General features: G+C 41.7%; 1 protein-coding gene across 3 annotated transcripts; it reads right to left on the bottom strand.

The window, feature by feature from the left end:
• Window positions 1–26,241: 26,241 nt before the first annotated feature.
• On the bottom strand, window positions 26,242–64,497 carry CXADR (CXADR Ig-like cell adhesion molecule). 3 transcript variants are annotated; one of them, XM_065676742.1, is made up of 8 exons: window positions 64,363–64,496; window positions 47,135–47,304; window positions 46,239–46,443; window positions 45,699–45,863; window positions 40,644–40,766; window positions 40,192–40,330; window positions 39,670–39,856; window positions 26,242–26,813 (listed from the first exon to the last, which is right to left on the bottom strand). In XM_065676742.1, the coding sequence occupies exons 1-8, from the start codon at window positions 64,412–64,414 to the stop codon at window positions 26,772–26,774; spliced, it is 1,083 nt and encodes a 360-aa protein (XP_065532814.1). In that variant the 5' UTR covers window positions 64,415–64,496; the 3' UTR covers window positions 26,242–26,771. The 3 variants fall into 3 exon arrangements, with proteins under 3 accessions (XP_065532814.1, XP_065532816.1, XP_065532813.1); XM_065676744.1 differs by lacking the exon at window positions 26,242–26,813 and having other exon boundaries at window positions 35,283–39,856; window positions 46,239–46,320; window positions 64,363–64,497; XM_065676741.1 differs by lacking the exon at window positions 26,242–26,813 and having other exon boundaries at window positions 35,283–39,856.
• Between the last annotated feature and the right edge of the window lie 7,592 nt (window positions 64,498–72,089).

Genomic DNA, 72,089 nt, shown 5'->3' with positions numbered 1-72,089 from the left:
CCACAGGGCAGATGCAGTGTTAGCAGGAAGGGGAGTGGAGGAGTGTGGGAAGCCAGGCTCCCCTGAAAAAGCTGAAGTTTCCTCTCTTGCTGCTGTTGGAGTCACACCACTGGGATAAATGGGTTGTTTCTGTGACACAGCAGGGCATTTCTTCCGTACTCCTCTTTCCAGGGAGATTGTTTGGAGCATACCGACAGTAACAGTCCTGTTTGCCGTGGCTGCTGATATATCTTCTATCTCTTCCCCCTGCTTAAAAAACCTTCCCCCTTCAAAAACATGCTAAAAAAAAAAAAAATCCTTTTTCAGAATCCTAACTATTGCTTGAATAAAAAAAAATTATAAAGTGCTAAATCCAGTTGTGAGAAAGGTGCACTCACCTATTCCACTAACTAGGAGGCAGGTCAAACATGTCTCCATTAACCTGAAATCATCAACTATATTTTGTTCCCAGCTGCAAAGAGCGCTTAATTTTATTACTGTATGTACTTATGAAACTTTCCTGTACAACAGTTCAATTCAGACTACTCGGTTCTCAAAACTTGTTTTTACACAATCTACTCTTAAGAAGGTGAGGAGATTCATTTGTGAAGGCACTGTGGTGCAATATATTGACAGGCAAAGGAGAAGGCAAGGTCTTTTATCTTTCTTTTGTGTAGCTTTTTAATGGAAGATAATGCTAAGATTTCTCACTGCAGTAACTAACAGGTGATCGTGAGCTCAGAGGAGGCACTCAGCGTACATGCCCAAGAAGCGTAGGCTGTCCTTCAGCAAGCCTCTGTCAGCTGCCTTTGTAGATGGCCCCACTAACACTTTACCCTGAGATCAGTGAGGCAAGGAGAAGTGGGAGGGAGTCTGGTCTTTTCCAGCCCAGCCTCCTGCCAAATTAAGGTATAACTCTGCCCCAGTAGAGATAATTCCATCTGAAACTTAAGAATTGGGTTTGTGAGCATGGGACTGGCTCCTTCCAGCCTCCCCAGCCGGCAAAGAGGGGCTGATGGTGACATCCTTGGGCTGTATCATAGCGCCCATAGCCTGTCCTTGGGTTTGTCAAGGAGAGGTGATGAGAGAGACCTGCTAATGCTCAGAGCCAGCAGAGCTGGCTGAAGTGCCTCAGCTCAGCCACAAAGACTAAACTGCCCTGTTGCTCATGAACAATTGTGCTTGTTTTCCTTCAGTGTGACAAATGGCCAAGGTCTGTGGCTTGCACTTATTTCTGTATTTGTTAAAATACCACAGCACTTAAAAAAGAAGCTGAGTTTTGGCATATGAGTCAAAGATATTGATCCAACAAGAAAAGCAGACGAGCTATCGCTGCCAGTAATGTGATGGGGTCCTTCAGTGCCAGAAAAATTAAACTAGTAGCCAGGTGCTTTCCTCCATTTCCTTATTTCTGCTCCATCCTATTCAACCACAACAACTCTGTTAATTAACTGCATTGATCAAAATTAAGTGCCTAATGTTTAGATTCAACATGGTAGTGTTCAGTGCTGCATCATGGTTAATGTAATCCGTTTGCTAGCTCTAGTGTTGTACTCATTTTCTTACTCTGCACATCATTTAGCAGAAAAGGTTTTCCACACAGGAAAAATCAGATGACAAAAATATTCTTCTAAAAGCAGATAATTCATACTTGGTAGTAGCTGGCGTTTATGTGTAAATAAAACACCTATGCATCTGCAAATCTCAACGACAAGTAAGTTTATTGTTTTATCTGGCCAAGGTGCTTTCAACCAGTTCCAGCAGTGACAGCGAGGTGAGCAGTTCAGCATCATCTTCCACAAGACATGAGCAGGACCTGCTAAGGAAATCACTGTGGGGATGTGTTACTTCACGTTCAAGGTCAGCTCAAGGCTTTTCCAATTTAGCTTTGATATTCTTCATGTTGTTTTCTGAGAGGCAGATCCTAGACACTGAGTAGCTAAACATGAAATGTGGCTTTTCTCCCTGCTAAAAGCACACAGCTTGATCATCATTTATATTATTTATGTTAACCTTTGACTTCAATGCATCCATTCTTCAGCATACACTGCCATTTCCTGTAGGGTTTTGTGAACATTTCAACCTGTGTGCTGATCACAGATCCTTTTTAAGCTGGCACTGGGGCAAGATTAATAAAGACTTGTTTGTAGCTGCATATTATTTCTTGAAAAAAACTTTAATTTTACATCGCTGATATAAACAGATGTTGTGGTTTAAACCCAGCCAGTAACTCAGCAACACGCAGCCACTCACTCACCCCTATCCACCAGGTTGGGATGGGGAGAATTGAAGGAATGTATAACCCACAGGTTGAGATAAGAACAGTTTAGTGACTGAAGTATAATATAATAATGCTAATGCTAATAATAATGATAAGGGAAATAACAAGGGAGAAAATATAAAACTAAAAGGGGAAAGGAAATAAAACAATAAACACAAGTGATGCACAATGCAATTGCTCACCACCCACCGACTAATACCCAGTGTAACCTGAGCAGTGATCTGGCCTTCTGGGTAACTTCCCCCAGTTTATATACTGGGCATGATGTGCTGTGGCATGGAATACTCCTTTGGCTAGTTTGGGTCAGGTGTCCTGTCTCTGCTTCCTGCCGGCTTCCCCTCCTCCCTGGCAGAGCACGAGAGACTGAAAAGTCCTTGGTCAGGGTAAGCGCTACTGAGCAACAACTGAAACATCGGTGTGTTATCGGTATTGATCTCAGACTAAAGCCAAAACACAGCACTGCACCAGCTACTGCCAAAAAAAAATAACTCTATCCCAGCTGAAACCAGGACAGCAGAGGAAATAGCATTGCCTACCATTACAGTTTTCAGACTCATTTGATTGTAACACACTGCTTCAGCTGCTGGTTTGGCTGCTGAGCATCCCGCTGTTGGTGCGTGCTCCTCAACATGAGGTGTCTGCTTCAAAGGCTTTCTTACCACCAAATGCTGGTAGCTATAGCTCTGACAAGCTCCTGTGCATTTTTGCATTGGCATAAGGACACGCAGCCACACCTGGTGCCAAACCTTTGCTGAAGGACACCTCCTCCTGCCCTTGTGAGGCACCCTGCCTCGGTGCCCATGGCCGACCAGCCTACACCGCTCAGAAGCCCCTCATGCTGCAGCCGCCGCCTGCGAGGTCACCGCTCTGCGTGTGGCTCTCCATGTCAGGCCGAGACCTGCCTCAGCCTGAGCCACGCGTGCTTTGGGGTTTCAGCAGCTATGTAGGTCAGCCCCACCTCCAGCCGCCTCACTGCTGGGTCTGGTGAGGCCAGGGCACCGTCTGCCCACGCGGGCCTTTGGCCACCAGTGCCGGGGGTGAGGGACATCTGCTCCCATCCCATTCATAGCCATAATACAAACAACAGCCACCGTAATTCATGGTGGTAAATAAAGTCAAAATTAACCTGGCTTATGTTGAAAGAAAGCGAGTCAGAGACCAGCTGAGGTGAGCAGTTGCCCTGCAAAGCTGAGGAGGCTGCACGGAGCTGGTGGTGCTGGAGATGGGCTGGGCCCAGCGGCTGCTTCCTGCCGCTCTGTTAACCCCCTCCCCAGGCTGTCAGCTCCTGTACGTCTGTCCCTGAAGCACTTGCAGACCAGCCGACACCACTCAGTATAGGTGTAAGCCCTCGGATCCGGCTCTGAGGACACAGCAGATGGATCCCGCTTCCCAGGCCACAGCCTGGTGCTGTGGGGACACTGTGCTCCGAGAAGCACACACCAGCAAACCCTTCCCCTGAGCAGCCTAGTGTGATGGGCACTGGGCTCGGGCTGAGGGGGAGCTGCAGGTGGGAATTACCCCAAAAAGGGGTTGGAAGCTGGTGAGGGTGGATAGAGCCTGCTGCTGCACTCCAGGCCCCCGAGCAGTCCATGTTGTTTCTCTGTCCATGAGCACAAAGACCAGTGCTGTCATACGCTGAGTAGCGGTATCTCTGCTCGTTCAGTGAGTCCTGTCTATCGTGGGAATGAGCAGTTGGAGGAGGAAAACACAGAAAAAAATCATGTGATGGTCTAAGCAAAGACTCTCATCGAGGCCAACCACAAAGGAACAAACTGTGCTGCACCAACTTTAACTCTGGCGTGGCAATCCAGAACATCTCATTTTGCCAGCTTAGCTGCCACACGCTATGTGTTTGAAAGTGCCTTATTGCTGATTTTAAGACTGGACAGTCCCAGCTCTTTCAGCCTATCCCTGTAGAACAGATGCTCCAGTCCTTAATCACCTTTGTGGCACATCACTTGACTCCATGCACTACATCCTTTATACTGAAGCTCCTTCAAAGTAATAAAAGCCACTCATTTTATGACTACGGACCTTCATCAGTCTACCAGGAGTCTGAGGACACACTCAGGGCTTTGATTGTCACCTCACAGAATCACAGAATCACAGAATCCCAAGGGTTGGAAGGGACCTCAAAAGATCATCTAGTCCAACCCCCCTGCAAGAGCAGGGTAACCTACAGTACATCACACAGGAACTTGTCCAGGCGGGCCTTGAATATCTCCAGTGTAGGAGACTCCACAACCCCCCTGGGCAACCTGTTCCAGTGCTCTGTCACTCTTACAGTAAAGAAGTTCTTCCTGATGTTAACGTGGAACTTCCTATGCTCCAGTTTACACCCATTGCCCCTTGTCCTATCACTGGATATCACTGAAAAAAGCCTAGCTCCATCATCCTGACACCTACCCTTTACATATTTGTAAACATTGATGAGGTCACCCCTCAGTCTCCTCTTCTCCAAGCTAAAGAGACCCAGCTCCCTCAGCCTCTCCTCATAAGGGAGATGTTCCACTCCCTTAATCATCTTTGTGGCTCTGCGCTGGACTCCTTCAAGCAATTCCCTGTCCTTCTTGAACAGAGGGGCCCAGAACTGGACGCAATATTCCAGATGCGGCCTCACCAAGGCTGAGTAGAGGGGGAGGAGAACCTCTCTTGACCTACTAACCACTCCCTTTCTAATGCACCCTAAGATGCCATTTGCCTTCTTGGCCACAAGAGCACATTGCTGGCTCATGGTCATCCTCCTATCCACCAGGACCCCCAGGTCCCTTTCCCCTTCACTACTTTCCAGCAGGTCAACCCCCAACCTGTACTGGTACATGGGGTTGTTCTTCCCCAGATGCAAGACTCTACACTTGCCCTTGTTAAATTTCATCAAGTTTCTCCCCGCCCAACTCTCCAGCCTGTCCAGGTCTCGCTGAATGGCAGCACAGCCTTCTGGTGTGTCAGCCACTCCTCCCAGTTTTGTGTCATCAGCAAACTTGCTGAGGGTGCACTCAGTTCCCTCATCCAGGTCATTGATGAAAATATTAAACAGCACCGGTCCCAGCACCGACCCCTGAGGAACTCCACTAGTCACAGACCTCCAGCTAGATTCTGCGCCATTGACCACAACTCTCTGCCTTCTTCCTTTCAACCAGTTCTCAATCCACCTCACTACTTGATCGTCAAGCCCACACTTCTTTAGCTTATCTATGAGGATGCTGTGGGAGACAGTATCAAATGCCTTACTGAAATCAAGAAAAACTACATCTACCGCTCTACCATCATCCCTCCACCTAGTCACTTCCACATAGAAGGCTATAAGGGTGGTCATACATGACTTCCCCCTCATAAAACCATGTTGGCTGTTCTTAATGACCCCCTCCTGTCATAGTTACACTGCATTTCATCATCTTCCGGCTCATTGGAGCAGAAGCTGGTCAGAGCAAGGCTGTGAAGCGGTCTTCAAATTTGGGCTCTTTTTCTAGCTGTGTTCCTCGATTCTGGGGGGATGGCCATAGGTGAATCCATTACCAGTTACCTACCTGTGCTTGTTTCTTCAGCTACAAGAGGTGGCAATACTGAATTTGATTGCAAAGCTTAATCTGTTTATGTGTGAGATCATGTACAGCTGTGTGGTATGTACCAGTACTACTATTTGCTACTTCTCAGCCTTTTGGGAGGATTAATCCTTCCAAAAGTCACTTAAATTGGCTGCAGGATTCTTCAGGCTGATTTAGAAAATGGAGAACCCAAAAGACAAACGGAATTTGTCTTCTGCAGTGCATTCCTTGCTCTGATAAATTCAGAATTTTCTGAGACTCAGTTGCAATTACCTTTCATTGTCCACAGTCTAAAGCAATCTTGCTGGACAAGTTAGTAGTGTGCAAGAGTGGTGCCTGGTCACCCATAACAGTATGGCCTTTTTGCTGGCTTTGAGAGGTAAATCTGTTTGTGATGCTCTGCAGTTTGAATGCAAAGAAACCTTTCTTCCTCCAGCACAAATGCTGCATGAAATTAGTTGTAAAAATTCCTGTTATTTTCCCTACAATAGGAGTCAGCTGTTTTACATCACAGGTCTGTATGCCACTTCCATTCTGAAGTGCTGCTCTTTGAAGCCAGTTTTTGCCTCGTGGTATGACTTCAGCTAAGAAACACACTGAAACTGGAAGCCTTGGGCTAAAACACTGATAGAAAAGGAGGAAAGTGATTTTTCATTCCCCCGCTTCAAGGATCCAGTGTAAACTCTCAACCTGGCACTGGCATTTATGAAAGCAGTGCGGAGAGGCTTATCTGGTGTGTCACTTTCGCTTATGAACTCTGCAAATGTACAGTTGGAAAGGATGGAGGAGTTACTATTTGCAGGGAAAAGAATCGTTGAAATCAATCAAGACAGATCAGGCACACTGGGGGATGACAGTGTAATTGAAAAGACATCCTGAGCACTGGAGTCCCTGTTGTTTTCAAGGCTCTTCTTCCTCACTATCAAATAGAGGGTGCTTTCTCACCCACGTCCAGAAGCCCTTAGCCAGCAAGGATGCCTCCACTGATATCCTGTTCTCTCAGCAAACTGAGAGCTTCCAGGTGCAGCAGCTTTTGAAGCAGGCTACCTTGTGCTGTCAAAGCACTTTATGGCCAGCTGAGCCAAGCAAAGGTGTTCCTACTGCCTCACCTCTTCTTCAGCACCAGAGTACCCTCTCTCCCCACTGCTGCCATGGAGCAGGCCCTGACTTTTGCAAGCTCTTTCTGGGAGCTGTTCTTTATGGAGACAGAAATCCAGCATCAGCCTTTGCTGCAGTGCTGGTGACACACGGAGATGCACACAAGCCCAGGCAGGGTGGAGGAAGGTGGGGCAGGCACTTTGGCATGTTGGTGCATGTGATCGGCTGACACTCTGCGCCTGCCTGGGGCATGAGGCACGCTGAGGAGGTGCATGCTGACAGCTCACACCCTGCTCACCCTACGTGAAGGAAGACAAAGAGCTACAATGCTGTTCACACCAAGGCACGTTTTAATCACAGGGTTGGTGTGCATTTGCTGGCTTCGTGCCTTCCCAGGCTTCTCCACGTCTTCTTCCTCGTGCAGCCTCCTGCACTTTTGCAGGTGGGCAGGCACTGTTACCTGTGGCACTGAGTTCTGCTGACTTATTTTTCAAGCAAGTAAGTTCCCTAAGCTGATTCACAGTGTGGTCTGACAAAAGCTTGAATTGATGTTGCTTCAAAGAGCATGCTTCAAGATCTCATGGCTGGCTCTGGGCTGGGAGCATGTACTCCTGGGCAGAGGGAGAGTCCATTCCCTAGGCAATTCCCTGATCCAGACTTATACCTTACCCTTCCTATACAGGAATAGGTTGTAGAGCAATTGCAAAAGTGCTGAACTTCATCCACAGACCTAGCTAGACAGTCTGCTGAAGTTTTGAAATCATAGAATAATTTAAGTTGGAAAATACCTTTTAGATCATTGAGTCAAACCAGAAACTGCTGAGTCCACCACTAAGGCTAGTCCCTAAGCACCATATCTACATGTCTTTTAAATACCTGCAGGGCAGCCTTTCCCAATGCCTGACCACCCTTTCTGTGGAGAAATATTTCCTAATATCCCATCTAAACACCCCCTAGTGCATCTCAAGGCCATTTCCTCTCATCCTATTGCTTGTTACATGGGAGAAGAGACTGACGCCTACCTCGCTACAACCTCTTTTTAGGTAGTTGTAGACAGCCATAAGGTCCCCCTTGACCTTCCTTTTCTCCAGACTAAGTTCCCTCAGCCATTCCTCATCACACCTGTGCTCCAGGCCCTTCACCAGCTTCATAGCTCTTCTCTGGACACTCTCTAGCACCTCAATCTCTCTCTTGTAGTGAGAAGCCCAGAACTGAACACAGGATTCGAGGTGCAGTCTCACCAGTGCTGAGAACAGGGGGATGATCACTGCCCTGATACTGCTGCCATGCTGTTTCTAATGCAGGCTAAGATGTCTGTTGGCCTTCCTGGACACGTAAGCACAAGTTGGCCAACACCCCAGGTCCTTTTCCACTGTGCAACTTTCCAGCCACTCTTGCCCAAGACTGTAGCGTTGCATGGCGTTGTTATGGCTCAAATGCAGGGTCGTGGCACTTTGCCTTGTTGAACCTCATACCACTGGCCACAGCCCATCAGTCCAGCCTGTCCAGATCTCAGTAGAGACTTCCTACCCTCCAGCAGATCAACACTCCCAGCCGACTTGGTGCTATCCACAAACTTGTTGAGGATGCACTCGATCCTTTTGTCCAAATCACTGATAAATACATTAAACATTGATAAAAATATGAAATATTTTTTTATTTCACACCCTTATATCTTATTAAGGATTTCTTTAATTATCATTAACTCTGAATGATGAACGTGGTTAAGACGAGAATTTCACATACTATCAAAGGTGTTCAGTATTTTTCAGGGTCAAATCCTATACTATTTAAGACAACTTTTCAACTAAAGCACAATCTTGAACTCCAACAACTCTTAAACCTCACTTGGAGCTGGTGAGGTTTTTATACGATCAGTCCCGATTACGTATCTGGTTAATCAGGTTGTGCAGCAATGTGTCTGACCTTGTTGATGTCAAGGAATCCACAGGAATTACAGCAAGAAGCTAGGGCAACACTCATGAATATAGAGCTTGCTGGGGGGTGAAAACTAGGGTGGAATAAATTAAGAAAGCTCACTTCTATTAAACTAAATTTTTCAAAACTACATTGGAATACGTCTACTGCCACGATATCTTGTTTTGAGTAAGCAAAACAAATTAGAGACTGCTTTTGTAGTAGGATACTTGAGTGCAGCCACCCATTTCTAGGAGAATCCTCTGAAGTTGGAAACTCCATTTATACGAACCCCAAGCCAAAATTAGTAGCTTAGTGTTTATAAGACTTCACAAAAGTTGTTGGCTGTCAGTGTTGTTATTTATTTAGTGACACACACACACAAAATAAAACCCCAGAACACAGCATTAAGAACAACCTATAATTAACTTGGTTTGATGCAACCTACCAGAATAATCCACGTGACTGGCAACATGGTCATTTTGTTCAGGGCTTCTTGGATGTCTACATGTACATAGGATTAGATTGCATGACTTTTGTCATGTGATTGGCTCACTTAGAGGCAACACTTGGAGGCAACAGCTTGGCTATTTAACATGCTGTTTGATCTGTTTCTACCAAAAAAAAAAGTTTGATACACTGAGACATTGTAATGGGAGTATTCAAAAGACACTAAGAAATCCTAGGTCAGGCATTCCTAGGACCAGATGGTTTCTGGAAGAGTACAGAGGCAGCTGCAGTTATTCTACTTGCAGTGGGAAGTGTTTCTTTACAGGCCTGAACATGCCTATTCCCCAGCAGTCCCTGAAGTTTCAATGTGGGAAGGACCGGTGAGAGCCAGTTAAGTGAAAGAACTGAATGATAACAATCATTTTCTTATGAGAACGAAGGACATTATTGCTTCAGTGAAGGTTTCCATCCATTTCCACACAGATCACAGGAGGCTCAGATGAAGGTATGTGGCTAGCTACTCCCCCTGACCCTAGCCCTAACCTGACCTTTATTTCCCAACTCTGTTCAAGTGATAACCATTAGTGGTGGTGGTAATGGATGCCTCTGGGGTGTGATGGCCCATCTGATTCAATTCTGGGGAGACAGAAACCAGCATCAATAGCCAAGGGTTAATCCGAAAAACTGCACCACCACCCCCAACCATAGGCCTGTTCAAGGTCTGACTCAAGCCAAGTCCGTGTAGTTGATATGCAACATGACTGAGTCAATCACCTTACTCCATAAACAGTTGACAGCCCAGGTCCCATTGAGCTATCCTGTACAGCAGGAGAGTGGGATGCACTCCAGGATCTCGCCTTGAGTAGGGACACCCCTCAAGGTTACTCCTTGAGTTACAACCTCAATGTTGAGAGATCCTCTGCCACAACAGATTCTCAGTAAGTGATTACCAGCATGTTAAACGCTGAAATCTCAGCTAAGTGATATAAAGGATTGTCTGTGCATACATAATCCTTTAGACATAAACCATTGACCAAGTCTGGGACTAAGTCTGGGTCCAGCTGCACCTAGACTCTCAGAGAAATTTAGAAAGCAAGGGGGTCCTTTCTGCACCTCATGTAACCATGAGGCTGGTGGACATTCTGTACCACAGCTACAGTCTGTTTTACTCAGTACCCTCTTTGCAACACTGAATGCCTAGGAAAGAATCTGGGAAGCCTGCAACCCTGTTGTGACACTTCCCAGAGACAGCTTCAGAGCTTGCACTCACCTTTATTCTTGCTGAGCCAATGCTGGTGTCTTTGCCGCAACCAGTATAAGACATTAGGTAAAATATATTGCAAGTTCTACCAAGCAGTTAAATGAAAACATTTATGTAAAATATAGATGTTTTATGAAAACATTTCTGTAAAGTGGTGTCCATTTCATGGAAGCTGGTTTCTACTTCAGAAATCCAGTGATCAAGAAGGGCATTTCAAATCTGAAGTAAGATGTGATCACATACATTTCAGAAGTATTTTGCTATTGCATCTCATGTCAATGGTGGAAACCAAAAGATATGTTCTCAGAGCAAGATTATGCCTGAGATTTCATGGCAAAGAAGAAATGTGCATCATAAATCCCTACTCAGCCAGCTCAACACTGAGTGCAGTTCCACCCTTCGCAAAATGCCCCTTGCTCTCTTGACCATACCAGGAGACCAAGCTAAAATCAAAGGAACTGGCATCAGACCAGGACCTTTGTAGATACCAGTCATTCAGTTCATGACAGCTTTCCCCCCAGCTGACATCAGTTTTACCATTTTCTAAGCTCTCCTGATAGTTGTCACAGGACTAAGAGTGCAATTAAAATGACTTGTATTCATGTCTACACACAGAGAATTTATGGTTCCTATATGTGCTGTGAATTTCGATTCTTTACTCTCTTCTGATAGCTAAAGAATAATTTAATACTTATTAAAACTTCCATTCCGAGAAGAGAGATGTGTCACTGCTTTGCGGTGTGCCCAACAACGCTAGCGAGACAAAAGCGCCCTCTCGTGGTAGACTTCAGTAATTGACTTTTTCTTTTTCTCCCGTTTCCAGCACATTGAACAGCCAAGTGCTGTCACTCCGTTACCTAGCTAACCCCAAGCTGGCCTAGTGACAGCCCCGCAGGAGACAAAACGTAGGACATTGTCCTGTTTGAACAGAGCATCACATACTTTGAATACGATAGTGTAGTAGTGAACTGGAAAACAGATGTAAAGGTGTGAGGTCAGAAAATTCCCATGTATTGGGCCCACTGTAGGAGAGGATCTGGTTCGAGACCATCTTAAAAATCTGAACGAGCACAAGTCCGTGGGACCTGATGGAATCCATCCGCGGGTCCTGAAGGAGCTGGCGAATGAAGTTGCTAAGCCACTGGACATCATATTTGAAAAATCATGGCAGTCAGGTGAAGTTCCCGACGACTGGAAAAAGGGAAATATAACCCCCATTTTCAAGAAGGGGCAAATGGAAGACCCGGGGAATTACAGACCAGTCAGTCTCACCTCTGTGCCTGGCAAAATCTTGGAGCACAGACTCCTGGAAGGCATGCTAAGGCACATGAAAAACAACAAGGTGCTTGGTGACAGCCAGCATGGCTTCACTAGGGGGAAATCCTGCCTGACCAATTTGGTGGCCTTCTATGATGGGGCTATGGAACTGATGGACAGGGGTAAAGCAGTTGATGTCATCTACCTGGACTTGTGCAAAGCATTCGACACTGTCCCACACGACATCCTTGTCTCTAAATTGGAGAGATATCAATTTGATGGATGGACCACTCGGTGGATAAAGAACTGGCTGGACGGCCGCACACAAAGAGTTGTGGTCAATGGCTCGATGTCTGGCTGGAGACCGGTAACGAGTGGTGTCCCTCAGGGATCGGTGTTGGGACCGGTCTTGTTTAACATCTTTGTCAGTGACATGGACAGTGGGATTGAGTGCGCCCTCAGCAAGTTTGCCGATGACACCAAGCTGTGTGGTTTGGTTGATATGCTGGAGGGAAGGGATGCCATCCAGAGGGACCTTGACACGCTTGTGAAGTGGGCTGATGCCAACCTTATGAAGTTCAACCATGACAAGTGCAAGGTCCTACACCTGGATTGGAGCAACCCCAGAGACAGCTACAGGTTGGACAAAGAAGAGATTCAGAGCGGCCCTGTGGAGAAGGACTTGGGGGTGCTGGTCGATGAGAAAATGAACATGAGCCGGCTTCAGTGTGCGCTCGCAGCCCAGAAAGCCAACCGTATCCTGGGCTGCATCAAAAGGAGCGTGACCAGCAGGTCGAAGGAGGTGATCCTGCCCCTCTACTCTGCTCTTGTGAGACCTCACCTGGAGTATTGTGTGCAGTTCTGGTGTCCTCAACATAAAAAGGACATGGGACTGTTGGAACAAGTCCAGAGCAGGGCCACGAGGATGATCAGGGGACTGGAGCACCTCCCGTATGAAGATAAGCTGAGGAAGTTGGGGCTGTTCAGCCTGGAGAAGAGAAGGCTGCGTGGAGACCTCATAGCAGCCTTCCGGTATCTGAAGGGGGGCCTATAGGGATGCTGGGGAGAGGCCCTTCATTAGGGACTGTAGTGGTAGGACAAGGAGTAAAACTTAAACAGGGGAAGTTTAGATTGGATATAAGGAGGAAATTCTTTCCTGTTAGGGTGGTGAGACACTGGAATGGGTTGCCCAGGGAGGTTGTGAGTGCTCCATCCGTGGCAGTGTTCAAGGCCAGGTTGGACAGGGCCTTGGGTGGGATGGTTTAGTATGAGGTGTCCCTGCCCACGGCAGCGGGGTTGGAACTAGATGATCTTGAGGTCCTTTCCAACCCTAATTATTCTATAATTCTATGATTCTATGTATATATTGCATTTGGTTTTGCTTTATAACGAACTAACACATGCTTGGGAAAATCAGATGCAGAACTTCAGACATGTGACTTTAGTAAAACTGTTCATACATACAAATGAAACATTTGCTTAGGTACTTTGTTATAATGATACCTAGGCAACTTGGAATGATTTCCAGGGACAGGAAGATTTACCTTTATTATTGTAACAAATGATCGCATATGACAAGGTTCAGGTGCCTTTAGCACCTTGTCATGTCTTGGAGAAATTTTGAGACAAGATAATATATTGTGTAAGAATCTGGTGTCATCTCTCTCTAACATGTACACATGTACAGGTTGCCAATCTGTCACAGGAAGGAAACTCCAATCAATCTGCTTTGTTATTCTTCTAAATTTTGTCAATAATACTCAGTAACAATGTAGTCTGAACACAGGTGGGTTTACAATACTCCAAAAGCAACCAAGGAGTTTGGGTCCTTCTATCAATTCTTGCAAGGATGCATTTCTATGTCTTTGAAAAAAATATTTCTTTTAATAAAAAGGTAGATTCTGGTGTTTGCTTTATGGCAGATCACTGGTATGTTCCAGTAGCTGCATTCACTAGATGAATGAGAACATACAGAGCTGCTTTGCAAATATGCACAAAAGACAATATGTATTTATACTTATTGCAGAAACGTACCTGAACATCTTTGTCACTGCCCCAGTGGATAGAGGCTTTCAGTGGAGGTTTTGAACAGGCAGGGTAGAATGGTGTGGCCAGCAAGAGCCTTTAAAGCAAGATTTCTCCTGCTGATGTAATGCATTTTGCCAAACTTGACCTCATTCCATCCCAGCAGTTTAGAGGTGTAAGTCTCCCTGTCAGTTTTCATACTACTTTGTTCATTGCTGAAACTGGTGTCTCACCTAGGACAGTAGGCACCAGGGAAACAACTCTTTCACCCGTGTCAAAAGGAGCTTCAAGAGTGATTGTGATCCTCTCTTCTCACTTACTTCTTGCCTGCTGCAGATTCCAAAGGAGAGACCAAGCTAATTATATGGGGGAGGAAATCTCTGACAGACTGAGTCTGGGGCTGAATCAAAAGCGACCAGCTGACCTTTATCTAGAGCAGGGACAAAGCTTCTCAGCTCTTGTTCAAATTTGCTCTGAACACAGATGCAATGGTGCAAATTCACTCTTCATCAGTGAATCCTCAAGTTTTAGCTTGCTCACACCTTTTACCAGTGTGTTTGGGATACAGCCAGGACTATGGTCTGGAGCTGTTACTGTCTAAAGAGAGGAGGTGACCAGTGCTGCTGGATCTGGACTTGCCTTAATATAAAGCTATCTGAATCTAGAGCTTCAACATGCATTTATTTCCAACCTCACAATAACATCTGGCTACTTCTGCTCTTCTTTCTCATGCATTTTAGACTGCACAGAAGATCTGAGCTTTTCTTCAAAGACTGCCTTTCTTGCATACTGAAATAGATCCCACTTCACACACAGAATATGCACAATTTCCCTCCTTTTTGTGCCTGATGTCCAAGTGGGTCTTTTACTTCTCTTCCCACCCCTTTTTAGCCCCCACCTGAAACTGATTCTGGATAGCTGATGCTTCTTGAGCCAGCAAGCCAATTTTGTGAAGTGGGAAATGCAGCCAATAGTGGTTTTGTCTCTACTAAGAAATGGCCAGCACCTAGGTCAACAGGGAGCTAGCACACTGATTTATTGTGTACAATAAATAACTCGCAGCTATAGGCATGATGGAGTAAAACATTAAACAACAGGAACAGGACAGTGCCGCTCATACGTGGGCAGATGGTGTTTCTAATCACCTTGTTACTTGTGACAGTCCTACTAAACTGAAAGGCAGATTAATTTAGCAACATACACTATCAGTAAAATGGTAATAAAGCTCTTCTTCAAGCATCACTAAAACATGAAAGACTTAAAATAGAGAGCCAGAGGGACTGAACCCTGGACAGATAGCATTGTCTTCTGCCTGTCTCACAAATCAAGCTGTAAGCTGCAATGGATACTCAAGACAGAACTTTCAAAGCAGCATTTAAACCTAGGTGCAACTGCTGTCAACCAAAATGTAGCTTAGGCTGCTTCTCCTCACACCTCCACACCTCCTCCCTCTCTCAAAGTCTGGCCATTAATTTTCAGTTGCTTAGTAACAATCTGTCTTCTAGACACAAACACTGTCAAAATGCTGCTAATTAGTGTATGAAAATCCATTTGATAAAATAATGTTCTTTAAAACAAACAGAACAACAACAAAACACCATCCAAATAATTAATTGGCTAAGATTGGAGCTGTCCGCTGCATTATACAAAGTGCCTGCTTCACTAGACAAGTAATCCAAAGTAATCCTCTTTTTAAACCACTGACTCACCATCTGATTTGCACAGGGAATGCCTGCTGCTGCAAATTATTCCAAAGTGGCAGGTTACTTTATTTTCCACTGTCTACGTTTTGATCTTTGAAAACTGACATCTTCCCAGCAGCTATGAAATAAAACTAAAAATAAAAAAATAAATAAGATCCACACATTTTTTAAAGTCTCCTACTGGAAATAGATCTAAAATAAAATATCTTATTTTGGCAGTCATACCTCAAATACATATGAAGGGAAAGTTCATAGATTAAAAGCTTTGTTTTCAGTTTTTCTATAATCCTATCCTCCAGCTTCCAGTTTCTTCTTTTTACCTAATGACTCACCATTCTGCCAGTCATTTCAACTTATGCCTGGGTATACTTTGTCTTCCTTTACTCATACAGCTGTCATTGCTGGAAGGATGTTGGTGAAGGCACTGAAGTTTGATACAGGAAACCTCATTTGGGTTGTCCTTCTGCTGCAGGACACCTTCTCAATCTGTGGTATCTTGTTTAACCAATTCTGGCTTGGTTCCCCCTCTGTAAAATAAAGACAACCATCTGCCTACCCCTTCATATCTCAGTGTTTGGTTGTCTTTACTACTTAGACTATAAGGTCTATGTGGTTTCTTACTGTTAGCCTGTAGTGTCTAACAAAGCAAGGGCAGCCTGGGCTGGAATATTTAGACTCAACCCTAGCATAAGAATACCAATTGTGCATTATTTGCTAGGGATAGGAATAAGCATGTTTAACATTTTAACCAAATTTGCATCTGAAAGAAGAATATTAGCAGGTTTCTGATTTACTACATTCCTATTCCTTAACTACATTGTAAAGGGTAACCATATTGTACATGTGCATATGAGGGGAGGGGTGTATATAAAATATTGGGGGGTATTTTTTATATTTGTTTCATATTCCTAATGAAATATTCCCCCAATAAATTGCCCTTTCATCAAATAATTCCAGTGGTTAGAGACTAAAGTGGAAAAAATATAAAATATTGTGAGATACAATAAGACCACAGAATCTAGCACTTGCTTCGTATTCGTATGTGCTGTCTCATGAAATCAAAATAAATCATTAAGGAAGAAAGCTTTGCCATTTTTTTCTCTTCAGTTACATAGATTCGGTTGACATTTACTAAGTCCACAAGATAAATCAGGATTACAAACCGAGAACAGATGAATACAGAGAAGATAAAAGGGCAGAAATATCTTCAGATTTCAGAAAGTTTTTAATTCACACTTTGCCATATCCAGTGAATACACAGGGTGCTGGTCCCACTTGAGTATCTTTTTGATGTACAACAGTGGTAGTAACAGCCATTTGAAAAACACTGATGTTACTAATTAGCTTGAGGCTATTTTATGAGGCCAGTCAGATTTCTTAGATGGCTGTATGATACATCTAGCAGAACTGAATATTGACAAGAGTCTATTAACAACATTTCTCTTTTCTGTGTCTGCCAAAATACATTGTAGAGTCAAGGGATATTCCCTACAGTAACTTTCAAATAGCAGCAGTGTTCAAATGCACATAAGCAAATGCAAACCAAAGCCCCACTGAGTCTTCCTGCTTCTGTAGTAAAATGTTTTTGCACCCAGATTAGAATTTGATCAATACAGATTTCCACAGGCAACTACAGTCCTTTGCATCACTGTTAATGAAGCTGCAGTTTTCATTCTTACCTGCGTTCTTGTTGCCTGAGCAACAATGGTTTGGATTCAGCTTTGCTTTTCAATTCTTCTGGATCAAATTAAATGGGAAAAAAAAAATCATCATGGAGCTCAGCAAAGACTGCTGTGCTTTTCTAGCCCCAGTCAATGCCTGCCTTGTCCACAAGCTGTGTCCCAACAGAAAGCAAAAAGAAATGAAATGGGTACTTGCTGCACAAGTTTACATGCACAGAGCTTCACTAGCAGCATCCCTAACTTATGGCATATGTTGATTCTGATGACAGGGAAAAGGAAGGGGAAAAGGAAAGTGTCTAGCAGGGAAAGCAGCAACAGGATGCAGGAGGCTGAGACTGTCTCCCATGCAGCAGCTGGCAATGATGAAGATGATGATGCTTTTATTCCATGCTTTTCCTTCGGTTCTATATACCAGTTCTTACTGGCCCAGCACTCATGAAGAGCAGTCACATCGAGGGCTCTGAAGTGGCTGGAGGGAGGGGACTCTCTGGTGAGATCACCTGGCCAGTGGGAACTGAAATGAAGGGCATAAACAAGCTTCATGTGGGTTCCCAAGCAGTCTTCCAGGGGCATGAGCGCTTGCCTTTCATCCGCTCAGACAGAAGTCAAACTGACATGGTAAAGACAACCACACTCTCAGTCATGGTTTTGCTTTGTAAACCTTTTTTTTCAGGGCTTGTACACCAGAACCATGCTGTCATGCCTGGGCTGCTCACGATGAAGACAAGAGCTGAAATCTGAGGAGAATAACTGATTCTAGCTTCATGTTTGTGTACTGCCAGGTTTTTCCTATTTTTTTCACTATTATATTCCCAGAGAATAGAGTTGAAATACAGATTTTCTCAATGATGTGTCTGTTTAAGATTAACTTAACATGATATTTGGAAATTGGGCACTTATATCCAAATGAAAATCTTTCAGAGGAGGCTTTCTACTGAGAAATATATTAAGCCTGATGTTCCCTTTCCCTTCAGAGCAAATTAACTGTACAGAAAAGAAAATCAGCCATCCTCAGACGCATGCCTTGTTATGTCCTATGAATTTCCACTGTGCCTTAAAAACAAATAACAAACATACAATACATTTCCTACAGCGCTCACTGCTGGATAGAATTCATGCCAATTACAGGGTTATGTTAACATCTCTGGGAAAGCATGAATAATACCCAAGTTGGGAAGCTTTTATTTTGCTAAATATTTGCTCATATCTAGACTTGTTTAGATAAAGGAAGTAACAGTTTGCCATCTAGTTGTTGTTATATTAATTTTAAATATCCAGCCCTGTTCCAGTATAACTGCTGACATTGTACTAAAGCAAAATCATATAATAAAATTGGAAAACCACCTCAGGGAGTGCATATTGTAAAAATATATACATGTATGTATATCTAATATCAATGCATACAAATATGTAGGTATCACCTAAACTCAAAGAATAAACTATATACCTAAAAAACATATTAAAAAAGAATAATTAAGAACACCAGTTTTAGTAGAAATGGCCAGACAATTAATTGTAACTGCTTCAGGTTTCAAATTTTGTTTAAATTCCTTTTATTAAATACCTTTTTTCCCCTGCTCAGCTATTAGTTTATTATTGATTCTTATGACAAGCCTCTCTTCAGTGATGTACTGTTGAAATCTCACTCTTTCTGAATATGCACATTCCTCACACATGAGTCATCTCACAGCAGGACAAACCTAATCCTTAGTCTTCTGCATGAAAGCACAGTGCCAAGCCAGTACATTCAGGGGACTCCACAGAAGAGAAGCCGCCACCAATATCAGTGTGGAATATATCATTTATCTTCTTCCACACATTTTCTTGCTTCAAGCAACCCATTGACATGCCAAAATATGACTTTTTTGTGTGTGTGTGTAATACAGGAGGACAACTATTTGCTTGTGTAAAGTGCATTTTATAAATAGTAAAAGCATTATCTTAGGTCAAGTAAGAGCTGGGCTTGCTCTCCAACTAAAGGCATCTGTGAAGCTAGTCCTAGGAGTCAGGGAAGGTGGCTCTGAAAGCCCACAGTTTCCCCTTGGTCCCTGGAGCTCTGTGCCACGCAAGCCACTTTCCTGCTACTGAAAGAAAAACAGCAGAACATGAGTTTTCCATCCACCGCAGCAGAAGCCAGGGAGTTTGGGACGAGTAAACAAGCACTTCTACAGGAGAGCCTGCCACCAGAGGGCATTCCAAACTCTCAGGGCCGAGACACCGGGATTTCCGCCCCCCCCCCCCCCCCCCGCCCCAACCCATGCCACCTGTGCCCCTTTCTGCTGCTCCTGCCACCATCAACAAGCCAGAAGGGAGATGAAATTGGCAGGTCCTAAGCAGATGTGCATACTGCTAAGAAAGAGAGGGCAAAAGTACAGTCAGTCCCTGGACTACAGGCTGCCCACCTTGATTCATTTTCATATCAGAGATGTCTTGGAGACACCAACTGGAGCATCCAAAACAGCACTAGGGAGTGAGCTTCTCCCCCACCCCAGGCAATAAAGAGATCCAGTGCTCAAGATTCCTTTTCTTTTGCTTAGAAGCATACATGTACTCTGGCTTGCATGGGGGAAGGCATCATCCTCGCTTCCAGTCCCACACTGATTCCTTGTGGATGACCACTTTGCTTCTTTCCACAAATAAATAATAACGTGCTACAGAAGACAAGAAGGCATCTTTGGTTGGATAGTGCTCTCAGCAGCATGGGCTTAAGACTATGCACAGCCAAGGACATAGGTTGTCCATAAGGGGTCCTTATCACACCAGAAAGATATTTAGAGGGTGTTGGTTGCATACATGCTCCCTTAGTCCCCTATGAGCAGTAAGTACAACTACTGCATTCTCAAGCAAGGTGCTCTGCTGACCTCCAAATCCCTGGGCCCAAGTGTTCACTATGACAGATCACACAGCATCCAAGTATCCGCCAAGGGTACAATCAAGCCAGTTGCTTGTGATCAGGCACTGGACTATGAGTTCCTTGGCACACAAGAGTCAACAGGATTCAGCAATGAGGGGACTGTTACAAGCATATGTTAAAAACAAAGTCATGTTCATCATAAAATAAAGTGATAAAACCTTACTGAATTTTCTTTCTTACGTCTCAAAACTCTTATAAATGAAGAATAAATTAATACAATTTTCTCCTCTGATCAGCCATGTAGAAAAGTACACGTGCCTCTTTGTACTACAAATATGGATTTTTATATGCTAGCTTACTACCGCCAGTCACTGCTATCTATCTGGAGCAGCTGAAGATACCACCTACCCACCAGCTCTTTTTCACTGCTAGGTAGCTCTGCTGGCATAGTAGAAATTGCATACACACACTCCCCAAATTTACTCCAGTGAAGGACAAGCCAAGCTAATTTAATCCATGCCCATCAGCGTATTGCACTGAATCCAAGCAGAGGCACTAGAATGATAACAATAAACCACCATCAGACAGTCAAACACTGGTCACTGAAATATAACACTAAGAGATAACAAAAGGTTTCTCTTGCTCAACATTATTCTCAGACTAAAGCCAAAACACAGCACTGCACCAGCTACTAGGAAGAAACTTAACTCTATCCCAGCCGAAACCAGGGCTCTGATAAAAGAACAAAAAAGGCAAGGAAGAAAAGAAAAAATAAAAAGTAAAAATGAGCAAAAAGACCCCTGCCCCACCTCCCCAGCTTTCTGCAGCAGGGTGAGACCATGGAGAGGAGATGCCTGGAAACACAAACTATAAAAGGCCGAGATTTTTATTTAAGGGAGAAGCAGAAGGGCAGAGAAAAGCAGCCCCCACCTCAGCTGCCCAAGAGGTCTCAAGCCGATGCACCCTCACCTCTGGGACTAGAACCACAGGGATGGGGGCCAGCACTGCTGAGTGTAGGGCGTCAGATCTGTGGTTTGGAATTGCATGCTCACAGCTAATCTAGGGTACAACTGCTATGGAGCAACACTTTGTATACGCGGCAATGAAGACTGGCAATGCTTATCGTTACAGACAGTCAGTCTGGTGAAAATTTGCTCTAAGGTTTGAAACTCACCTAGCTTCTGCTAAGCACTCCCACCACTGAAAGGTCTAATTCCCAGTTTAAATTCCGTCAAAATTCTGATTTGAAAGTATGAAACTTCTGTCTCTCACAGGACAGGCTTTGATGTGTTCGTACTCTTTCCCAGTTTCAGACACTCGCACACAGCTTCCTTTGAGGAGTCCTGTAAGGCTTGCATGCACTTCATTTCCATGTTAGCACATGGTGTGGTATCTATTAGGATTACCACATTAATTTCTGTTAAGCTCTGAGAGTAGGACTATCAGAGCCTTTGGAAACATTTTTTTTCTGGTAAGAGGACTGCATGGGAAAATGTTCAAAGCTGAGAAAGCATATTTGAAGGGAACATGATTTTTCTGTAAGGACAGCAAATTCTTGTTGCATTAATCACAGGGACAGAGAGAACAGACATTGGCAAGTTAAAGAGACTCAGAGATGGTAAAACGCACCACGACCCTGTGGTAATGCAAAAGGCAGTAATTCCATTATTATTTTCTTGTCAGCCAAAACTTCAATTGCTTATGTTATGATAATTGTATTTAATGTCATATACTTACAACTGCTTATAGAAAACACAGTACATACAGTGCATTGTAAACATTTTTGCATATTCAGTATCAGCTCAGACTCCTGCTCATGCCTAGCTGCTTCCTGAACATGAATGCTGCCTGCATTATGTTATATAAACAAGCGATTAAAGATATTTTTCTTGATGTATCACATTTTCCTGTAAACAGTGAAAGTCATACGAGCAATGCAAATGCACTGCAATGAACCACACTAAAGTCTGAAGTACATACGTCATGTAAGAAGGCAAATGGCATCTTAGGGTGCATTAGAAAGGGAGTGGTTAGTAGGTCAAGAGAGGTTCTCCTCCCCCTCTACTCAGCCTTGGTGAGGCCGCATCTGGAATATTGCGTCCAGTTCTGGGCCCCTCTGTTCAAGAAGGACAGGGAATTGCTTGAAGGAGTCCAGCGCAGAGCCACAAAGATGATTAAGGGAGTGGAACATCTCCCTTATGAGGAGAGGCTGAGGGAGCTGGGTCTCTTTAGCTTGGAGAAGAGGAGACTGAGGGGTGACCTCATCAATGTTTACAAATATGTAAAGGGTAGGTGTCAGGATGATGGAGCTAGGCTTTTTTCAGTGATATCCAGTGATAGGACAAGGGGCAATGGGTGTAAACTGGAGCATAGGAAGTTCCACGTTAACATCAGGAAGAACTTCTTTACTGTAAGAGTGACAGAGCACTGGAACAGGTTGCCCAGGGGGGTTGTGGAGTCTCCTACACTGGAGATATTCAAGGCCCGCCTGGACAAGTTCCTGTGTGATGTACTGTAGGTTACCCTGCTCTTGCAGGGGGGTTGGACTAGATGATCTTTTGAGGTCCCTTCCAACCCTTGGGATTCTGTGATTCTGTGATTCTGTGTAAAGCTATACCGTGTAGCTAAGTCATGTTAAAATTCAGGAGCTAGGCCTCGGGTATGCAGATTTCAGCAAGCAATCTTAGAACATGGCATCAAATTGCAGTGAAAGTTCTGGGGTTTTCTTTTAAGTAATGGTTTCCTCTTTCTCTTCCACATGTTACTGGAGTTGAGAATGAAGTAAGCTATTCCTCTTCATTGGTATTTGCTGCATTCCTACTTTGTAAGTAATACAAGAGACTAGCATGCAGAGAACTGTGGTGCCAGTGACCCATCTGCACAGCCACTGAAGCCAAAGGGAATTTGCCCATGTGAATGCTTCACAAGATGCCTTAGGGAGAGGCTTGGAATTACTTCAGAGTCACATAAAATAACTGCATACTCTTTTGCACACTCCTAGTTGAAGACAATATCAGCATTACCATCTCCTTTAAGTATTAAAAGTGGCAACTGCTGCCAGTGTACTTTGTCCCAACACTGCCTGGAGCCGGATGCCCTGGGAACATTCTGGATACCACAGCAGGGCACTCGAGTGCCTTGAGCCCTTTTAACAGTGCTGCTGAAAGCAGTTGTCTGCCTTTTCCTTGTACTTTGATCCTTGTTTCCCCTTTCACACTGCCTCCTTCTCTTGTTGTCAGCACAAATATTGGTGCAGTCACTCACTGAACTGAAATGATGAATATACCTGAGTTTAAACTTCACTACAGCACACGTGAGTAGTTTTAAACTATACCATGTCTCTAATATGCCTCATGGCAGCTGCACCAGTGCTTATGCTGAAAAGACACAAAGCAGCCCAAGGCCAGGAAAGAAAAACCAAGAGCCAGACAAGCTGCTCCAGTTCTTTCTGTAGCATGCTGAACTCCATCATTAAAAATGCATGCTCTAGTCATGGACTGAGGTTTCTTAGTTTTATGCAAATACTTACAATGATATCAAATCAGGCATGGATACAGCTATACCAATATGAAATTGCCTTGCACTGGCAAAGACTTTCCCATTTCTGAACCTGTTGCTGACATATTGCCTCTAAGGCACAGTTTGAATCCAAACCAGCCCCTAGACCATGGGAAAGTTGATCTGGTGACTATCCGGTTTGCCTTAAACCCTAGACAGCATGAGAGACACCACCAAGGCAGTCTGAACCCACATAACCAGCCCCAGTAACAGCTTGCTGCATACAGTTTCCAAAGCCCACATCAAACCCCAAGGTCTACATGATTGCAAGGCCTGGTAACCACAAAGAAGTTGCCAGTAAGCGTGAGAATGGATGAGCACAGTGCTGCTCTTCAGACATCTAATTATAATGGCTTTTGGAGAAATTAAACTGAAATGATCTGAACTAATTGGAGGAAAGTATCAGCTTGACCTAGCAATTGCCATGTAACAGAACATATGGTGGGAAAACACTGAAAGTTAGTTTATCTGTTTTGCGGCAAAGATGCGGTCTGGCAAGTACAGGCAGCATTTAGGCTTTGTCAGACCCTCCAGGTCCAGGCCAGTTAGCTTGCACATAAAACATTAGACAAAGTATTTCTGGGTGCGGACAAGAGCACAGTTACCAAACAAGTACCTGCTTGAGCTTTCCTGTGAAAACCAAGCCCTGGCAAGAAGTTAAGGTATGTAAAATGCACTACTATTTCTCATTTAAAATAGTGTTGGGGCAAGAGCCAGGGTGTTTCCACTTGCTGACCATGCATAACTAAGCTATTCTGCATATTAAATACATAGGATAAACGGTTGAAAAGCATAATCTATAACCAAGTAAATATGCCTCCTGACACCTACAAGCAGTCCTATATACCCCCCTGGTCACAATATTCTCCAAAGGCATGACTTCCAGGCTTCATTATTGTATCTTCCAAGCCTGAGAAAGGTGGAGGGAAGCAAACTGACAGTGAGACTTCCTGTGTGGCATCAAACAAACTTTCAGACTTGTACTCTGCTTATGCCACAGCAACATAAAACTAGTAACACTTACTTGGTGACCTCACTGGGGTAGGCTTTTGGATTTAACACCCCAAACACAGTATCTTTCAAAAGACTCATTATTGGTATCTGGACATCTGGCAAGAACATGTGGATCAGCCAAGTAACTCATTAGACATGACAAAGTAGTTGTGCAGTTACTAGTTACTTGCAGAAAACCTGAATTCACATTTCTTTGCAAAATAGACACACATCTAACTTCAATGACAGCATTGTTACATACTTCTTTACTTAAAATATATGCATATTAAAAGTTACTTTAGGTAGGAATTTGACTACAAAAATTAGTTTATTTCACTTATTCCTTCAAGAGTGTACTTTGGTGTGTCAGGTTTTGTAGATTTTTCTGCAAAAAACCGAGTTCTTATACAAAATATAGTATTTAAATAAAGCTTGCACAGTAATTCCTACCTTTCCCCTCCCTTCCTGAAACACTAGCAATTAAGCACTTAGATGGTGGTGATCCTTAGTGGGGGGAAAAGACATTTATTCATCTTATGTGGAGGACAGAGTAGCAAAAAAGGTAAGCTTTATCTATAAATCACTACCTTAGGGAACATATACTAAACAAGCAGTTGTTGCTTCTTGACAGGCGACTTTCATGACTTTCATACTGATCCAAATGGAATTTTACCCTGATTAATAACTTGCCAGATTCACTCACAGGCAAGTTTAGGCAGCATGGAGTCAAAGGAGAGAATGAGGAATGCAATATTCTGGCATAAAAACAAGTGCTTCTTAAAGGCAAAGTATCTTTTCTGTAACTATAATATTGAACTTAAATGAAGACTTCGATTTTTTTTTTAATTGGCTACTTAAACCTGTGATATTTAGAAAACCTCCTCTCCATTTTTTTCATGAAGGTATTACTGTTTTCTTAGGTGGTTTTACTTCCTTTTTCATATGCAGTAACAAATACAATTATATGGAACTTTTGGTCAAAAGCACCTGAGTTTGAGCTCATTCTAGAATTAGCTGTACTGTCAAAAATAGAAGCAGTAATGATTTAATAAATACTGTATTTTTTCAGCATTATAACCACCAGTTTCACCAATGGATTATATGGCTGCTTTCAGACCACAGCGTAACAGGTATCACTGGATTAGTATCTACATAGTTAAAATGGTAAAAAAACGTCACATGCATATACACCCACAATATCTCAAAAGCACAGAATGATGTAGTTGATCGAAGACAGGTTTAAGTTTGCACATGCTCGCTGTCACTTCCTAAGTATTGGGGTGTCCCTCAGTGTGCTCTGATTTATGTGGACTGTGACAGATAACGAGTTATCAAAAGTACCAATTGGGTACCAGGCTCCAAAATTTAATTACTAAGCTCCCATCCATGGGATCAGTCTACAGCAGTCTCATCCTTAACTGGTTTAGGTAGATTAGTATTTTCATTATAAAATAAATACCCAAAGTCTCCATGCCACAGGAGGTAACAAGGACCCCACAAGCAACCCAGTTTGAAGAACATGCTCTTCTTCCCTCTTGTTTCCCTGCATGGTAAATTGGGGAGCAGAAGGAACATACATTCATGTACATACCTGAATTACCACAACACCTCCATTAACAGATTGTGCTGAAGCCTGTGTTAACTGTAACATTCAAGTGCATTTTATTAAGAGTTATAAAATCTATACAATCTTAAAATACAGCACATTTCACGCACAGGTTGCAAGAGCTCATTGGTATCACTACGGCAGTGAATAGATGAGGCACTTCCTATCAAATCAGCCAGGAAAAACCCAAACTATCCTATTTCAGACTACAATTTCTTTCAACACCCCACTGCTTAAGGCAATATTTCTACTACCTGAGTTGATTTTGTTAATTTCACAATGTTCTGAATCTCTGTGGTGGGGGCCCAGAGAGAAGTGATTGTGCACACTTTTCAAAATACAGAACTAGCAAGAAAAATGTCGGTAGTCAAACTGTAAACCTCGCATTAAAAATATGTAAAAGAAAAAATTTGGTACTTACAAAACTGAATACAGCCTATTCAAGATAAAAATCTTGAATCTAAAGTGAGATCAAGTAAAAAACCAGCACTTCATTTCATAAGGTACTTCACTTTCACCATACTTGAAAGTCATGCAAAAAATGATGCCTGTTTCTTCATGCTTACACCACTGTTATGTCACCAATCTTGTGTGCGATGTCATACTATAAAAAGAAAGAATATCATTAATCTACATTAACAAGAGGCTAGACACTGTAATATACAGTAATTAAATGCATAATTCAGATCATAACCCAAGTTATGGTCATTCAGATTCCATTTACCAGTGTCTTGAAGAAAACCAGTGCAGTGGTATAGAAAATCAACTCCTTTTATCAGTGAACTTTAAATTACGAAGTTTAACTTAATAGCAGTTTTTCAGTATCTTCACATAGGTTATTTGAAAATCCTTGTAGATTTCCCTGTGCATACCTTCTGCAATCCATTTTTAACGAATCTGTTGAGATGTCTCTTTCTTCAGTTTCATACCAGTAACTTTAACTATCAACCACACATTATTGTTGTTTACTGCCATAAACACGGAGTTTTCTCAATGAATCCAGTGAATCATCCCAATCTGATACTTCCTTGTTCCACCATTTCATTAGAAGCCAGTTCTAGTTCTTTGACAATTTTTGTTCACTTTTTCTGGAGGTACTTTTTTGCACAAAGATAATAAAACCCCCAATTCTTTCCAATTACAGTTCTTTATCAGCTCTGTATTCTCTGATGTCATAGTCCAAGACTGATATTGTAAGAATTTTTGCTACCACTCCATGCTGCAAAACTCCCTTTTCTATATGCTGCCTGTACTCAAACTCTGCTGACAGTCAACACTATTAAATTTCCAAGCATGACACCCTTAACAGGAAACAACTCTTCCTAATTAATAATCCACAAATGTATATGGATACATTGCATTTACTAGAAACAACTACTTTTCGCACTCCACCATTTCAGCTTATTACAGCTTTTGTATCATTACCAGTCCTCACAGATGTTTATATCTTGCCGCAGTGCCACAATGGTTTCTCTGTAAGACCAGTAATTACAAAACCTGACTCAGGCTACCTCCGTAACACCTTCTTCCTTGCAAACTGTCACACTGCAATTAGAATTCTACATCAAGTAAGATCTTCTAGTTGCATGTGACACTAAAAATAATTGAGTATCTTAGAAAACCTTGCTTGGAAGCATGACTCAAATCAGTACTCTTTGGCATTAAATCACCACATTTGCCTTCTTTCTATTTAAAACTACTATCTAGCATGAGAAGCTGTTTTATAGTTTCATTCTGGCTGCTGTTTATGTACTTATCCTTATTTGGGACTGAACACTGAGGCAAGACGCACCCTTTCTGTCTGTCTTCCTGCCTTTGCACCATGACTAACACAACACTCCTGCTTCCCACCTCTTGCATTAATAGCTCTGGAACAGACACCTAGTTAATAATTAGTAAACACATGCCTTTTAAATAAAGATTAACCTGCTCCCACATAGTTCATCTTATCTCATCCTATTGGAAAAGCCCAAAGAAACAGAGCTTTCACATTCCAAAATATTTATAAATCAAGCTATTCCCAGGGATAAGGCAGGCACACGAGTAAAGGCTCACGTAACGACAGCTCTCCATAAGGCACGTCTTGTTCACTCCCTTTTATGAATGAGTCAAGAGACAACACATCCTGCTTATGAAGAAAAACGTCTGCTATACGACACAGACAGACAAGCTGGGATGGGGTGAGAGCTTTTGATCCCCAGTTGTTTGGAAAAGCCAAAGTTTTTAAAATCAGATGCTTCAATGAGCTAGAAGGACAAAAGGGAACAAATACAACATAATCTGTTCTCCTTTGCCTGCACTGTCCTGATGCTTTCAGTCTTGATTTTCTTCTTCTTTCCTTCTCAGCTAAGTAAATCCCTAGCAATAAAAAGAAAAACACAGTCTGGCAAGTGAACCCTAGCATGCAGCTAGAGGTTATTCATGCAGCTGTGATATAGCACAAAACCCAACAAACCTACCCACCAATGTTGTAACTTAAAAACAAGATGTGGTAACTCTTTTGGATGTTGCAAGGAAAAATACCAATTAATGGGAAACTGCTGTCTGCCCAGGTACTTGCAATCATAAACGTATTACCTTTAAGCTGGAAAAACACTGCCCTACTTTTATTTTTACTACAATTTGAAACACCCAGGTAGTCCTGGAAGTACTGATTGAGCGACTACTGTCAGGACAGAATTAAAAGCCATCAAGCAGCAGGGGCAGAGACAACCACAGACAGTCTGACCGAGATAACTATCTTTAAATACATGTATCTGAAAACTTTCAAAGATGAACAGGGGAATCTGCGATTGGATATAAGGAAGACGTTCTTTACTGTAAGGGTGGTGAGGCACTGGAACGGGTTTCCCAGGGAAGCTGCGAATGCTCCATCCCTGGCGGTGTTCAAGGCTGGGTTGGACAGAGCCTTGTGTGGGATGGTTTAGTGTGAGGTGTCCCTGCCCATGGCAGGGGGGTTGGAACTTGATGATCTTGAGGTCCTTTCCAACCCTAACTATTCTATGATTCTATGATGAAAAGAGCAAAAATAAGCACTAGATGGGTAGCTGGTGAAGACTAAAAACACTCATCAAGGCTAGCTTTAAAAAATGACAGTGTGATGGGAAACCCTAGTTCCCAAAGTTTCTAAAACTGAACAGAATTATCTCCATTCTAACAGATGTGAAAGCCCAGGAATATGGAGATGTCAACATTTAAGAACAACAACAACAAAAAAAGAACCACCCAAAAAATCCTACAGCTAGGTCTTGACAGAGTGAGGACATCAACCCTAATCCTCCACTTTGTTCATCAGGCTCCCTTGCCTTGGGATTCTTTTATTATTGTTATTATTGCAAGCGAGTGAGCTTCTGTTAGTCACATCAAGCATTAAGGATGTCATACGCTTCCTTCTGTGTTCAGCAAAATTTCCACCACCCCCATGTACAAACCCCAAAGCCAGCAGCAAGTTAACTAGTTAATATGGCTAGCACAGACATGGAATGTTGTTAGGGTAAAATTCAGTGTGCAATACATGTGCAATACAATGACCCAGTTTTCACTGTCAGTTGAATACTGCACTCAGGAGTGCTGATTAAAACCCTAGCTTGCTCAGGTAACAGCAGGGGCAGGGAAATTATGCTAATTCAGGCCACAACAAGAACTGTTGAGCATCAAGGCTCTAACACTCCTTCCAGCTCTTTCATCTTGGAATAAAAAATTTTAGTGGGTTGCCTGAGAGTCCTGCCTGCCCACCCAGGTCACGTGCTTAAAAATATGGTATTCATATACCCTATTTAAATAATACACCTAAACTACTCCAAGGAGCAACATAACCTTGATTTTAAAAACATGTGATTGATGTTCAGAACTTTGATGCCTTTCAAGCACGCAAGTCTTGCATGATCAGAACTGTATGTTATCTGTACAAGAACCACCATTTTCATTGTCTTGCTCCTAAAAGAAAGCGAACAGATACAATTACAATGTGTCTGGGGAACTTTTTGTTCCTGAATGAGTGGCAAATGAAGAAACATCACTGATCACCTTAACTTCAGTCTGCAGGAAACTGGCATTTTAATGGCTATCTCTAAGCTCATGTCTATACTAAGCAATCAGGCTTCTGTTACGCTTTTTTGGGGGGTTGGTTTGGGGTTTTTTTTGGTAAATAAAAGGGATGTAGAAGTATGTACTTCCAGCCTATCAGTAGTGTGCATAAAGGTACAATAGCATTTCTCACAGGACTGTTAAAACCTATCAAGAACCACATTCATACCTCAGCTGCACATTACAGTTAATGATCTTCAGGCAATTTACAGCTTTATGTCAGAGCTTACAGAGAAACACAAAATGTCCTTGATGCAGATTACAATAACCATCTTCTCACCTAAATTATTTTCCCAAACAAGCAATAAGAAAATAACTTTGTGGCACCTAATAGGGTTATTTTGCTTTCTGCTGGAAAATGTAACATCACTTAGCAAGTCGCTGCAAAACACCAGTGAAACCCTCTGGTCACGTTTAGCTGCGGAGGGGAAGGGATGAGGGCTGCCACAGTATCAGCCGCGAGAGGGCGTTCAGTATTCCCAAACACAACATTCATTATTTTCTTTCAATACAAAGCACTCATATTGAGCCATGTTTTTTCCAAAATGGGCTAGAGACAGTATGAGACCACAGCATTTTTTGCATCTTAAGTGGGGATTAAAAGTCATTAAACTAAATAGGTTACCTAAAGAGGTCATCCAAACCACAACTGAAGTTTGAAACAAGAAATATTATAATTCCTAAGCAATTTCATATTCAATTACAGAACAAACACAAGGACAAAACCAGGGCACGACCAAACAGTTCATTCCAAGCTGTGTCCTTTTAGTAAGCTCTAACTTTTCTTGTGTGCCAACGAGAAACAGTGAAGAATAAATACTGCAAGCTGTATGTTGTATTTTACAGCTCTTACAGCTGAGATGATCTGTTTCTGGTCTTGACAGTTACAGGATTGGAAGTGACATGGAAGGGCATTTTATTTATCTGGATAAGAAGTTCAGAGCTGGCAGCCACACCATAAGCTTTTTGACATGTTGCACAAAGCACCAGCTGTGCCCCAGAGTTAGCACCTTTTTCACCAGTCACAATTCAGTAGTTTTATGTATTGCCACCAGTTGCTTTTTTCTGGTCTGCGTTTCCCTTTCTCAGTTTCCTTCCCACCTGAGCTATTCTACTGGTAAATAGAATTGTAAGTAGTAATTTTACCTTGATTTCCTACAGCTAAATAAGGCATAGCACAAGTGTTTTGACTTCAGCGAGTGGCTTCTTAGAAACACCTCCCACTCAGATGCCTAGTGAGTCATCTGTGAGTTGCTGCTGCTGATGGTTGCAGTCAGAAACCTTAAACACTGAGAATGGACGCACCACTGCACACTTCTGTGAAATCTGACTAATCCTGACTGCTGTTTCACAAGTAAAATATTACTAGAGCAATATAAAGCAGCAAGGGAGATTCCATTTCCTGTATGGGATAATAGTTTCACTTACAAATCATGGCACAGGCTAAGTCATAAGCTATGAAAAGGTGTTACTTCACTTGTACAGCGTAACTGGACACATCAAACAAAACCTCAAGTTTCTATTCACACAGAAATGTAACTTGCAAAATTAACATAATTGAAAGCTATTACATTAATGGTACTAAATCACTTTTATGGCTACCATCTGATTTAATATTCCTTGATACCACATTCTGAATGAGCTGCTACCTAACCTGAGTGGCCACTGCACCCCCGAAGATATTTTGTATCCAGAGCACCAAGAAAGCTATACTGTCACCATTTGCCCTGTATGGGGTGTTTAGGAGACTCTAGTCTACAGTTTCTTCTGACTGGGTCTTTAAACATTATTCCTAGTAATAAAAGAACCAAAAGCATCACATGCAGAAGTTACACATGATAGGAAGAGTACAAGTACTCCACAACTTAAGTAATTAAAATATGCTGGCTATATAAGCAACTCTAAATGCAAAAAAAGTTTTGCAGGCTGTCTGAAAACCCTTAAATCAGATGCTGCTGGAAACCAGAGTAGGGAAAGGCTCCAAGAAGCTGGACTTCCATTTGTGCTTCTAGAATTCAGTTCCCTCCTACAAAACTTGCCTCAAGCTGATCAAACCCGATGCTTCCCTCTCCCCATTTTGTAATTAGGAAAAATGCTCTAGGAAAAGAGTGCAATATCCTTCAGGTACAGCACCCAACTTCTGTCCCGCCTGACTGCAGCTCTCAGAACCACAGCATCCGGCCCTGAGAAGCAGGACAACTGTCATCGCATCACAGCTTTCTGCGCTTCCCAGCGGACATACTGCCCCCAGAGGTTTTTTCCTGAAGAAAAAATTAGATTACTGAAGGTAAAATGATGTGCTTTCAGATGTTAACATCTAATATTGCCATGTTTTAAAGTCGTTACATAATCAAGTTGTATAACCATTAACATGCTTAACTTCTTTATAAAGCTACTCCCCTCCAGCCACATAGCTCTCCTAGAGTCATACAAGGTTCCTGGATGAGCTGCACAACTTTCTTCACTTTTCCTGAAGAATATGGCAGAATCATCCTTCATCCGTTTCTTTTCTAGACAGCACTGACCACAGAAATTTCAGTGACTGTTCTAATCCACTAAACAGCAGCAGCTGCTGCCACTAAAGGCTATTAACTTTGCATATTCAAAGCAATCTCCAGTACTCAACAGCTGAAAGCTGAAGCCTTCAAGATGCCAACTTATGAGGGTGATGCTAACACTAGCATACAACAATATGAAAATCAAAGAATCCTTAAAAGATCCCATTTTCAGAAACTTGACTTTTAATGGCAGTCTGAAGCAGGGACACCGCAATCCTCCATGCCAGTTTTCTGCCAAATTGATTGTTTTACAAAATCAAAGGTTCATGTTCTCCTGATAGCTGAGCCTGTCACATTCTGTAAAAAGCCTAAAGCAAGTTAAACAAGCAACAGAATCATCGTAACTGAAGTGCACACATTATTTATACATTAAGGTGCAAGTCTTAAGGCAACAACTGAAGATGTGAGCAATCACCTAGAGTCATCCCACAAGTGAAAGGTAATTTTAGAATGAGACTTGAAAAGGTAGGCAATATTCCTAGCTTCTTTCACAGTACTCTTGCTTTTGCTCCTTGACCAGCTGTTTTCTTCATGAAGTCTTTCGGTTTTGTTTTTTTTTGGATTTTACACACAAGAAAGCCAGGCTAAGTTGCTGTCATTAACTGGTCTCTTTAAGCAGTCTTTACAATTAATTCCCCATCAGCCTTACCAGAGCTTGAAAGAACCCAAGCATCTGAGAAGTAAATCTGAAATAATTTTGCAGCTTATTTTTGAAGCTTAAAGTACACAAAGGTGTTCAGAGAGAAAAATGAAACAAAATCAAACCAGCAAGACAAACCTTTAAAGAAACTCTATCCAAGGCATTGTCTAATATATATGTAAGGACCACAACGGTTTTGTGTAACAGCCACATGATCAGTGCCCTCTGCTCTTTCAGGACAGTCTCAGGAAAGCACTAGCTGCTTTGCTGGAGTTCCCACAGACAAGCTGGAGACACTCAGCTCCTCTGATTCACACTAATCTCCAAATAAAAGATCTCTGGCAGCTGCAGCATGCAAGTGCCATCTGTGACAGATCTGCCACCTTTGGAAAGGACTGAAGTCCTGAACTTAAGCCTTGATGTTAAAGGTGTAGAAAGGTTTCTTGGAGCTCTACGAATACCATATTCATATCACCCAAAAAGATCCATGCTGGATTAACCTGAAGACCTGAACTCTTGTGCTCTTACAGAAGTCATCAGTGGAAGACCTGCTACTTTTGTGCAAGACAATAGAGGACAGTCTTGGTCAACAGCTTCTGTAGTGGGTGGTATGTCTGGCAATTTCAGTATCCTAGAATAAACAGGGTACTTTGTCTTAGTGCAGGAACTAATGGCTAAAAATTGATAACTATTTTGTGAAAACTTACATGACTGCTTATCCCTGCTTCAGAGCTCTGATTCCACAAACTAGAAGAAAATACTTGAAAACATACAAGAAAGCACTTGGGAGCTGCTAGCCATGTTCACCACTGATATTTAGAAAGCACCTGATTTATGTTGTAGTTTTGCTAAATTTTCTGTGTTTTTTGCATGAAAAAAATACAAACCTTCATTTTTATTAGGTTTCCATTTAAATTTAAGCACAAGTTTTAATCTGAAATGGGAAAAATTCCCAAAGGTACATCATATGTTTGTGCACACACTTATAAAACAGGTTTTTATATAGACACAAAGTTACTGAAACATCTGGTACGGCTCAGGTACACATTAACATATGAAGACAGGCACACATTATAAAGATATGCAGACCTTATGAACAACTGTAAGCTAATTAGGCCTCCAATGATACATACGCCGTTAATGCAAACAGAGCCCACAAGAGGCCACAGAATCGTAGAATAGTTTGGAAGGGACCTTCAAAGGTCATCTAGTCCACCAGACTGTTTCCTAAAACTAAATATGTGCCCAAAGGCAATGCTGGAGAAACTGCATTCGTCTTAACATAAAACTACACGGACAGCCGTCAGCTGGTTTGCAAGGCTAAGGAAAGGGGTGTAGCCCAGTCAACTTCATCTGAACCAAAAAAAGATGCCTATTAGTTGACTCTAAAACCAAGTGTTCTATCAACATGCTTTGAGAGCTGTAAACCTGCTTCTTTGAATTTTGAAAGACAAGAATTTATCAGTTTCAGGATTTGTTGTTCTACATAAAGAGAGATGAACTTTAAAGTTCCTTTCCAGTCTTACGTTTTGGAGTAACTGTTGTGATAGTTCTGGTATGTTTTTAAAACTGATCACATTTGTGTATCTACAATCAGAAACCACAAATAAATGCATGTTTTAAAACATACGAAGTTTTACCTCCTTTAGAATTTAAGTGGGGGGCAAGAAATAAAATTATTAATGCCAGTGTGGTATACACAGCCATATTTATTAGTTCACCTCCAATTACATCAAAAGAAAGCTGAAACCATAGACAAGAGCTGGTTTAAAATAAAGACAGACTACTGTTTTCTCCAACAGTTTTATTTCAAAAAGTACACAAGTCTGTCATGGAACTACAGCATTTTAAAATCTCGTATTCTGTTTTTACAAATTCACTCACAACACTTGTAATTTCAAAATCCCATTCCCCCCAAAAGTGTGAATATAAAACCTCATACTAAAATTCACATCAATATTCAAGTCCATGCTTTGTGCATGAGAAGCGTAATGCAACATCATAACATTTTGGATTTCAGGAAATATTTATTATTGCTCCGATTTCAGTTGAGCTGTGCCTCAATGCTACAGGACCAATAACCAAAGGGTCCCACAAAGCACCTATAAAGTGTGTAAAACAAGGTTTAAGTGAAACAAATAGCATTATGTTTTCAGACTGGAACAAAGATCTAAAGTGATCCAGAATATACACTGTTAAGAACAAAACCAAAAGCTTATCACAGAATTCAGTAATATACAATATTCAACATTACAGAAAAACTTGCAATTAAGAAGTCTTACTATTAAGCACGAAGCATACACCTAGTATGAATGCGACTATCAGAGCTGATAAAGATGTATGCATTGTACATTTCTTTAGAGAGTCATGGTTTACCCCTCCAACAAGGCATTTCTGTGCACTACAGTTTTGGAGAAGGTATTCCTTTTTAGGTAAGGAAGTTTCACACAAATATCTTTAAATATCCATTTTAGAAAGTTTATGAAAATGCTTGTAATGTATGGACAAGTGTTACATAACCTCTACAGTATTACAAGTCTAACACTTTATTCACACCATGCTAAAATCGAGGGGTTTATTCTCTCTATATATATAGTATTCCTCAACAGGCAAGTTTACAGTCATGACATTAACTAGAGGTTTCTTGAGCTCACTGAGTATTTACATAATGGTACTGCTCTCCCCCCCACCTTTTATTTTTTTTTTTATATAAAATGAGACATTAAAAATGCCACCTTCTAACTGGTATATCAGCTGTCATTACTTCCTAAAACATTTCTGTTAGTAAAGTTGTCTAAGATTGGACACCTCACATATTTAACCAGTTCATCTCCTACACAGCTAGAAATCACTGCTAAACTATAGTAGCTACTTTTGAGAATCATAGTCCAGTGTAAGTGAACAATCTACTGATGAAAGAAGAATTTATAATAGGTAATATGATACTAATTTAATAGTATAGTGTTTTCATTGTAGTGTTGTATCCATTCTAAAAGGCATGATGATAGCAACTTGAGGCAGTTTACCCCAAGTCAGAGGTTCTTTATTTCAGATGAGGACTACGTCAGATTCTATTTATTTTATTTTCCATGCAATTACGTAAAGAGACAGACACTGTCAAAGCTCTGAAGCCTAACAGCCAGGCTCTGAGGGCACATCATGCTGTCCCCTGGTTCTGTCCATTTATTTTGTACAAGCTGACAGAGCATTAAGCATGTGTAAACTCTGCTCTGTATGCTCTAACAAAACAGATTTCTGTTCTTGAGTGTCCTAGGGCTTACCTAAGCACAGGGTCTCAGGCCAAACAAAGAAAAAAACCCCACAAAACCAACCAACAACAAAATACACTCATCCCAAAACTGAAAGCAAACAAACAACACAAAACTCATACAATTTCACATATGTCCACAGATGGCTAAGAACCAAATTCAGTAGGTCTGTTGCCTGGTTGCTTAGGTTTATAGCTCTCTCAGTCTGTGATTCAGTTTAGTTTTGTACTCAACTTGTATTTACTGTAACTATACCCTTTTAATTAAGGAAGGCCTTAGTTTCAAGGTAAACAATCAAGAGTATGATTAAAATCTCCTAAGTCTCTTCTATCATAATTAGATGCAAGAAGATGTCTCCTCATCTAGTGCTCTTCATAAGCATATGTTTGGCACGGTTACTAAACCTATTATTTACCACACAAGGAAAAGTCAATCATCCATCCTATTGGTACAACAACTGAATAATTTTCAGAAACATGAACACTTAGATCATAATTAGCAACTGAAGGAGTAACTGACATTTTGAAATACAGACCAATGCAGAGAGAGACATTGAAGTGACATCCGAAAATAGTCATGAAGAGGTATTAAAGTACGTAAGAATCAAGAAATCAGATCACAGTGTCATGCTTTAAGAACTGTACCATCATCTAAGCACCTGTTCAAACAATAAGTTTAGGCACCAGAAATTTCATAAAAATTGAAGTTACAATCAGGCAAAGTTTATTGACAAGGCACACATGAAAGATAAAAAATCTGATCTCTTAACAGTATCAGTTTACAATCTAAAAAAGTCCCAAATGTGTAAAACTGTAAAAGTCTAGAATACTTTATAGCCATTCAAGTTTCTAAATTCAGTATGAAGGGTATATTCTTTAATAGTGCCAGCCAAAAATTGTGCATCTAACTACAGATAGGACAAACATTAAGTAGTAAGCTGTAGAATTCACAGATCTATAAGCAGCTACAAAAAAAAGCAGACACTAAACCTAAAAGTTTGGGCAAATGTTTTCTCTCACACTGTTGCTACAGACAAATAACCCTAACATCTTTCAACAGGTTATTCAGATTTCCTTCATCAACATCAGTGCCACATACTACACGCTTTAGAGTTTTTCAAAATTCCTTGCAGTTTAACATCTATAGCTAGAATTAGCTGAAGGGACTTCACCACCACTAACTCTAGCCCTCAGCACAGGATGAAGAAGAAAGTAGAAAACAGGAAAGAAGAAAAAAATCCACAAAGATTCAAACTGCACTAAACTTTAAATTCAGCTTCCACGTGTATGTAATTATCAATCACGAGAAGCTATCAGAGCATGTGTAAAAGTAAGATAAGCAGTTGTTCTGTTCCTCTTGCAATGCTTTAAGCTTGCAAAACTGGGAAGAAGGAGTTTTAATCTTGAAACATGAAATTCGCATCAACAATTCTGGATAACTAATTCCTCTCAGATTCTGACTGCATGAAACTGGTGCTCTTGAAGTCTAAATGTCTGTTCATAGTATTTAGGGCTGTTGAGGAGGCAGGGAGAAACAAGCTTTAAACTCCTTGCAAATTCATACTGTAAGATATTAGAATCTTAAGTAAAGGCTAACTACTGCTTACATGTGTAAGAAAAGATGTTTCCACAGTGATGTTGGAAGAAGGATAGTTATCAAGTATCAATTACTTAACAGCTTTTATTAAAAACCCATGGAGCCTCTAAGCAATCGGTTTGGAAAAAAAAGTAAGAGCACCACCTTAGAATCTAAACAGGCTTTGGAAAATGCAAGGTACAATTAACGTAAGACCTGCATAAAGATACATATTCATTCTTACTGAGACTAACATTTGATCTATAGATTTTAAAGCCTAGATACTAACAAGAAGAACCTGATAGGACCTCTTGCATCAGATAATCATAGAATCAGAGTGGTTTGTGTTGGAAAAGACCTTAAAGATTATCCAGTTCCAACCCACCTGCCATAGGCAGGTTCTGCTAGACCAGGCTGCTCAAAGCCCCATCCAACCTGGACTTCAACATGTCCAAGGATCCACAATGTCTTTGGACAACCTGTTCCAGTGTCTCACCAACCTCACAGTAAAGAATTTCTTCCTAATATGTAATCTAAACAGGCAGACACATAGGTAACATAAGTATTAAGTTATCTGACATAACTAGAACTAGTTATTACAGAAAAATTCATGTTGCAAAAGAACTTGCAAGGTCTCCCATCACATTCCACTCACTGAAAATTTAAAATTCAGAATATTCATTAAATTAATTGAACCAAATAACTGGCAGCCCCTGAAATAAGAGCTCAAGAAGTGCTCCAAACATTACCAGGTTAAAGAACTGCATAAATACTCAGTTTGAACAGAATTCAAAGTCATCCTCAGTATCTCAGTCCCCTGTCACAGACATCAGACAGTGGCCAAGTTAGAATATTTCTGTTAGTCCAAAATTGAGGATGAAGTTTCAGGAACTCTGAGAAACTTCATGATCTACATATGAAATGCTTTTGTTACTTATCACTTGTGCCTCACTGTTAAATATTCAGGACTGCACACTAGCTGACAGTGTTTCTTCAGCGACCTACCAGAGGTCCAAGTATCTCCAGTGTCTGATATTTATTTAGGAATCTCAATGTTTTTAGCAAATAGTTCAGCTGTCATACACTAATGAGTTTAAAATTAAAAATTAAAATTGGTGGCTTTTCAAACTAGCTTGTTCATTTTCTTCACGGAAAATTGCATGTCATTATTTAAATGAGGGATGGAACACAGCAGTTTTCTCTAATACTTACAATGAACATTTTAAAAACAGCATTTAAATTAGTAATATTTTATACTATGGACCCGTCTTTGCTTTGTGCTGGAATCATCACAGGGACAGCTCCCATTCTACTTAAATTAGGTGCAGCTACCTTTGAAGGTGCAAAAGATGGGTTTTGACCAGGAGGACGTTCAAAGTCTTCACTTGGAACTTGGCTATACGGTGTTTTGGTATATCCTTCCATATTTGAGGGAGACATTGAACCCAGAGAAGAACGATTGCTGCCTATGTAGCTGCGGGCTGTTGAACTGCGACTTTTTGGAGGTGGGACATCTTCTCTGAAATAGACAAAAAGCCAGTTGCAGAACAAGAGTTCAGTTGCCGTTATTATCTTGCAGTTTACAAAACACATTTTGTTTGTTTCTTTCCATTCTGGCACAATAGCCAAAAGAGGCTCACATATTCATGGGTTTGTTTTTTTTTAAATCAAGTATTCATCGCCTTTAAAATCTAAAAGAAGATATGATTACCTACGCCACACAGAAAGTTCTCTGACAAGCTGTTAGTATGTTAGTAAACTTTCCAGATTAAGACAGAAATCTCAACTGTCAAATAACTTATTTGCAGAAATACACATTTAAAAATTAATCTTCAAATAATACTGAAATATTACCTGATCTCATGATGTACCTCTTTCTCATATTTCTTCTCCCTCTGTTTCTTACAGTAACAGAAGACAAGAAAAGCCAGTATAAAAAGACCCAGCAGAGTTCCTATAATAGCTCCAACAATTACACCAGCTGTATTTATAGCTAGAATAGATAACAATACTCTTTGTTAAGTGTCAAACATATATGAGCAGTTTCTTTCCTCAACATTTAAAACAGTATATTTCCACATGATACATTTTAATAGCATATTACTGAATCACAGAGGGTATGCCTCAATCACATGCATTTAAACAGTAATAAGAGCTCTGCACAAAAAGCAACGTTTTGGAAAGTAAAGACTTGAAGTGACAACCATCAGTTACACAACAGGGCTGTTTTTTCAACCTTTTAGGAGTTTAGAGAAACAAGATTATTCAGTTTTCATACACAAAGCCATTATACAGCAAACACTTACGAGGGGTGACGTTCAGCTCAATGGAACATTCATCCGTGCCAACTCTGTTTGAGGCAAAACAACTGTATGTACCAGAATAGTCTTGAGAGGCATTTTTCAAGAGAAGCTCCCCAGTATTTTTATCTATAAACAACAAAAAGATAAGAGTTTAACCATTTCCCAAAGTTTAATTCCATATTCAATACTACAGAATTATTAATTATAGATGGTTAAAAGGGTGGTGTCATAGTCAGGGGTTTGGGTGTCTTGAACATAAGACTGAAGTTAGTAGTTCAGGTCTACTGGGGGCTGGTGGAGGTGCTCTGGTAAAGAAGGGGAAGAACAGTTTTGGTAGGAGGCTAGCCAGACTGGTCAAGGAGGCTTTAAACTAGATGTGTTGGGGGAGGGGGGCATCATTCCATCCCAACACACTCAGTCAGTTGCCAGCACCTATAATAAATGCTCGGAACAATGTAGATATATTCCAACTGCTCCAGCCAACAAGCCGGCTTCAATTGGAGCTCGTCTCAGATGCCTCTATACAAACGCCCGTAGCACAGGGAACAAACAAGAGGAATTAGAGATGTGTGCACATCTATGGGGGTATGATACAATAGGCATCACAGAAACATGGTGGGATGGCTCCTATGACTGGAGTGCTGGAATGGAAGGTTACAGGCTCTTTAGAAAGGACAGGCCTGGCAGGCGGGGAGGGGGAGTTGCCCTTTATGTTAGGGATAGGCTGGAGAGTATGGAACTCTGTCTGGGGACAGGTGAGCAGTTTACAGAGAGTTTGTGGGTCAGGGTTAAAGGGAAAACAGCCATGGGAGACATTACTGTGGGAATCTGTTACAGGCCGCCTGATCAAGGAGAACCTGTGGACGAAGCACTCTACAGACAGATAGGAAAAGCCTCACGCTCGCAGGCCCTTGTTCTCATGGGGGATTTCAACCACCCTGACATCTGTTGGAACGATGGCACTGCACGGCACAAGCAATCTAGGAGGTTCCTCGATTGTCTGGAAAACAACTTCCTTCTGCAAGTAATAGAGGAGCCGACAAGGAGAGGTGCCATGCTTGACCTTGTGCTCACCAACAGGGAAGGGCTTGTTGAGAATGTGGTACTCCAGGGCAGCCTTGGATGCAGCGATCACGAGATGGTTGAATTTGAGATCCCCAGGACAGTGAGAAGAGCGTGTAGCAAGCTCACTGCCCTGGACTTCAAAAGAGCAGACTTTGGCCTCTTCAGGAGCCTGCTTAGTAAGGTTCCATGCGATATAGCCCAGGAGGGCCCAAGACTGTTGGTTGATATTCAAGGATCACCTGCTACAAGCTCTGGAGTGCTGCATCCCAACTAGAAGGAAGTGCAGCAGGAGGGCCAGGAGACCTCCTTGGATGGATAAGGAGCTGCTGAGGAAAATTCAAAGGAAAAAAGAGGCTTATATAAAATGGAAGCAAGGACAGGTGGCCTGGGTAGAGTACAGGAATGTTGTCCGGGAAGCTAGGGACCAGGTTAGGAAGGCTAAGGCCCAGTTAGAATTAAACCTAGCCAGGGATGTTAAGGATAATAGGAAGGGATTCTACAGGTACGCAGCAAACAAAAAACAGACTAGGGACCAAATAGGGCCCCTGAGGAAGCTGTCAGGAGAACTGGCTACGCAGGATTTGGAGAAGGCTGAGGTTCTGAATGACTTCTTTGCCTCGGTCTTCACTGGCAAAGGCTCTGACTGCACCACCCAGTTCTTAGAAAGTAGATGCAGGGGCTGTGAAAATGAAGACCGTGGGCCCACCGTAGGAGAGGATCTGGTTCGTGACCATCTTAAAAATCTGAACGCGCACAAGTCCGTGGGACCTGATGGAATCCATCCATGGGTCCTGAAGGAGCTGGCGAATGAAGTTGCTAAGCCACTGGCCATCATATTTGAAAAATCATGGCAGTCAGGTGAAGTTCCCGACAACTGGAAAAAGGGAAATATAACCCCCATTTTCAAGAAGGGGAAAATGGAAGACCCGGGGAATTACAGACCAGTCAGTCTCACCTCTGTGCCTGGTAAAATCTTGGAGCACATTCTCCTGGACAACATGCTAAGGCACATGAAGAACAACAAGGTGCTTGGTGACAGCCAGCATGGCTTCACTAGGGGGAAATCCTGCCTGACCAATTTGGTGGCCTTCTATGATGGGGCTACAGAATTGATGGATAAGGGTAAAGCAGTTGACGTCATCTACCTGGACTTGTGCAAAGCGTTTGACACTGTCCCACACAACATCCTTGTCTCTAAATTGGAGAGATATCAATTTGATGGATGGACCACTCGGTGGACAAAGAACTGGCTGGACAGCCGCACACAAAGAGTTGTGGTCAATGGCTCGATATCCGGCTGGAGACCAGTAACAAGTGGTGTCCCTCAGGGATCGGTGTTGGGACCGGTCTTGTTTAACATCTTCGTCGCTGACATGGACAGTGGGATTGAGTGTGCCCTCAGCAAGTTTGCCGATGACACCAAGCTGTGTGGTCCAGTTGATACGCTGGAGGGAAGGGATGCTATCCACAGGGACCTTGACACGCTTGTGAGGTGGGCTGATGCCAACCTTATGAAGTTCAACCACGACAAGTGCAGGGTCCTACACCTGGGTCAGAGCAATCCCAGGCACGGCTACAGACTGGGCAAAGAAGAGATTCAGAGCGGCCCTGCAGAGAAGGACTTGGGGGTGCTGGTCGATGAGAAAATGAACATGAGCCGGCAGTGTGCGCTCGCAGCCCAGAAAGCCAACCGTATCCTGGGCTGCATCAAAAGGAGCGTGACCAGCAGGTCGAAGGAGGTGATCCTGCCCCTCTACTCTGCTCTCATGAGACCTCACCTGGAGTACTGTGTGCAGTTCTGGTGTCCTCAACATAAAAAGGACATGGAACTGCTGGAACAAGTCTAGAGGAGGGCCACGAGGATGATCAGGGGACTGGAGCACCTCCCGTATGAAGACAGGCTGAGGAAGTTGGGGCTGTTCAGCCTGGAGAAGAGAAGGCTGCGTGGAGACCTCATAGCAGCCTTCCGGTATCTGAAGGGGGCCTATAGGGATGCTGGGGAGAGGCCCTTCATTAGGGACTGTAGTGGTAGGACAAGGAGTAAAACTTAAAAAGGGGAAGTTTAGATTGGATATAAGGAGGAAATTCTTTCCTGTTAGGGTGGTGAGACACTGGAATGGGTTGCCCAAGGAAGTTGTGAGTGCTCCATCCCTGGCAGTGTTCAAGGCCAGGTTGGACAGGGCCTTGGGTGGGATGGTTTAGTGAGATGTGTCCCTGTCCATGGCAGGGGGGTTGGAACTAGATGATCTTGAGGTCCTTTCCAACCCTAACCATTCTATGTTTCTATGATTCTATGATTAATTCAGAACATAGATAAAATCCTAACTAAGAATGCTGTACTAAAAATATCCAAATAAAACCAGAAAAACTATTGTGCTGCAAAATACTATTATTTATAAGTCTTTTACCTTGGAAAATTATTCCACATCATTTGACTTAATATTAAGCCTATGGGCTAATTGCTCTGACAATGAATACAAACAGATGCTTAAACTGGCCAATTCTCTCATTCTGTCAGAGAATTCTAAAATACAAAATATCAACTGCATCACAGAAGTACCTCTTCTCTCTCTCTAAACCAATTCTACACAATGAGCTCAGATGCCTGTAGAACACATGCTCAGCATGAGCTGGATCTAACCTGAGCACTGTACTCCACTGGGTGACCAAGCACGTTTGTCTATGGGTAGGAGACAATCAGTGAAAACAAACAGTATTTTCCCAGGACTTTCAAAACCATTGCCAGCTACCTTTGTCAGATTCTGCTTCAGCTGGGTCTCATGCTTTAGTTGCCAACAGATTTGCCATCAGCACTGTGAGAAGTTGCATCACAGGAACAAGGCACCACACATATACTTGGCTCTTCCTGCTAAAAAAGTTAGGTAGTGTCTAGGTCCTTGTTCAGTGTCCCCAAACCTACATTCACAAGCCCAAAACAAGCACTGTTTTATGAGTTACTGACACTTTTGCATATTTCCTCCCTCATTCTTGTCCAGCACTGATACCATCACTTGACTTTTTTGTTACAATAAAACAAGTATGGGATGCAAATAAATCAAACTGAAGCCACACCTGAATTTCCTGATGCATAAATTACACAGGGATAAAGGACCCTTATAAGGAAGGGCCACACAACTTATTCTTCTCTCTCCTAGCCACTTTGGCTACTCTCAGACACATGATACCACTTTGTCCTATATGTCCAACACAATCTGAGTTAAAATATGTCTATTTGTGAGAAGATTCTTAAACTGTTTCATCTGTATGGAACCGCTGCTATCTCAAAGTTTAAGGTTTTCATAATTACAAAGAATATCAGAAATAACTGGCACTGAGCAGCAGCTTAAAAAAACAAAAATCCAGAATAACTTTCGCAAAGCCAAAACTCACAAATTAACCTTCTACGATGAAGTTCTCCCAATAAAAATCCAGTACTATGACTATAATAATTTGGAATCCATCAGTCAAAATTCAGAATATATAACTCTTTCCCGTATGCTCTTGTAAGAAGAGTGTAAGCCTTCTCTTTTGTTACTCTTGACAACTTTTCTTCTAAAGACACACACCCCTTTTTAAACAAGTTCTGTCACTTGATCAGGAAGCAAAGACCTCAGTTCAATCTCTAATAAAATTCAAGCTTTTATCTCCAGTTCCCTGAAGATAGCTCTAACAGTAAGTCTCAACTCTGTTCTGACTCTTCCCTGCTATTTGAGCACAAAAGCAGCCAGCATCAGCAAGCAAGATGATTCTGCAGCCTAATGGAAAGAATCTCAAATGTCTTGAAGAGTAAGACATTCCCCAGTATGAAACGACAAAAAAAAAAAAAAAAACCCAGCTCATTTCAAAGCTAGTTTTATTACCCTGTGAGAGGGCAGAAGTGACACTTGACTACTCTATACTAATACCAAGCATGAAATGCTCACAAGTCAAGCAAAAAATATGAATGTAATCTTTCTTAAATATTGGAGAGTAATAAACGAAGTTTGACAGTACTCAGCGTGGAAGTGGCAGGAAGTTCCTGTATGCCAGATACTCCAGATACTCTCCTCCAGTTGTAAGACAAAAGTGGGGAACCTTCTTGTGATACGCATTTCAAGACGACATCTTTTCCAATCTCCTGTGATCCTTCGATGGAACATTTAGTTCTTGCTGGCTTTACTAATAAACAAAGTATCACTGAATTAATGACAGTCACAATCAAAAAGCTTACTAGCTGTGTTCTAGTAGGTCAGTCCATTTTCCTAAAGACAAAGCTTGTGCAACAAGCCATTTCTATGCATATGAAGATTTCCTATGATATACAAAATCCAGACATAGATTTTTTTTACATGTTCATTATTCTGAATATTATTCCCTTCATCGCCCAACAGAATGATGTCCACCCCTCCCAAAGCCTCAGTAATGGATAAGGATGCATCATCATAGATTCAGTGTACCTTTGTCCAACATAAGCTTTCATTTTAGACATCAAAGATAGGATGTAATGAATACATAAAAAATGTCACTGAAAATTAAAGAAAAGCACTAACTTACCAAGTACAGACAACTGTATTTTTTGGCTTTGAACTCCAGGAGCCTTCTTCACTTTGCACTGGTATGTGCCAGTGTCTGTGGACTTCAAATTCAAGATATCCAATGAGCCATCACCAGATTTGGGATCAGGATTAGTAAACTGCATCCGCCCAGTCATAGCAGCATAATAATTATTATAGATCCTGTCTACAGCATACATAATTATCTATTAAAAAAAAAAAATTATTCAGAAATCCATTTGGCATGTAAACATTCAAAATAATTTGGTGTCTTTGGATTCCTGACAGTTCATTTCTACTGTTTCAAAAAAATCCAAGAAGCACGACAGACAAATATCTCATTCAGAATACCATCACACACACTACTACGATGAATGCTCCAAATAAACACCTGCCCAAGTAGCAGTATGTCAGCACTGACTTCTAACTGCAAGCTGTTAAAAATTGCGCTGATTTCTTTCTGTAAATCATGCCTACCTGAAGGAGACAGATGACTAGACGACTAGAAGGAGTCATCTTATGAGGCTTCCAAAAGAAGAGTTATAAACTAAGAGAGTTAATATATTTAAAATTAAATCCTCCTAAATCAAATTAAAAGGGTACAATTAAAAATCATTTTTAAAAGGTGTAAAAACATAGAAGTTTGTTTTCTGGAACTGCAGCATACTTAATTTGAGAGTTCTTCTTTTGAAGACAAGTTTACAGCACAAAATTTCTTGACAATGCTATACTTAACCTGCTATTCCAAAACTTCCACTACATTTCATGTAACTTGTACTTTAGAGTAATTTAAGATCACAAGCATCCCAACCTGAAAATGTGGAAGTTTAAAAAAGTTCATACATTAACCTACTCACACAACTGAATTAATGCTGCCCAAAAGAAGTCTCTACTTACTATTTGTTCCTTCTTTTGATTATCTGCTGGTATCAATACCCACTCAATATCTAGTGGGCCTTCATCTTCTTCTGAGAGTACGAAAGTACACGGCAATGTAACTTTCTCTCCTTGTGCTTTTTCAAACATTGACTGGTCAACTGAAGTTATACTTAGGCTTGTTGTTAGACCTGTAAAAAAAAAAAAAAAATTTAAATACTTCATAAATACATCATACACTTTTACTGCATAGAAATCATGCCATTCGTCAGACTTGTCACCCTTAAAAGAACCTGTGCAGTTTATTACCAAACACAATGCGAAGTCAGACACTGTTCATTTGGAATCATATCCAACAGGCAGTTATATCTTTCAAACCATACAATATTTTTTGTACAATTCAAGTCCCATACAAAGCTAAACCCACCAATTTTCAGCAAAAGTTTTCTCAGGTTATTTTTTTTTTTTCCCCACAGCCATTTTATGTGTGTAGGTTGCTGCTCATCATAGCTAGACAGTCACACCAATGTTACTACAGCCACAACAGGTGCAAGGTCACAAGAACAGTGCCCAGCATGAAGATGATAGATTGCTCTGGTGGAGAATTTGTAGAATCGCAACCTCAGTTGAAATTAAATTTAAAAATATTATAAGCACTGCAGTCATGCTCTAGTTTTAGCTTCTGGGTTAGCTAGAGCATCTTCCCATATAGCAGAAAAGCTGTAGTGCATTTCTGCAGTAGATCAGACTGCAACAGCTATCCTTCTACTTTACTAAAATTCTGTTCTGCATCAAGTCTTTGGATTCCCTTCCAGATGTCAAAACAACGGGATCTTTAACAGTTATTTAAAAAATAAAGTAATTTAGAAAGAGAAAGCACCTGACATACTGAATTCCAGAGAAAAGCCTTAAAGAAAACCAATTGCAGACATACAGTCACAAATTAAGTTGGATTATTTCACTTTCTACCATTCATGGTATTACTTTGCATGGCACGCAAAGAGATTTAGGTGCAATGTTTCTTACCAAGCTATGTACATCTTTTCAAAGATAACTCTTAACAGGTTTGAATCACCTCTTTTTTGACCACAGTAAACATATCTGAGCAACTAATTCTCTGCTACTAGACTGAATTAATACCATTTTCTAAATGCTACTGATCCCCATAAATCCGTCCAAAGGATCCTTTCAGATTTCCAAGTGCAAAACTAGCCAAAAAAGCTCTTTAAAACGTCATTTGACTAGTAAAATATATTAGTGTAATCCTCAGTCAAGTTTGCCTAAACAAAGCCAGTATTACGACTAGCCACCATCTCTAGAAATAGATTCAGAGTATAATCATGTTTCCATAAAGCACAGTAACAAAGAACACAAGTTTCTAATCTGTTTTTCAGTGACTTCCATACCCTTCTGTTCCCCTCTCCCTAACTTCTTCATTAGGGAACTGTAATACAGTATTCTTAAATTCATATCCAAATTGCATTTCTGTGTTTTTATTTTACTATATTAAAGAAGTGAGATGGGATGTCAAGTACAGTTTAGTGACTGATGATGAAATACATTATGATGTTACTTCCTTAAAAACCTCAAATCTACAACCCAGGAAATTAAAAGCTTTCATTCCATAGTAACAGTTTATCACTGAAGCAGTACTTCTGCTCTGTGACAGCATCTCCAGTAATAGTTATTTGCTACTTGAAGTTCCATAACAGATGACCACATTTGCTTTCCTGCATATGAACTAACACAGTAACCATAAGTTAAATAAAAGCAGAAGCCAACAGCCTTAAGTGACTTGGTGGAAATTTATCCCACACAGAAAACTGTTACAAACATGGGAACTTTTCATTTGTGAATTTCATGTTCACACACACTGACTGCACATAAACAAGTCAATGGAAGATGAAGCACATGAACCTCAGGATAGCTCTCATTCCTGCATGTGAAGCATACATCAGCTGACACAGAGGTACCCAAACACAAGTCTCAGAGATTTTTCGTAAATTTCACTTTCTTTTTTTGTACTAAGAAAGAAAGCATATAAAGCTATTTTCCACTTTCTGTTTTTAGTTTTTCTCAACATTAGAATGACAAGGACAAGCAGCAAGTGTCTCATTAACGTAGGTATCAAAGCGAGCTGGGTTTGAACTAAGATTAGCAATATGAGGGAGTGGCAGGTAATACTAGTCAGAGATTCGCTTCCGCTGAGGAGACAAACACATCTGTTGCCAGATATGCTGGTGAAAGGGGTTTGGCCAGATTTAGCATGTTAGAGAGATTGCCAAGAGTCCCCTTGGACTATTAACTACTGCACTACTAGTCCTTATAATTATTACTATTGCTACTACTGCCTTTCCCACTCCCCCCACCCCCCAACTGTTACCTACTCACACAGGCACCCGTGCTATTAATACAGGAGAGCCGTGGGGCAAATAAAAAATGACAAGAAAACACCAGGGCAAACAAGAACATGGGACACCAGGTGATGTTTGTTCTTGCTTTTTCATGTGAAACGTAAAAGGCTTGTGAAGACATATCTTGCAAGTAAACAGCTTGCTGCAGGACTGGCATTACAGGCAATATTTAATTTTTATGGCCACCCCTGAGCAATGAGGGCTGCTAAGTTAGAGATGGGACCCACCTGACAAAGTGTGTTGGGAACACACTCATCAGATCTGGTGACAAGCACTTTTAATGAGACGTCAATCAGGGAATGGTGATAGACGTTTGCAGTTAAGTGAGGGAATACAGATTCAAACATGTTAAGTACACAGGTTGGTGGAAGGCAGACCTTGGCAAGGATAAAACATGTTGAAAGGGGAACCACCTCAAGTACCTGTACACAGAACTATGACTCTGAAGTAACCAAGACATGGGATAGCTCACAGAACTGCAGCTCTGTCGTGGATGCATACAAGCTTTTTAAGAAAGACAGGAAGGAAAGAACAGCAGGTGAACTGCCCTCTACCTTAACGCACATCTGGAACATGAAAAACCGTTCTACAGGACAGACAACAGGCTGGTTAAGAGTTTGTGGGTCAGGATTAAAGGAGAGGTCCATATGGGAAACACCACAGTTTGTTACAAATCACCTGATCATGGTAAGAAAGCAGATGAAGTCTATTTCAGCAATTCCAGAAAGTCTCTAAAATTACAGAGACTGGTTATTGTGGGACACTTTAACCTCCCTGACATGTATTGGAAGGGCAATAGAGAGAGACACAAACAATCTACAAACCTTCTGGAAGATTTTAGGGAAAAACTGATGCTAAATGTGTCAACCCATTTGATACTTTCTTGGAACTGCTTTCAATAAAAAAAAGGAAGAGCTTGCTGGGGATGGGATCAACAGCAGCCTTGACTGTAGTGACCATGAAATAGCAGGAGTTTAAAATCCTGAGAGGAGTGAGAAAGGCACATCCAGTACAGACCCTCGCTTCTGAAGGGCAGGCTGACTTTGTAAGATTTCTGTGGGACCCAGTTCTGAAAGGCAAAACAGTTCAAGAAAGCTGGTGGGTATTTAAGGACAACCGCTTCTAACCACAGAAAAAGCATATCCCAACAGTAAGGAAATAAGCAGATCAATCAGCAGCTAGGCCCAAGGAGAAAGAAGTGAAAACAGCCTACCAAAGGAGGAACACGGAAATATATAGTGCAGACATGCAGCATCCTTGCTAGAAAAGTCAAAACACAATCAAAGCTGAAAAAAGCAAGTGACTTAAATGAAACATGAAAAGCCTCATAAACAGGGAAGAAACAAAAAGGAAAATAGGACAGGTGGTTTACTGACAGCTGACACAGAGAAAACAAAAGTATTCTGTTGACTCTGCCTGGAGCAGAATGTTGGATGACTGAAGTCATCTATGTGAAACTGATACACATAGTAACAACATGGCATTTTCTCCAAGATTTCCCAAGACTCACCTCCTTCAGTTTCCACTCACATCAGGAAGATTCAATTTCTTTTCATTCCCTTTGTATGCTCCTCAAAATACGAGTGGATGAAGTGCAGCACCTAACTACTAGTATGTGACAGGAAAACATTTTAACCAGACGAATGAGGATCTATATCTAGTTTGACTATCAGGGTTTCATGGAAGAAAATTCAGGCCTTTTTCAGACTTGTTTTAACACATTAAAAATATGAGGGTTTCTCAAGTCAGTTATCCTGCTTATTCAAAGATGCTTAGCATTAAAGTACCTGATTTTTTAATTGCAGTAAAAAAAAAAAAAAAATCATTGCACAGCTTTAGACTCAGAAGCTACACATTCTAAAAAAACATATTCTAAAAAAATAACTGAAAAAAATCAACATGGAAGTGCAGCTGCTTCAAATGCATCTATATTGTTCTTCCAATATTCTGGAAGGAGGACATATGCCACATTTAGTTAGGGCAAACTGGGCGGGAAGGGACAAGCAAAATTCCTCAATGCAGAATAAGAAGTACTACCACTTATAAAGTTTGTATCAGAAGGTAAGAGGTAAATGCACATTTTGAATTCCAAGCATTCAGATTTAAGTTTCTTAATGTGGAATAAAAAATTCTTTCTCTGGGAAACTGAACCTAAAGAACATTGCAAACTGTATCTGCATGACTGAACAAGTTTTTCGCATGACTTCTGAAGGGGTGCAAATGTGTATGACACCTTTAGAGAAACTGTATTACCTTCTGGATATATGGACAAACTTCCAAATACTGCTCAAGAGGAACATGGCTTAGCAAACTATATTAATATTTTTTAAGAATAATCTAGGGAAAATGAAGTGTTTGATAGAATTTGATGGAAACTACTTTCTAGTATAAAAGAATCATCAACGCAGAAAACAGACAAAAATCTTAGAGCAAATCTTTCTCCATTCCAACAAAGATATAAGCAGAGCTGTGACGTACAAATAACAGCAAATTTTCATTAGGTTAATTACTTATGCATCTGGTGATTTCTTATCTAAAAGAAAAAAGTTACAAATTCAGGGTACACTGAAATCCTGGATAGCTAGCTTACACAAATTTAAGTGCAAGTTTAAACTTGGCATGAATGTTTCCGGCATCAAGCCACTATGTTACCAAAGCGTTCTGTAACTCAGCTGAGAGTACCTCCCCAAATTGGTAACAGGGGGAACAGAATGAGCCGGAGGTAGGGCAGCTGACGTAACACCCAGCGGCAGGAGTCAAGGGAGATCCATCACCAAGGTAGGACTGATGGCAGGTTCAAACCCATGTCTGAAACTACAATCACTACGGAGCACAACCGCAAAGCACAGCCTGCTTCTAGGTGGGCTAAGAGTCAAGCTCAGAGATGTGGCTGTACTTAAAGCCACACATGATCCATCTGTAATTTGCATTTGCACAGTACTTCATCTTTACTAGCAGGCTCTCGGAAATCCATCTTGTTCGACAATACCTGCCTGTAAACAAAGAATGGCTATAAAAATATAAATGCTTTTTCTTTTTTATTTTTTCATAGAATGAGGTCTTAAGTAATTAAGGATGACAACCAACAATGCATGTTAGTGCTTTGAGAGATACAAGCTATAAAATTCACTTAAGAGTCACTTCAACTTAGACTCTTCTTTCAAATACAGATTAAAGATGTACCTGTGATCAAATATTTTCACTTGACAGACTTCAGTTTCAAGAACCACCTCCCCACCATCCCCATTTTACTTCCGAATATACCTCTTATCCACAGATAATCTACTTTTTTTTCAGCTAGCTTTAATGACATTATTAAGCAAAGTTCCCAAATTCTCCCCTTTCTCACCTACCTCCACTCCGAAGTTCTACCTCTTCTTTCAAAACCACATTTCTGAAATAAGGCCCTACAGAACTGAGGGAGTCAGTTACACCCTTGGCAAGCAGGGAGCACACACCAAGGTAGGTACACACTGAGAGTGCCTAGCTGAGGGAGACTTTCCAGTGTTTACCAGCACAATCTAAGACAAACATAAGCCTCCTCCATGGTTGAAATCCTAAACCAAACATAAGTTTCCTTCATGGCTGAAATCCACACAGTAAGGTGCCATCTCACAATCTTCTGCTTCCTTACTACAGTACCCACAAGTGATGCCAAAACAAGCCGCTGCAAGACAGGGTGCTACTAATGAAGTACCTGGATTGAAAGTTGCCTTTGAAGCAGTAGAAGAGTATTTGACTTCTCATTTTAGTGATTTTTACAGTACCCAGGAGCTGAGTCACACCAGCCCGGCCAAGATGACCCCAGCTGCAGTGTTTCCTTACGCTGTTTTGACACAGCATCTTAACTGACTGCACCACAGACTGAATCTTGGCTTTACCAGTGAAACGCCCAAAGACCAAAAATGATCTGGGTTTTGAATTTGATTGAATCTTCAGATATGGATTCTCACAGTTTCCAGCATCCTACCTCCAACAGCAAGAGCAAGGCCTCATTACAGTCACAGCTTTCAGAAATTTGCTCTCAGAATGCAATGAAGCTTTGGTTCATCTTTCCATGTATCTTAAACCCTACAACCTTTGGCATCACCATACAGCAAAAGATGCTCAAAATATTGTGTCTCTAGTCCTGATGAGGTCTAACACAGATTAAAGCAGAGTTAACCCCAGTTCAGTTTCTGCAGAAGTTTTATCAGGGTTCAGAAATTCAGGCTGAGCAACTCCAGGGGACAGAGTGTGAAGGGGAAAGAGTCAATTCCACATTTTCAGTGAGTGCTACTCATTTTCTCAGCTTCCCTATTTTCCCATAGGACACATGACATGAACACCACAAAGAAAGGTCGTTAAAGAGTCTTCTTTAACTTAGTAAACATTAAAGGTACAATGGCAATAAAGAAGAAAAGCAGAAATTTAAGAGCAGAATAATTTAAAAAATATAGTTGCCTTCCCTTTGGAAAGCAAATTCAACAGATCTGAGGACACCTGATGTGAGAATGAAACTCTGAAATTCTATTTTACAACCAAAGTACGCAGATAGTTTCATCAAATATTTCAGGAAAGAATCAAAAATACTTATTAGCTCAATGCACATCCTATTAATTTTGTCAGGCACCTAGGTACCAAAGAACTTAACCTTCACAGCAACTTCACCTGAGGTAAGAATAAGCAAGAGATGAGGTAAAGGAACAAGCAAGCAACAGGCAATAATCCACCACAAGCTAGATAATCATGCACCAGTGAACAAAACATGAAAAGTAAAAATGACACCGCATTACTGCACCTGAATCTATAGTGGGTATGTTTCCAAAGAGCAGGTTTCAGTTTAATATGTAATAACTGTAGAACCCTGCACAGCCTTCAGATATTTAGGATAACCCACTGTTGATAAAGGCAAATCGCAAAGTTTTTTCTAATGAAGTATTGCCCTGCTAATATCAAAAATATTTAGCAGTTGATGTTTAATATACTCCACAGATCACACTTTTCCCATGCTTGACACTAACTGTGATTATCATACAATGCTACAATTGCAATTTTCACAGAAAAGTACAGTTCACAGTAAGCAGTAACAATGAACAAAAAACAAACCCCAAAACAAAAAAAAACACACCATAGAATAGAATCATAGAATCATAGAATAGTTAGGGTTGGAAAGGACCTCAAGATCATCTAGTTCCAACCCCCCTGCCATAGGCAGGGACACTTCACACTAAACCATCCCACACAAGGCTTCATCCAACCTGGCCTTGAAATCATCTTAGCAAAAGCATCAAGCAAAAGGCATCAAGCACTTCTATATCTAGTATTTCCAAAGCTACTGACATTAACATGCTACACATTCTTCTACTTAAACATCAGAGAAAAAAAAAACCTTGCCTCTCTATACTAGCCTAAGTGCACTAGGCAGAACACTAATTAATCCCTGTAAACAGAGGTTAAACATTCAGACAAAATATGTTCACACCTGCATTTCATACCTTCTGGGACAGTGCTAAGTTAATCAGAGGCACAGACCTTACTTACTGAAGCCCTTCTACTATGCAGAAAAGATACAGTTTATGGAGGCAGAGAAAGTAAAGACAACCCAAGAATAAAAGTACTTACCTAGAAAAGAAGATATCTACCCCCAGTCCTTCCTCCAAACACTGTCTCCTCCCTCACAGTCCCTTTAAGTCCCATAGTAAATATAAAACTAGTTCAGGTACTAAATCAACAAAGCAATTTCTGGAGAAAAGAGCCTGAGTTTTATATTGACACTTAGTGGAGGGAAGATTTTGAATCCCTCTCACATTTCATCTCAGCTATTAACAACATGAAGCTGAGTGACCCAACTCCCAGAGCTCTGGTCTTGTTTTCAGAACACTTTTTCTACCGATGGTGCAGCTAAAAGACTTACGTGCATGAAGGAAGGTTCTGCCACAAGGTAGAAAAATAAGGCTGATGAAACAGGAGGAGCACTTAAAGCAAAACATAGAAAAAAACTCTGCATGTCAGAATAAGTCTGACAAAAGTTCTACCAGCTCTACAGGCCACTCTGCTGCTGCTGAGCCTCAAAACAGTGGGTTCATACTTCCAAAATTCCCTTCCTCTGAGCAACCAGGGAAGGCATCACTTTCCTGAGGCACATTTAGTGGGCTAAGTCTCCATTTTTTACCCTTAAAGTAACCAATGTGACATTACTTCAGATCATGGATTTACCTTCTCCCTATTTGTGACTTTTCTTTTTCACCTCTTTCCACAATTAAAGAGGACTCCACTACTGAGTCATATATTCCTTTCTACTATGTGATACCCAGACTCGCAGAACAAACATAGTTTTAAGCAGCCATTGAAATCTATCCAGTTCCAAAAATGGAAGTCTTGCCACTCTAAGCTCACAATTTCTGCAGAATAGCTCAAAAAGACCTACTGCCCCTCAGAATACCACAAACATGACCTTAAGGTGATCTGCTTTGAAAAAAAGCCAGAGCTGAAGCAATCCTTTATTGGTCTAGCTTGAAAAATCTGACAATTCAACAATAAACATTAAGTTACTGAGTATCTACCAGAGTCTACCTTAATCCACAAATCCTCTGTCAAATCACACAAGGGGAAAAAAAAAAAAAAAACCAAAACAACCAAACAACGGGAAACAGGCTAAGCATACTTCTTCAAAGAAAGAATTAAAAAATGCTTTTGGTCTGCATGTCCTTAGACAGCATTAAATAAGTAACCAGCTCTAATTCATGTAGCATTGCATACCCATGCCCCAGTTTACCCACTTTAAAATCTCTTGCACAACGAACTTAGAATTTAGTCATCCTCCCAAACTAATAAAAAAATTCCTAAGACTTATATGAACAGAACTACAAATAACCCCAACCCTGCAAATATATAGCATGAGTTTAATTTGATTCCAAAACATAATTCACCGAAATCAGCTGGCATAGTTACACAACTAAGAAAACTTATATATCACCAGCTAAAGCTTTACTGATCTTTTACTTTTTTCTCTCCCCACAACTTTCACTTCTTCCCCGACATCCCCTTTGCCTTCAGATCCTTTCCAATATCCCTTTCCTTTTACAACTGTCCTTGTGCTCCTTACTTGTTCAACATACTCTTTAAGCTTTTTAGTTGATAAACCCAAAGTCACCAGCCAAGTATCCTAGCAATTCCAGCAGCTGACCTTACTGGAGAGGAACCTGCTTATCAAGGGGAGAGAGGGAACATTGGTATCTCATTACTGAAGGAAAGGATGCACTTTTGGAGGAGGGGAGGAGATATTGTAGCACAAATAGAGATTAATTTTAAGCACAGGAGTACTGTTTAGACCAACATGTACAGAAGATCACTGTGAGTTCTGAGTTTAATGCTTGGTCACATTTCAATCATTTGGCATGACCTAATTCAACCTGCAGTATTAAGGGAATGCAACTACAATACTTTGGACTCGCTGAGGTCCTGTGTTCTTGTCCTCAGGTTTAATGCCATCACCTGCCTCTACGACAGCCTAATACTTTATGCAAAGAGGCAGAAATGCAAAACAAAGAGTTGACTCTGCTAAAAGCAGACACTGCACTGGAAGTTTTGCTCTTCTCTCCTGGTGGTGTTCTCCCAACAGCAGGTTATGTGGCAGGAGCACAAAGCCACCGACAGAAAGGCTTATGAGGCTGCCCTGGCCTTGGCAAGGGTTTGCTCAGGCTGCCAGGGAGCCCCACCCACAGAGAGCAACCACATTTCACCTACAGCAGCCACAGCAATGCCATCACGGAGCGAGTGGGGCTGTACAGCCTGGAAGGGGTTGGAATGAGTGAAATCACCCAGCAGTAAGACAACCTACTACAGAAACAGCTGTCTTCTGCATCGACTGAATGGACTCACATAGCAGCTGCATGAAGCTGCTCTGACAAGAAGGAAAGCAGAAGGAACCCAACACCATTGCTGGAAGTAGCAACAACCTCATTGGACACCTGAAATTAACCACATCACACCTGTAATGCAGCCACCCATAATGTGAAACTGTATGTTCAGACTGCACTTAACAGCCAATAAGTAATGAAATGAGTACCAACCACTACAAAGACTTTTTTCCGGAGGAAAAAAGAAATCATAACCCAAATCCTGACATGATGTATTCATTCAAAATCCTCCCTCTCCTCTATGTTGCCTACGTCAACTGCATGAGCTGGTTTTGCTTTTAGCCTTGCAAATCATTTATTTTGCCATTACAAACTGGTATTGAAGGCTTATACAGTCACTAAGCAATCCAGTCACCTGATTTTTTTTTTTTTTCCTGCCAATTTGATTGCATTTAAAAGAAAACTGAATGAAGCAGCTCTTCTGCAGTGTGGATGCATTAGGCACATTTGTCAGTCAATGCATCGGGGAGTTAAGTGCAATCAAACACTTAACTGAGCAGCCATATTATTTTCACTTGAGTAAAGAGGTTTTGGCTCGTTCAAGCTACTGAACAAGCAATGCTTTTTCCTAGTACATACAAGTTTTGCATTAAGATTGCGACTTATTTAATTTAACAGTACAGAGTTGGGGTTTAACTTGTTTTGTTATTGCTGGGTTTTTATTAATAGAAAGGTGAAATATAACAATGACAAAGAAGTGGCTGCCTGCCCGCTTTTGCTTCCCTCCATTCCACTTCCCCACCTTCAGATAAGAAACAGACAGAAGGGACTAAGTTCAAAGAATTAGAATATTCACCCTAAATAACCACAAAGTTAGCCAGTCATAAAAAAAACTTAGGGAGGCTTTAAAACATATACACACACACACAATTTTTACATGCCTTAAAACAATGGAGATGAAACATTCCTTTTAGCTTATATTGTTAATACATCTAAAAGGAAGAACTGAAAATGCAGGACTGGTAAATATACAAACTTACTCTGCACAAGTTAAAACAGTTCTCTAGCACCTTAAATATTTCTTGTTTATTAATCACCTTTCAGCATACTAGGCATAGGTTTTAACTATGGGGCATGAAAAACATATCTATTAAAAAATGTAGCAGCAAGAAGAACTGCAAAACTTGTGACCATAAAGTACCCCAGATGCTTCTTAATAGTAGTTAAAGGACATCACAGCACTGGTGAATGCCTCCAGCCTACAACCAATGTAGCTCCAAATCTTGCCTCTTTACCACAACATAAATTTTTAACATATGATCCAGTATGTAGATGACAAAAAACCCACCAAAAAAAAAAAAAAAAACCAAAACAAACCACAATAATAACACACACCACCTATGCAGGTTTGAGGTTCCAGTTGACTCTCTTGTTACAACTCAGACTCGATCTCATTGAGTTGGATCAGGAAAAGCAACAGGTAGAAGACAGACCTCACAAAAATGTATCATTTTTCATACTATGAAACTCCCTGGACTGGCTCACCATGGAGCCAGACAAATGCCAGGTACAACACAAAATGGGATGCAAAAATAATCTCTGGGATAATATATAGCCATTCAACTGACTGCCTGATCCAGCAAACTCGTCAGTCTCCCCAGCTAAGCCCTCCACATACCAAGGTTATACAAACATTTCTCTCCTATGGAAGAACAGCAATCAAGCAGAATGGGTTTTCCTCCTTAATGTTCTTCCTGTCACTCCTTTCTGTCCTGTACCAGGACAACTTGTTGGCAATACTTTGTTTTAAATCATGCAATCTAACCAGTTAAAAAGAATTAATGAAAGTTCTAAGCACCTCTACTCAGACCCATTCACCACACACTCACACAATCAAGTTGTCCAGTAAAGGAAATGACCAGCAAGGATGCTGAAGCTGCTAATGAAACAGATTTTCATAGAACTATAGCTTCACTGCCACTTACTTCCATGGCAACAAGCTGAAGTGGCTCTTCTTAAACCATGCCCTGAAAGATGCAAATGAGTAAAATGAGGAATTCCCTAAACAGAGAGAAAGGAAAAAAAAAAAAAAAAAAAGGAAAGAAAGAAAGAAGGAAGCACAACTAGATTGATTGGGGGTGCATTCTTACAAGTTAGTGAGCCACACACACAATTGTTCAAATTTCTGTTATGTTTCACACAGCTTCTGAAAGCTCCATGAAATGAACTAGAAGCTGCAACAAGAACAAAAACAGAATCCCTGCCATTAAAAGCTTATGAATGCACGCAAGCAACAAATGATTAAATTAGTCAGGAAGTATGCTAAAACAATATTAGCACCCAAACCAAGTTCCCTAGTCTGTACAAATCTTTGTGGGCACTGTGGCAATTAAGTTTTAAAATTCTGATATTGAGACAGATTTGAAGATTCCGATTTTCTCAGAAAGCATTTCTCAAAGCACGAAGGCAATCAGTAACAAAGTGCTCATATCAGTAACTTGGGTAAGTGTTCATATGGAAATGTATTTTTTGTAAAGCAGCAATAGGAGCTAAACCTAAGCTATTTAGGAATGGTAGTTCCATCTCTATATTAAGCAGACTTGGCTTCAGGAGAGGCTGTGACAAGCACTGGAAGTGAAGACAGGCAGGCAGCTGAAGTTTGATGCAACACAGGGGAAGAAAGCACGGGGGAGGAGGGAGCAGTGAGAGGAGACCAAAGTGACAAGCTGTAATAATCTCCACAGCAGCATTCTGAAGCATAAAATACTTTCTGATAACACAGATTAGTTAAGGCAGTATTACCAATTTAAATCTCAGGGTCAATGTCACAGCAGTAACTAGCTGTTCAAGGCATCTCCAGTAAAGCTTTTCATACTTCTTGAAACACCAAGATCTGGGAAACCTAAGAAAGGAGTCCTGAACTTCAGATACATTTTTATATCAAGGGATGCTTGAATCCTGCAACTTGTTACAATTACTCGCCAACAGGATGAAGCGTACCAGGTTTAGCAATTAAGGGACTGGGGTATAAATGATTATTTATCTCCTGTGGTAGTTGAATTCCTCCTAATTTAAGCTTCTCCAAGATCTTGTTGCATGCATAGAAACATGAACAGGCTTAAGTTCCTTATTAAACACATCTGACAACACGTATGAGCCAGCAAATGCTGACTTGCTATGCCTGCATTAGGTTCAGCTCCGGCGTGCATGTTGTTGGAAATACTTTGGCAAGTTTAATTACAGGGCAATAACCAGAGACTTTTCTCAAAGCTTACCTGCACTTTCATTTTTATTTAAAAGTTTAATACTCTATTAATAAAGCATCACACATTGTAGAAATTCAATATAGTACAAAAGTGCCTACTACTACTACTAAAACAAATACTAAAAAAGTTAAAAACCCCACCATTACAAGAGAAGCAGTAAAAGATACCACTACAGACTAAAGAAATTCCTGACTATTTACCATAAAACTCTACTTAAACTCTTATCCTCAATTTCAGCATTTATGCGCACAGCATCACTATTTTGTATAATGTATCTTCTAAAAGCTAAATGGATCACCACCATGTAAACACTTTTGAACACCTATACAAAGATAATAATCTGGCTATGATAACATTTTCTAGTTGTTGAAAACTTGTGTTCTGCTATCACACATTTTTTAAAGGTTAACAGCCATAGGTGTATTTGTTAAATCAGGATCACAGTTAGGCGCCTATACTTATTCTATTTTCTAAAACCCTACGCAAACTTGAATTAAACCAGATGATTTCCTTTACACTGTATAGCACAGAAAAGGTTACCAATAGGTACAGAGTCCTGCTCTGAAGCCACAGCATTGGCAAACACATGCTGAGTGCAACTGACAGTGAAAAACAATACTTTATTTTGCATTAGCTCCTGAGATGACCACACATTCTAGGAAGCTTAAGATAAATCAGAAAAACCTGGTTTACACAGTTTACACATTCATAAGACCTAACGAAAAGCCAGCACTTAACATCACAACTGAGCTTTCCTCTTCAAACCAGAATTCCGTGCTGCCCTTTGGAAAACAGTTTAATACCAGCTGTCTCAACAAAGTATTTCAAGATCTGAAGAGGTACATCATTTCTATTACCATAGTGCAGGATTTGTTGACAGCTATATAACATTCATTTAAGTTAAACTAAATTTCCACTTGTTAGGAATCTCCAACTAGTTAAAATGACTGATCATGCACAACTACAATACATACCAACAGACCCCTCAAATAGCCAGCAAATTTTCCCTCTTCACTGACTTGGGAGTGCAGTTTAGATAGAGAAGAACTAGCACAATTGTAAGAGCTATTATGAGTGCAGAAATAGTCATCCAATTGTAAATTCGTAACAGAAGTCTGCAAACCAGCATAAGACTGTATTTCACTACACCAGCCTGTTTTGCGGTCATCTTCCAGAAGGCACCAATGCCAGCAGAAACTGCCACAAGTTTATCAGTTGCACAGGCACTTAATGCCAACACTGACACTAAAATTACTTCATTACTAATTATAAAAATAGAGCAAGAAAGAACTGTTCTCCCCTAATACTCTGAAACGCTCAAGGATGAACTCTTCCCTTCATGCAAGGGAAAGGGAAGCTCCCAATTTATTTATGTATGACTGTGAAATGAACCCTCACAGAGGAATTAAACCCCCAAGCAGGGTTCAGGGACAGCTTAAATCCAAACACTCTCCTATTTCAACACATAATGGTATAGCCCCTTTACCTGATGAAGGCATATTTTGTACAGTCAAGATAAACCTCCTTATTTATACAAAATTGGTTCTTTTACATCCTCTACTTTTAGTGACAGTGAAACAAGGAAAATTAAGCTTAAAGGGAGGGAACGAAAGCTATGAAAACAGCACTTAGTGCAAGACTTAAAATAAGATGACAAATTATTCCAGTACCACAAACCCAAGTAAAGACTTCAGCACCTAGACAATCCTCCACTGCCAACAGCTTTCACTCAACTGCACAAAAATTAGCTTCCTCTATATTTGGTCTACGCAGACAGCAGCAACTTACTGACATCCGCTCCCTCAGTGAAGGAAGTAATGTCTATCTGGAACACAGACCCAGAAATGTTAATCTGATGGAAAAGAAAAAACCAAACTAGCAAGCTCAGAGGATATATTAACTCCTATGATACATAGATTATTAAATTATTTCTATCCGAGGACTGTGAAATGCATGTGTTTTTCAGGGTATAGTCATCCAAGTAATTATGCAAAAGATATTCCTAATCAAAACACAAATATAATACTTTCTTTATGAAGGTGTCCAATTTCACCATGATGTCTGATAACACCTGTATACTTCAGAAGAGCTAAGTGAAAAGCCAGAACAAAACTACATTTCCTCATATATTAATTATTCCAAGCTTTATGGTATCATAGCCTTGGTGGACAAGGTGATCCTTGTGGTCCTTTCCAACCTGGTATTCTATGATACCCCAGCAGCGATCCAGCTCATTTGCAGTATGTGTAGTTATACTCACAATAATAAAACTTTTTTTCACAGCTTGAAGTTACATGAAGTGTTTCAACATAAATCTTAATCGCTAATGCTCTCAACAAAACACTTGTAACTTTTACCTCTTAGATAGCATCTATCTCTTTTCTAGCTCTGCTTAGAGAAACAGGGTTAAGGCAGAAATACCAAAATCCTTCCATGCAGGAGATGAGAGTTCATTATTCCATTATAGGCACAGAATTTTGATCCCATGACTAATTTCCCAAAACAGCCCTCGCATCACCAGAAACATTAACTTTTCAACAGGAAACAAAAACTGGCCTCCTGACACCACTGATGCACATTTCACTCTGAACCTGTTTCGTCATCTTTTGTAGTTTCACATGAGCTTGGGTCAAATTTAGTGGAAACTTACATAGCTTTAAAAATACGTTTAGGAAACGTTAACACAGGACTCCAATCGAGCTCGTTACAGGAACACAGTAACACCTTATTTAAGAGCTGAAAAACATTTGCTTGGTTTTAAGTAGCCCAAGCCCACTGACTTGTTTTTTGTAGGAGGAAAGGGTTGGAGGGCAGGGGGGTTTGTTTGGTTTGGGTTTTTTTGAGAAGCCTACTCCTTTGTTTCCTCTCAGCAAGAAAAACAAACGAATTTAAATCCATCTAATTCAATTCCTTTCCCGCCACCCTCAAATCCTCTCATGCTTCCTCCAGAGAGTTGCATCATGGACATCCAGTCTGAGACAAATGGGGCGCAAGGGCTCTTTGGAAGCCGCCTCTTCTACCCTCTCAAACCGGGACCAGGCTTTAAGCCGGACGCACTGCACGGGCAGGGCTGGGGTCTATGGTCTGAATTCGTTCAATAGTTTGTTCTGTTCACCTCGGCTTGCGCGCCTGGCGCACTGAGCGCCACACGCCGGCGGCGGGAGCCACCTCGCCCGTCGCCATCCCTCCGCAGCAGCGCACGGCGGCGACGGGCGGGCAGCGCGCAGCGCACTGCCCGCAGCCACGGGGAAAGCCCCTCATGCTCACACTCGCCGCGCCCACGGAGCGCGGAGGGTCGCCTCCGGCCACGCCGAAGGCTGTATAGAGATTGGGGTAAGCGAAGGAAGGAGCAAAGAGACAAAACCGCGACCGTACGCTTGCCGCCCCTCCGGCGGGTGGCGAACAAAGCCCCGGCCGGCTCCGCAGCGCACCCCAGCCACCGCCCGCCCGGGCACAGCGCCTCAGCCGCCGCTACCCGGCATCAGCCACCGGCGGGCGTGGGCCGGGCGCCGACGCCCACCCTTGAGACGGAGCCCCCCGCCGTCCGGCCGCCTCCTCCCTCAGGCACACAGGCAGGGCCGGAGAGGCGGCGGGGCCGGTGCCCCTCACTCACCGCGGCAGAAGCCAGGCGGCCACCAGCCCTGCCGCCCGCGGCCCTTAAACCCAACCGCACAGAGCCGCCTCCCTGCCGTCCCACCCCGTCTCGCCCACCTGCTCCCGGCGCTCACCTGCGCAGCAGAGCAGCACGAGGGACACCACGGCCAGCGGCGGACGCTCCATGTCGCGGCGCGAGCGGCGGGCGACCGGCACCGGCTGCTCGGTCCCGGCGGGCACCTCCCCCACCCCACGCGCACCGCCCAGCAGGTGAGTGAGCAGCGTCACTTCCGGGCAGCACCCAGGCCCGCGGAGGCTCGGCGGTCGCCCCTCCGGTAGTGTCGCCTGCCGCGCTCCCGGCGCTCCCGACCCTCCGCTTCCGCGGAGCCCCTCGGGCCGCCCGGCGCGCCCTCCGCCGCTGCCCGCGCCCGCGCACCTTGGCCGCCGGGCGGACTGGGCTCTCCGCGCCTCGTCGGCGGCAGCGCGCCTCGTCGGCTGGGCTCACCGCGCCCGCCGCCCCGGGTCCAACGGCCCAAGCCCCGCTCTGAGAGGGTGAGGCTGCCACGACGGTGAAGCGCAGCCCGGGGTGCCGAGAGCGCAGCCACCGCCATGAAGGGGGACCCCGCTCTCGACGGTAGCCCCGTCTCTGGCAGTTTCTTCGCTCAGTCCCCATGGCAACGCGGTTGTCACGTGTTGTGCTTCGCTTACACTGAGCACAAGTCCTTCGACGGAAAGATCTGGAACTGAAGAACGCCCGCAAGCGAGACAAAAGGGTGATCAGCCCCCCTGCGAAGGGACGCAGTCGGGTCTTGTCGTAAGGCACGGCTGCCCTGTGTCCAAAATAGCAATGGGGTCGATTCCAGACCGTGGGCTGTATTCTTGTACAGCAAAGCCATTGGTTACGTTTATCAGAAGATGAATCAGACTTGACGAAGTCTATTCTCCATAATTGTGTTCTATACATTCAATGCTAGGCGTGTATTGTTGTGTGCTGCAACATGCGTACTGTATATTGCTATGCATGTGTTACTGTATACTGCAATATATAAAGCTCTTAACTGGCATGAACATGGTTTTGCCACTATTATTTATTCATAGAATCATAGAGTGGTTTGGGTTGGAAGAGACATTAAAGATCATCTAGTTCCAACTCCCTGCCATGGGCAGGGACACCTTCCAGGTTGCTCCAACCCCCATCCAACCTGGCCTCGAACATTTCCAGGGATGAAGCATCCACAGCTCTTGTAAAGGTACCATCTCCTTTGTTAGGTGTACAGCTCTGTCTAAATTAAGAAAGTGTCCCCATAACCAAATATTTACACAAATGCAAAAGCTATGCAGTCCAGATTTTGCAGTCCAAACAAATTTTGAAAGGGATCATATTACTCTTTGTTGTTGTTCTTTGATGTCCCTAATAAATATGGTTCAAATACATTTTTATACTGTCATGTTCTGTACGTATGAGAAACAATGTTATTTCTACCCTTGTTAGATGAATAGGTGACTACTCATAAGGGTGTTTTCCCAAACACCTAGCTAAAAAGGAGGTGTTATGCCTTTTGTTCAGTAAAGGAAATCAGTGGTGTCTCCATATGTGGCTGGAATTGTGACTATATATGAAGGTGCACTGTCATCTTTCAGAATGGTTGGTTGCTCTAAGTAAAGCAGCAGTTTTTACCTGACACCTCAGAATTAGTTTTTTACTAATAGGGTAAATGCATTGTCATTTTTCACAAAGGTTCAGGTAAGTACTGCTTACATCTTATAAGGACGTGACAATTCACAGTATCTGTTAGATCTCCTTTTAGCAACGAATATGCCCAATAAGAAGTGAGGTACAATACGTCAAGCACAGAATTTTAAATTGGGAGAGTTCAAGCATTTTATTTAATGACAGAATTGCCTTTCCTTTCTATGAAGGAAAGTATCCTTCATGTAATCCACAGGAACCAGAACCTGAAAGATTAAGATTTTGGTTTCTTCTGTTGTTTTATATGTGCTGCAGACTTGTGCTTTAAAGGGCAAACTGACTCGCATACCCTAGGCTGACTGGATGAGTGAGGTTTCTTGCTGTACATTCACTTGTGTCAACACAGAAATTATACACCATGGAAAGTATAATGAGGCAATCACAGTCATTACTGAAAGAGAAAATGATTCGTCATTAGAATGGAGATGCTCATTCTTCTGTGAAATAAATCCTAACTAGTAATTAAAATACATACTGCACTGCATTTAGGAAACATGAGGTCCATGCTTTGTCTAGCTAGACAAACCTATTCCTGGTCTCATAAATCAAAAGCAACACTGATGCAGTCATGCTTACAGTCCTGAAAATTGTTCACACTCATGCAAGTTAAAAGTACATCAGGGTACAATGTTAAAATAATTATTTTTAAAAAGCAAAAAATCCCCCCTTCCCCACTGTAAACCTTGGTCCAGCTAATAAGGCATAAAACTACGTGATTCATTAGACGATGTGACATTCTGTAGATTTTGAGTGGCCTATATACTTCCTGGAACACAAAACACAATGAGGGAAAAAGATAACTGTGAAATGACCACTCACAAAGGAAAAGGTCAGGGTCAAAACTTTTTGAACAGATTTCTACTAGTGCTAGCATTTTGGAGCAAGCCCAAAAAAAGCTCTTGGGGTGAAAGCGTAATCCAACCAACAAGGAAGAGAGAGCACCTGGAGCAGAAGTCTGCAGTCCACACACACATTTTGCAAATGGGTAATCATTTAGCATGTATTTTGTGGAGAATGCTGTCTCATGCTCTTAAAATCTTAAAATTTATATTAAATATTAAAAAGTCATTCCAGTGTTTAAGAAAAACTTCAGTATGAGAACTCCCACGTTAGTGTCAGTCTAAATGTATAAATACCTTGGAATAATAAAATCAATACAATATTTTCTGAATTTTTACTTTTTTTTTTTTTTTTACACACAAAGAAACCCCAAAACATAAATTCAGAAATAATTTTAAAATAAGTTTACAAAAAATGGTGTGGTTGGGACTGTTCGGTATAACCAGTATGTCCAAAACTAAACTTTTCGGAGCCTGAATAAAATGGTTTGCATATTTCTGTAACTTCTGCAATAATTTTTAAGGTAAATTATCCATTAATTTCAAACCCTAGTTGTAAATGATTTGTGTTTCCTGCTTTGGAAATGCTTCCACAAAGTGAAATTACTACTGGTTTGGGTTTTTGAGGGGAAGGGTGGAAGAATATCAAGTGAAGTTACTCATTGGCTGGACCTACCGAAGCAGTGAAATGGAAGTCATCCATGCTTGGGTTACACAAGATCACAAAGGACACAACTGTGTGATAAAATGGAGCTCTTCTCTGTTCCAGTTTCTGTCCTGTGCTGGAGGAGCGGCTGTGGTCAGCTGCTGCAATTCTTGAGGGAAAATTCCCCATTAGGCTTTACCATTCATGTACATAACAACATGTCTCAAGAAGGACAAGATTAAAAATAGGGAAGAAAGACGGAGAGAAGGAGCAAGTAGTATCTTTGGGACTTTTGGTCTGGATTCCTACTTGTAGAAGGGAGTGACCACATTTTCTTCTGGAACACATTTTCTTCTGGATCAGCAGACTCCATCAGTTTACTCTATCATTCAGGCCAGAGTCAGCACAAGGGAGGCCACAGGGATGTTTGGCCAGGAGAGGGGAGATGAGGTAGGAGGATGGGACAGTTCCTGTTCCCGGGTGTCAGGTGTGAGTCTACCTGGAGGTTGGTTATTTAAACTAGAGGTGCCACAGCCCTGCTCTCCCCCCACCAGTGATACTCCCACCTGTGTACTTGCGCTGGAACTGCAGCTCATGACACCAGCTGATAGGATAGTTTGGGAAACCAGGCTGGCCAAATATGAATACCGCTTGTGTTCAGCGAGCTGAGCTCCCTGAAATGTTTTCCTGCGTATATGCCTGAGTGCCAGCTGGCATAAGAAAAGCGGGGGGGGTGGGGTGGGGTGGGGGGGTGGGCCTGGTTTGCAGCAGACAGGGAAAGGGCAGGACTATGAATCAGATGAGATCAGTTTAAGATGCTGTGGTACCACATCTAGAGCTACAAGAAAGGAATGGTTTAGCTTGTAGCTTTTTGGAAAAAAATTTTCAACAAGTTATTTTTTTCCAGTCATTTTTGACATTGGTTATAGTGGTCCAGTGTTGCAAGGAACAGGCACTTCTGTACTGCTGAGCTTTTTGGTACTAGCTGTCCTTATCAGCATTAGTTAAACAAGCCCAAGGCAAGTCAGGCTGATGTGCTGAAAATAGCTGCCAGAGTCAAGAGATAGCATACATCAAGGTCTCATCAACATGGGGATTTTAGAGGGCAAAGTTACAGAGCTCTAAATATTTTGTAAGGAAGTTCTCATGTGCAGCCTCTCGCCTGATGTCCCAACTGGCAGCGCAGAGCAGCATCGCATTCCTGAGGGCTGGGTGTGCAGCCTTCCAGCTTCCCCACTGGGACGGGTCTATCACCACCTCAGCTTCCACAGGGAGAGCACTCCGGTGATGCTTTGGAGGAGGTGCCAATCTGCATGCGTGTGGTGACTGGATGGCTGGGTTCTGCCTTTAACACCCTTGGTTTCCAGTTAAACTTTCATGCAGTTGCTACCTTTTTATAATTATGACTAAATGCAGTCCATTACTGGGGAAAAGATGGAGAAGTAAAGGAAAAATTATCCAACAATAGCTGAGATTTAATTATCTTTAATTCGGGTTAATGTTTTTCATGTGCTGTCTTGATCTGAGTTAAAATAACAGCTTTCACATTTAGCACCTCAATCAAGTGACAGTTGCTATCAGGGTAAAATTCACACCTTGATATGCTCCTCTTTTCAGAGAGACAATTTTTAGCAAAGACGTTTTAAGAGGGCATCAATTTACACCTTTGTGTCCCTGTGACATTAAAGCTTAGAAATACCTCTCAGAGGCTACTTGAATGTTTGTATCATTTAGATGAACAAATAGCAGAAAGAAGCACCATCAGTCCCCTACTGATCGCCATTGATCCAAACTTAAAACTATATATTTATGCTGTGAAAGGGAAGCAAAATCCATGTAATGTAAGATAGAGTTGGTTTGTTTAAAGTCCAGGAGTCTATTGTGTGATTTGTCTTCATAGAAATATTAGTGCTACACATCTTTTGTTAGTTATATGTTGGAGGTCTATTTGTATTCAAACTTCCGTATATGCACATAGCAGTAAGAGTGCAATATCTGCTGGCTGGAACATTAATACAATTGACAGTACAGATCTGTCCTGTAGCAAACTATTTTTCTAAGCTAATATTCATCACAGTGAGGCCTTGAAGAAAGTTTCCGATAAGAGGAAAAATAGATGTGATTTCCAGAAGTGACGAGGAAGTGCTTCTTTAGCAGCTGAACTAAAGATGCGCTGTCTCCAAAAGAGGTGACATTTACACCCCTCTCTCCTCTTTTTTCTGTCTCTCTTTTTGCACTGAATTTCAGCTGTGGCATTTGCTGATGCCTGTATGACCCAGCAACAGCATTCCACTGACATCACAATCCCAGTCCCCCCTCCCTATTTTCAACTTCACAGTCACCAGACTTTACTTTGTGTCAGCTTTGATAGAGCTCTGATAATCATCTCACAACTTAGTGAGCTAATTTAGCTCACCAAATAGGAAATAAAAGTACTCCCCTCCATTTTCTTTATGCGCTCAAATTACCTGCAGAATAGATTGCTGGCCATTGCTGCAGCCACAAAACCAGCACAAGCACAAGCTGAGAGGAGGTGAAGTTGTGAGAAAGGATTGGAAAAGCAGGCCCATACTTGTTGGTTGTAGCAATAACTATATCTTCTCCGCTGCCTTATGAAGTTTGGCCTTTACAGTGAAATCATCTGTATCACGGGGCGGTTGTGTTGAAACACAACTACACTTGTGAAGAAGGCTACGTTCCCACTCCTACTACTGACTACTTCTGGAGGGAACACAGCATCAATGCCTAGCATCCATCGAGCAGTTGTACGTCTAACATGGATCTTCAAAATTACAGCCAGAGGAAGACAGCAGTTATGTGCTTTCTCACAGGATTAGCACGGGTCATGCTTGCTTTGGGTTGCATTCTCCAGCTGGAGTTGCTCAGTACTTGTGGGGGAATTCTTGCATGGCCAGACTAGAAGTGATCATTAGAGAGCTGAAAGGCCAAGGGAAATACAGAAACCACCTATGAATAGGCAGAAAGGTATAAAAGCTGTCATCTGTTGATAGAAGAAGGATGTTTGTAGGTTTTTTTCCTAGTGCTTAGAAAAAAAGGCAAGCCTGGGACCAGGATCCACACTTGCAAAGGAGATGGAAGAGAAACTGCATCTGAAAACCGAAAGCATTTGTGAGCTAAGAGTAATGGGAAGTGGGTTTTCCAATCCTTCAAGGTGTACAGTTCAAGAGGAGGGTAATCACAGATATGGCAGAGGCATTAGCATTTCATACTTAATCCCAAGATTAACTCAAATCAGTTTTAACAGTGCAGAATAAGTAGCTGATGGGACAGTAGCTTGGACTGCATCGTGAGCTTTCTGTTTATTTTGTTGGTGTGAGGCATTTATAAATAGTGCTTTTGCCCTTACCAGCCTCTTTGGTGCCTGTATCCACCACTTAAGACACCAGTGACAATTTCTGAACTGCTACGCAGCTGCCGCTATCCTACTAGTCAGTCAAGTTTCTCCTGGTGTCACTGCTGACATTGCCCAATCACTAGCAAGCTGATCAAAGCCTGTTCCTGAGATGAAATCCTGGAAATCCTGAAGCAAGATTTTCCATAATCAGGGGAAATTACCCTTTCATACCAAGCTTGATGCATATGTGTTAAGTGGTATAAGGGACAGCCTGTGACCTAGAGTGCACAAGCCTGCAAGGCAGTATTTAGTGACTGCCCTAATAACTATGTTGTGACACAACTATTAACCTGTGGAAGAAGGAATAAAGTGCATTAAGACAGGAGCCAATCACACTTACTTCATCTGCCATTCATTTGCTTATTCTGCCAGTCAGACCAGATCTTATAGGCATGCCCAGATCACTCCTAGTATCTGTGGCATGCCAGCTCACGTGTCTGGATACAAACCAACAGTGGATAGAAGAACAGTGGAAGCACAAAAGACAGTAGGAGGAATAAAATAACAGGGCAAAAATAAGAGATAGTGAGTGCAAATACAGCGTGGGAGAACAAAGTGTTTCATCTGGTACTGGCATATCAATTAAAGATGCTGATGTAAAGAGGGGTTTGTAGAGCTCAAGAACAGGAAGGTAGGTGCCATTTCAGGTCCCTCAGCTAGCTATACAGTGTCAGTGTGTTAGATGCCTACATTTTACTCCCTGTCCCACACTTCACCTTTCATTCTTCACCAGTGTGAGACGCTTTGTGATCAGCTGGCTGCTTTCTGAAATATTTCTTGTATAAATGTCTGATGCTCCCCTTCCCCAGGGAAACCTGGCTGGTTAGCTCAGGGCTGTAGAATCTGCTTGTTGCAGGAGTTCAGGTGTTTCAGGGTAACTGCAACAGTTCTTACAGCCAAGCTCCTCAAAGGTATCTCAGTGTTAACTACTGTTGTTTCTGACAGAACAGTTAACACTGGGAACTGTATGTCAGGGCTCACAGGTCAAAAGATTCTGAGAGTATTTCCATGGAATAACACTTATTACTGTACATGGCATCATTGAAGAATGGCAATTTTCTTCAATTTGTTTGAAGCCTTGTGCTGCTTGGCATTTTCTGTTTAGTTTGTACTGTCATAAAAAACAGAACTTCCGTTAAAAATTATCAAATATCAGAACCTCCTTACAGCTGATAGACAAGGAAGACTTGCAGAAATCACAAAAAAACCTG

This window comes from Lathamus discolor, chromosome 4 (assembly GCF_037157495.1).
Source record: "Lathamus discolor isolate bLatDis1 chromosome 4, bLatDis1.hap1, whole genome shotgun sequence".
NCBI classification, from domain to species: domain Eukaryota; kingdom Metazoa; phylum Chordata; class Aves; order Psittaciformes; family Psittacidae; genus Lathamus; species Lathamus discolor.
The sequence above is the reverse complement of the archived record's forward strand: the minus strand, read 5'-3'. Positions and strand labels throughout refer to the sequence as shown.

Excerpts from the sequence above, each read along its gene's own strand:
- CXADR (XM_065676741.1), bottom strand. The coding sequence starts at position 64,414 with ATGGAGCGTCCGCCGCTGGCCGTGGTGTCCCTCGTGCTGCTCTGCTGC. Across the intron at positions 46,444-47,134 it reads ATCAAAAGAAGGAACAAATA|ATAATTATGTATGCTGTAGA; the intron begins GTAAGTAGAGAC and ends TTTTTTTAATAG. Across the intron at positions 39,857-40,191 it reads GAGGTACATCATGAGATCAG|AGAAGATGTCCCACCTCCAA; the intron begins GTAATATTTCAG and ends TGTCTATTTCAG.